This window comes from Triticum aestivum, chromosome 1D (assembly GCF_018294505.1).
Source record: "Triticum aestivum cultivar Chinese Spring chromosome 1D, IWGSC CS RefSeq v2.1, whole genome shotgun sequence".
Lineage (NCBI taxonomy): Eukaryota > Viridiplantae > Streptophyta > Magnoliopsida > Poales > Poaceae > Triticum > Triticum aestivum.
In genome coordinates, this window is record NC_057796.1 from 233,616,396 (window position 1) to 233,688,484 (window position 72,089).

The following is a 72,089-nucleotide window of genomic DNA, read 5'->3' on the forward strand; positions in this document are numbered from 1 at the left end:
CGACGGCGTGATGATGGTGATGATGAAGCTGCTGGCGCAGGGCTTCGCCTAAGCACTGCAATGATATGACCGATGTGGATTATGGTGGAGGGGGGCACCGCACACAGCTAAGAGATCAATGATCAACTTTTCTGTCTATGGGGTGCCCCCTCCCCCGTATATAAAGGAGTGGAGGAGGGGAGGACCGGCCCTCTAAAATGGCGTGCCCTGGGGAGTCCTACTCCCACCGGGAGTAGGATTCCCCCCTTCCAAGTAGTAGGAGTAGGAGAGAAGGAAGGGGAGGAGAGAGGGAAGGAAGGGGGCACCCAATTCAGATTGGGCTAGGGGGCGCGCCCTCCACCTTTTCCCTTCCTTTCCTCTATTCGACTAAGGCCCATATACTCCCCGAGGGGTTCCGGTAACCTCCCGGTACTCCGATAAATGCCCGAACTCATCCGGAACCATTCCGATGTCTAAACATAGGCTTCCAATATATCGATCTTTATGTCTTGACCATTTCGAGACTCCTCGTCATGTCTGTGATCATATCCGGGACTCCGAACTACCTTCGGTACATCAAAACACATAAACTCATAATACCGATCGTCACCGAACATTAAGCGTGCGGACCCTACGGGTTCGAGAACTATGTAGACATGACCGGGACACGTCTCTGGTCAATAACTAAGAGCGGAACCTGGATGTTCATATTGGCTCCCACATATTCTACGAAGATCTTTATCGGTCAAACCGCATAACAATATACGTTGTTCCCTTTGTCATCGGTATGTTACTTGCCCGAGATTCGATCGTCGTTATCTCAATACCTAGTTCAATCTCGTTACCGGCAAGTCTCTTTACTCGTTTAGTAATGCATCATCCCGCAACTAACTCATTAGTCACATTGCTTACAAGGCTTATAGTTATGTGCATTACCGAGAGGGCCAAGAGATACCTGTCCGACAATCGGAGTGACAAATCCAAATCTCCATCTATGCCAACTCAACAAACACCATCGGAGACACCTGTAGAGCATCTTTATAATCACTCAGTTACGTTGTGACGTTTGATAGCACACCAAGTGTTCCTCCGGTATTCGGGGAGTTGCATAATCTCATAGTCATAGGAACATGTATAAGTCATGAAGAAAGCTATAGCAATAAACTAAATGATCATAGTGCTAAGCTAACGGATGGGTCTTATCCATCACATCATTGTCTAATGATGTGATCCCGTTCATCAAATTACAACACATGTCTATGGCTAGGAAACTTAACCATCTTTGATTACTAGGGACACTCTGTTTGTCTATGTATTCACACATGTACTAAGTTTCCGGTTAATACAATTCTAGCATGAATAATAAACATTTATCATGAAATAAGGAAATAAATAATAACTTTATTATTGCCTCTAGGGCATATTTCCTTTAGTCTCCCACTTGCACTAGAGTCAATAATCTAGTTCACATCGCCATGTGATTTAACACCAATAGTTCACATCACCATGTGATTAACACCCATAGTTCACATCGCCATGTGACCAACACTCAAAGGGTTTACTAGAGTCAGTAATCTAGTTCACATCGCCATGTGATTAACACCCCAAAGATTACTAAGGTGTGATCATGTTTTGCTTGTGAGAGAAGTTTAGTCAACGGGTCTGCCAAATTCAGATCCGTATGTATTTTGCAAATTTCTAAGTCTACAATGCTCTGCACGGAGCTACTTTAGCTAATTGCTCCCACTTTCAATATGTATCCGAATTGTGACTTAGAGTCATCCAGATCGGTGTCAAAGCTTGCATCGACGTAACTCTTTACGACGAACTCTTTATCACCTCCATAACCGAGAAATATTTCCTTAGCCCTCTAAGGATAATTTTGACCGTTGTCTAGTGATCTACTCCTAGATCAAAATTGTACTCCCTTGCCAAACTCAGGGCAGGGTATACAATAGGTCTGGTACACAGCATGGCATACTTTCTAGAACCTATGGCTGAGGCATAGGGAATGACTTTCATTCTCTCTCTATCTTCTGCCGTGGTCGGGCTTTGAGTCTTACTCAACTTCACACCTTGCAACACAGGCAAGAACTCTTTCTTTGACTATTCCATTTTGAACTACTTCAAAAACTTGTCAAGGTATGTACTCATTGAAAAAACTTATCAAGCGTCTTGATCTATCTCTATAGATCTTGATGCTCGATATGTAAGCAGCTTTACCGAGGTCTTTCTTTGAAAAAACTCCTTTCAAACACTCCTTTATGCTTTCCAGAAATTTCTACATCATTTCCGATCAACAATATGTCATTTACATATACTTATCAGAAAGGCTGTAGTGCTCCCACTCACTTTCTTGTAAATACAGGCTTCACCGCAAGTCTGTATAAAACTATATGCTTTGATCAACTCATCAAAGCATATATTCCAACTCCGAGATGCTTGCACCAGTCCAAAAATGGATCGCTGGAGCTTTGCACACTTTGTTAGAACCTTTAGGATCGATAAAACCTTCTGGTTGCATCATATACAACTCTTCTTAAGAAATCTATTAAGGAATGCAGTTTTGTTTATCCATTTGCCAGATTTCATAAAATGCAGCAATTGCTAACATGATTCGGACAGACTTAAGCATCGCTACGAGTGAGAAAAACTCATCGTAGTCAACACCTTGAACTTGTCGAAAACCTTTTGCGAAATTCGAGCTTTGTAGATAGTAACACTACTATCAGCGTCCGTCTTCCTCTTGAAGATCCATTTATTCTCAATGGCTCACCGATCATTGGGCAAGTCAATCAAAGTCCATACTTTGTTCTCATACATGGATCCCATCTCAGATTTCATGGCCTCAAACCATTTCGCGGAATCTGGGCTCATCATCGCTTCCTCATAGTTCGTAGGTTCGTCATGGTCTAGTAACATGACTTCTAGAACAGGACTACCGTACCACTCTGGTGCAGAACGTGCTCTGGTTTACCTACGTGGTTCGGTAGTAACTTGATCCGAAGTTTCATGATCATTATCATTAGCTTCCTCAGTAGTTGGTGTAGGCATCACTGGAACTGATTTCTATGATGAACCACTTTCCAATTCGGGAGTAGGTACAATTACCTTATCAAGTTCTACTTTCCTCCCACTCACTTCTTTCGAGAGAAACTCCTTCTCTAGAAAGGATCCACTCTTAGCAACAAAGATCTTGCCTTCGGATCTGTGATAGAAGGTGTACCCAACAGTTTCTTTTGGGTATCCTTATGAAGACGCATTTTTCTGATTTGGGTTTGAGCTTATCAGGCTGAAACTTTTTCACATAAGCATCGCAACCCCAAACTTTAAGAAACGACAACTTAGGTTTCTTGCTAAACCACAGTTCATACGGTGTCATCTCAACGGATTTTTAGACGATGCCCTATTTAACGTGAATGCAGCTGTCTCTAATGCATAACCCCAAAACGATAGTGGTAAATCGGTAAGAGACATCATAGATTGCACCATATCTAATAAAGTACGGCTACGACGTTCGGACACACCATTATGCCGTGATGTTCCAGGTGGCATGAGTTTGTGAAACTATTCCACATTGTTTTAATTGAAGGCCAAACTCGTAACTCAAATATTCGCCTCTGAGATCAAATCGTAGAAACTTTATTTTCTTGTTACGATGATTCTCCACTTCACCCTGAAATTCTTTGAATTTTCCAAATGTTTCATCAAGTAGATATACCCATATCTGCTCAAATCATCTGTGAAGGTCAGAAAATAACGATACCCGCCGCGAGCCTTAACACTCGTTGGATCGCATACATCAGTATGTATTATTTCCAATAAGTTAGTTGCTCACTCCATTGTTCCGGAGAACGGAGTCTTAGTCATCTTGCCAATGAGGCATGGTTCGCAAGTATCAAGTGATTCATAATCAAGTGATTCCAAAAGCCCATCAGCATGGAGTTTCTTCATGCGCTTTACACCAATATGACCTAAATGGCAGTGCCACAAATATGTTGCACTATCATTATCAACTTTGCATCTTTTGGCATCAATATTATGAATATGTGTATCACTACAACCGAGATTCAATAAACCATTCACCTTGGGTGTATGACCACAGAAGGTTTTATTCATGTAAACAGAATAACAATTATTATTTGACTTAAATGAATAACCGTATTGCAATAAACATGATCCAATCATATTATGCTCAACGCAAACACCAAATAACATTTATTTTAGGTTCAACACTAATCCCGAAGGTAAAGGGAGTGTGCGATGGTGATCTTATCAACCTTGGAATCTCTTCCAACACAAATCGTCACTTTGCCCTCAACTAGTCTTTGTTCATTTTGTAACTCCTGTTTCGAGTAACTAATCATAGCAACTGAACCAGTATCAAACACCCAGGGGCTACTATGAACACTAGTAAAGTACACATCAATAACATGTATATCATATATACTTTTGTTCACTTTGCCATCCTTCTTATCCGCCAAGTATTTGGGGCAGTTCCGCTTCCAGTGACCATTTCCTTTGCAGTAGAAGCACTCAGTTTCAGGCTTGGGTCTAGCTTTGGGCTTCTTCATGGGAGTGGCAACTTGCTTGCCATTCTTCTTGAAGTTCCCTTTCTTCCCCTTGCCCTTTTACTTGAAACTAGTGGTCTTGTCAACCATCAACATTTGATGCTTTTCTTGATTTCTACCTTCGTCGATTTCAGCATCACGAAGAGCACGGGAATCGTTTTATTTATCCCTTGCATATTATAGTTCGTCACGACGGTCATAGTGACTAGAGAACTATGTCAATCACTATTTTATCTGGAAGATTAACTCCCACTTGATTCAAGCGATTGTAGTACTCAGACAATCTGAGCACATGCTTACTGGTTGAGCTATTCTCCTCCATCTTGTAGGCAAAGTACTGTCAGAGGTCTCATACCTCTTGGCACGGGCATGAGTATGAAATACTAATTTCAACTCTTGGAACATCTTATATGCTCCATGGCGTTCAAAACATTTTTGAAGTCCCGATTCTAAGCCATAAAGCATGGTGCACTAAACTATCAAGTAGTCATCATACCAAGCTTGTCAAAATGTTGATAACGTGTGCATCTGCTCCTACAATAGTTCTGTCACCTAGCGGTGCATCAAGGACATAATTTTTCTGTGCAGCAATGAGGAAAATCCTCAGATCATGGACCAAGTCCGCATCATTGCTACTATCATCTTTCAACTTATATTTCTCTAGGAACATATAAAAAATAAATGGGGAGCTACATCGCGAGCTATTGATCTACAACATAGATATGCTAATACTACCAGGACTAAGTTCATGATAAATTAAAGTTCAATTAATCATATTACTTAAGAACTCCCACTTAGATAGACATCCCTCTAGTCATCTAAATGATCACGTGATCCAAATCAACTAAACCATGTCCGATCATCACGTGAGATGGAGTAGTTTTCAATGGTGAACATCACTATGTTGATCATATCTACTATATGATTCACGCTCGACCTTTCGGTCTCAGTGTTTCGAGGCCATATCTGCATATGCTAGGCTCGTCAAGTTTAACCCAAGTATTCCGCATGTGCAAAACTGGCTTGCACCCGTTGTATGTGAATGTAGAGCTTATCACACCCGATCATCACGTGGTGTCTCGGCACGACGAACTGTCGCAACGGTGCATACTCAGGGAGAACACTTATACCTTGAAATTTAGTGAGAAATCATCATATAATGCTACCACCGAACTAAGCAAAATTAGATGCATAAAGGATAAACATCACATGCAATCAAAATATGTGACATGATATGGCCATGATCATCTTGCGCCTTTGATCTCCATCTCCAAAATACCGTCATGATTTCTATCGTCACTGGCATGACACCATGATCTCCATCATCCTGATCTCTATCAACGTGTTGTCACATGGTCGTCTCGCCAACTATTGCTCTTGCAACTATTGCTATCTCATAGCGATAAAGTAAAGCAATTATTTGGCGCTTGCATCTTATGCAATAAAGAGACAACCATAAGGCTTCTGCTAGTTGCTGATAACTTCAACAAAACATGATCATCTCATACAACAACTTATATCTCATCACGTCTTGACCATATCACATCGCAACAAGCCCTGCAAAAACAAGTTAGACGTCCTCTACTTTGTTGTTGCAAGTTTTACGTGGCTGCTACGGGCTGAGCAAGAACCGTTCTTACCTACGCATCAAAACCACAACGATTTTTCGTCAAGTGTGTTGTTTTAACCTTCAACAAGGACCGGGCGTAGCCACACTCGATTCAACTAAAGTTGGAGAAACTGACACCCGCCAGCCACCTGTGTGCGAAGCACGTCGGTAGAACCAGTCTCGCGTAAGCGTATGCGTAATGTCGGTCCGGGCCGCTTCATCCAACAATACCGCCGAATCAAAGTATGACATGCTGGTAAGCAATATGACTATTATCGCCCACAACTCCCTTGTGTTCTACTTGTGCATATAACATCTACGCATAAACCTGGCTTGGATGCCACTGTTAGGGAACGCAGTAATTTCAAAAATTTCCTACGCACACGCAAGATCATGGTGATGCATAGCAACGAGAGGGGAGAGTGTTATCCACGTACCCTTGTAGACCGTAAGCGGAAGCGTTATGACAACGCGGTTGATGTAGTCGTACGTCTTCACGATCGACCGATCCTAGCACCGAAAGTACGACACCTCCGCGGTCTGCACATGTTCGGCTCAGTGACGTCCCACGAACTCACGATCCAGCAGAGTGTCGAGGGAGAGCTTCGTCAGCACGACGGCGTGATGACGGTGATGATGAAGCTACCGGCGCAGGGCTTCGCCTAAGCACTGCAACAATATGAACGAGGTGGATTATGGTGGAGGGGGGCACCACACACGGCTAAGAGATCAATGATCAACTTGTCTGTCTATGGGGTGCCCCCCTCCCCCGTATATAAAGTAGTGGACGAGGGGGAGGGCCGGCCTTCTACTATGGCGTGCCCTGGGGAGTCCTACTCCCACCGGGAGTAGGATTCCCCCCTTCCAAGTAGTAGGAGTAGGAGAGAAGGAAGGGGAGGAGAGAGGGAAGGAAGGGGGGCGGCCCCCCACCCAATTAGGATTGGGCTAGGGGGTGCGCCCTCCACCTTTTCCCTTCCTCTCCTCTATTCCACTAAGGCCCAATAAGGCCCATATACTCCCCGGGGGGTTCCGGTAACCTCCTGGTACTCCGGTAAATGCCTGAACTCATCCGGAACCATTCCGATGTCCAAACATAGGCTTCCAATATATCGATCTTTACGTCTCGACCATTTCGAGACTCCTCGTCATGTCCGTGATCATATCCGGGACTCCGAACTACCTTCGGTACATCAAAACACATAAACTCATAATACTGATTGTCACCGAACGTTAAGCGTTCTGACCCTACGGGTTCGAGAACTATGTAGAAATGACCGAGACACGTCTCTGGTCAATAACCAATAGCGGAACCTGGATGTTCATATTGGCTCCCACATATTCTATGAAGATCTTTATCGGTGTCATCGGTATGTTACTTGCCCGAGATTCGATCATCGGTATCTCAATACCTAGTTCAATCTCGTTACCGGCAAGTCTCTTTACTCGTTCCGTAATGCATCATCCCGCAACTAACTCATTAGTCACATTGCTTGCAAGGCTTATAGTGATGTGCATTACCGAGAGGGCCCAGAGATACCTCTCCGACAATCAGAGTGACAAATCCTAATCTCGATCTATGCCAACTCAACAAACACCATCGGAGACACCTGTAGAGCATCTTTTAATCACCCAGTTACGTTGTGACGTTTGATAGCACACTAAGTGTTCCTCCGGTATTCGGGAGTTGTAATCTCATAGTCATAGGAACAAGTATAAGTCATGAAGAAAGCAATAGCAATAAACTAAACGATCATAGCGCTAAGCTAACTGATGGGTCTTGTCCATCACATCATTCTCTAATGATGTGATCCCGTTCATCAAATGACAACACATGTCTATGGCTAGGAAACTTAACCATCTTTGATTAATGAGCTAGTCAAGTAGAGGCATACTAGGGACACTCTGTTTGTCTATGTATTCACACATGTACTAAGTTTCCGGTTAATACAATTCTAGCATGAATAATAAACATTTATCATGAAATAAGGAAATAAATAATAACTTTATTATTGCCTCTAGGGCATATTTCCTTCAGAAGACCCCTCCACCCAGCACTCAAGTGCTTGGGCCTGAGGTTGCGATGCCCCCCACCTCTTTCCCAAGGGCGGGATAGTGCAGGGTGGACCGAGGAGATGGAGGAGACCTTGAAGGGATCCTCCCTTAACGAAGAGCACCGCACCATCATAGGTGCGATGCTGCAGGGCTTCCGGTCCGCGGGGGCCGGACTGCATGAGGTCTTCAAGAACCTCGTTACGAGCTTCGAGGTACCCTTTTTTTTATTTCTGCGCAGAAATAGTTGTTGTGCTTTTGTTTTGTTTGCAAATTATGCATCAATCCGAGGGACACATTCTCACGGCCTTCTAAATGGCATGGTTAGTGAGTAGCCCCCGGGCCCAAGGCTGCTTTCAAGAAACTGGCGTTGGGGTCGTATAAGAGTAGGAGTTCGATATGCAGCCCCCATGACGCTGCCTAATATCGTAAGGAGATTGTCCTGAAGTTTCAATAAATTGACCGCGAGGCTGATATGAAAGATCTATGTGTGCAGGCTTCGACCTCGGTTCCGAACTCTGTCTCGGAGGAGATTGCAGAGGTAAATCAGAAGCTCGAGAGGTCCTAGGAGGACCTCAACTTGATGAATCGATAGTTCGACCAGTCACAGGGTAAACGACTGAGACTTTCGATCCTTAAATTATTACTTTGAACGAAATAACTGTGATATTTCTGGCTGTGGATGAAGAGCTAATGTCGAGTTGTTCAAGCGCAGTGTTGGCTAAGCTTGAGGAGCTCAAGGCCGATCTCAAAAAGGTACGGCAGGAGGCCGAGTAGCAAAAGGTTGTAGCCGCAAAGGTTGAGCAAGCCAGAGCCGCCGAGGAGGTGGCCCAGAAAAAGGGTCAGACGTGGGACCTGGAGGTCGAGGAGACCCTCAAGGGAGTGTTTGAGGCACGCGATAAGCTTCAGGCCGAAGAGCAAAAGGAGAAGGAAAAGCTCGATAAGCTCTACCTGGCGCACTCCAAGCTCCAGGCCGTCACCCGGGCGGACCGCGAGATCCTCCAGCAAGTGGAGGGAATAGCCGCAGGTAAGCCTTTTTTTACTGTGGTGTGTGTTTGGCAGCAGAGGGTGCGTCGAGCTCACCCAGTCGTGGCATTCCGTAGAGGTCTTCGCGGATCTACCGAAGAGCATGGTGGATGCTGTTGCGCACTTTAGACAATTGGAGGGCCACGAGCAGGAGAAGGCTTTCTAGCGGCAGTTCCCGGAGCCGCCATCGTCAGAGCCGCTGAATCATCGAATGAAGCAGCTAGCGGAGCTATTATGCATGGTGACGCCTGTGCTCCAGGACCTTAGCGTCAGGCTATGGCATGTCAAAGCCTTGCTAAGCAGCCTCTTCAGCCTAGTAGCCCATCTTCGAGTTGCGGCTCTGCAGGTAGATCGCTGGAAGCGATCGGCATGCTTCGAAGGGGCATGGCGGGCCTATGCGTGCATGAAGACATGCTTCTGGAAGGCATATGTGACAATTGTGGCTTAGGCCTGCCGCGGGGAAGCTACGCACTACGGAGCAGTTTTATGAAGAGGTCGAAGAGGTTGCTCGAATTACCGAGGTCGTGTGTCCCAAAGACACATTGTATTTTTAGTGTGGTACTTGGGAATGCCGAAGTGTAGAGGATGTAAAGAACATCTATTTTTTGTGTTAATGAGTATGGCGTTAAATTCCCTTCATATGACTGTGTTATTATTTACTTAATATTTCTCATGTGCGGACGTTTTGATCTGAAAGTTGCTAGTCGTTGGCTTCAGCACCCGCGTAGAACATACAAGGGGTGTTTCTTGAGGCAGTGAGTGATCCTTAGCCGATGTCTCGGTGCCCGGAGGCGATCTGTGCTCATAGGAACTAGGCAGTCAGACTATAATAGCTTTATAACTTTTACTTGGCCATAGGAGTTTGACGGTGGGGGCTGATGACGAGCCCCCGGTGTGTAAGGTTGAGGTTATTACACACTTCGGTTGTTTTTAGGAAGAAGCCCGTCGTTTAACACAGTGATCTCTAACGACACATTGCTTAACGTGGTCTAGGGATTGCCAACCAGTTTGCGCAAACCCAGATAGTCAGTTTTCGGTTTTCTCCACCGAGGCGCTCTACCAATTAAGCTGGCGGCACTATTTTAGCCGAATTGTTGGGAACATAAGGAGTAAACATAGGAGCCGGGCAACCCTACTATTGACCAAAATCTAGGTTCAAAACGGATGATAGTGCAACATTCGAGACGCCGAGTACTTCGGACTTCTATGTTGTAATAGGAAAAAACATATCCTTTTCACAATTGTGACTTTGAAAGATGTGTTTAGCAGGCAATGATTGTACAGAAATACAGTAAGGACCTTAATGAGCATGATTTCTTTGTATTATAAATTCAAGCGTTACATGCCAAGCTATAATGAAGGGGAACTGAGGGAATACAATGCAAAGTGCTAAAAGAACAAAAGGAGCGAAAAACAGGGTGGGTCCTGCCATCGGGTTTATGAGCCCGAGTCGCTTCCTGTCGCACGTCTGCGTCTACATGGTGTTTGGTAAGCTTGTCATCGTTGAAGGCAACGGTGGGCATGGACTGTGCGTGACCTCGGCCTTATGTGCACTTTATGCGCTGGCCGGACGAATCCTTTTAAAAAGGGCCTGCGGGTGTCCGTTGTGTGGTAAAGACCATGCAGATGTGCTGGCTCTTTGACAGAACCTTGCTGATGGGTAAGCTCAAGGCTTGGGTGCTCCTTGGTCTAACGGCGTGGAGTTTCTTGTATTTGGCTCCTCGGTGGCCCAGGGGATTTTAGTGCAAAGTTATGCACCCTGGGGACATAATGCCCTTCCCAAGGGGAACGTGCGAGGAGCATGCACCCCTATTTAGGGTGGGGAGTCTTGTGTCCGAGGTCAACAGGTGCGGCATGCGTACGCTTCGAAGAGCTGGTGATGTGTCTGTCGTCGCGGGCTGCCTCCTCGGACACCCGCACTTTGGCTGCGAAAGCCGCATTCTGCTCCTCCATGCGGAGTGAGCGTTCCGTGTTACCATTAACCGTGATAACCCCATTAGGTCCAAGCATCTTAAGCTTAAGGTAAGCATAATGTGGGACCGTGTTGAAGCGAGCAAACACTATGCGTCCTAGGAGCGTGTGATATCCACTTTGGAAGGGGACAATATCGAAGATTAAGTTTTTGGTTACCCGAAGACTACCTCCAATGTCACCATTCCGGTGCAGCGGGCCTCAACGCTTGGGATGACACCTTTAAAGGTGGTGTTACTCGGCTTGATCCGGTATGAGTTGATGCCCATTTTTCTAACCGTATCCTCGTAGATTGGTTGAGGCTACTTCCTCCATCCATAATGACACGTGTCAGATGGAAACCATCAACAATTGGGTCCAGGACAAGGGCCGCAGTCCCTCCATGCCTGATACTGGTTGGATGGTCATGTTTATTGAATGTGATCGGGTAAGCCGGCCATGGGTTAAACTTCGGGGCCACTGGCTCTAACTCGTAGATGTCTCAAAGTACGCGCTTCCTCTCCCTTTTAGGGATGTAGGTGACGTAAATCATATTGACTTCTGTCACCTCATTAGGAAACTTCTTTTGGCCCCCATTATTGTTGGGCCGCCGAGGTTCATCCTCGTCTTCGCTATGGTTTTGGGTTTTATTCTGACCCTCCATTGCTATCTTGCCAGCCTACTTGAAGACCCAGCAATTTCTGTTGGTATGGGTCGCTGGCTTGTCCATGGTGCCATGGATTCCGCAAGGTCTGTCGAGGATTTTATCGAGCTGGCTTGGTCCATCCTTGTTCCCTTTAAAGGGTTTTCTTCTTTGTCCAGATTTAGGTCCGGTGAACCCTACATTGATTGCGGCGTCCTCTATATCGCTTCTGCCATTTATGTGCATGCGCTTTTTTTTGTTGCGCTTGGGCTTACCGTTGGCGTTGTGAGTCTCTAAGTTACCCGCTTCACCGTTATGGGTGCTACGAGCCAGCCAGCTATCTTCTCCTGCACAAAATGGGTCATTAGCGAGGTGAGGGCCGCCATGGTCCTCGGTTTACCCTGGCCAAGCTGACGCGGTAGCCATTCATCTCGGATATTTTTTTTAAATGCCGTGATGGCCTCGACATCCGAGCAGTCAATGATCTGGTTATTTTTAGTGATAAACCGATTCTAGAATTTCTAGGCTGACTCGCCGGGTTGTTGGGTAACGCGGCTGAGGTCATCGGCATCCAGGGGTCGGACGTACGTTACTTGGAAGTTAGCCCGAAAGGCGTCCTCAAGGGCCTCCCAGCTGCCAATGGATTGCGGGGGGAGGTTGTTAAGCCAATGCCTTGCCGTCCCTTTTAACTTGAGTGGCAAATATTTAATGGCATGGAGGTCGTCTCCATTGCCCATGTGGATATGGAGAAGAAAATCTTCAATCCATACTGTTGGGTCTATAGTGCCATCGTATGATTCTATATTGATGGGCTTAAACCCTTCTGGGAATTGATGTTCCATTACCCTATCCATAAAATAGATCGGGTGTGCTGAACCTCCGGATTGAATGGTATCCCTTCGGAGGTTGGAAGAAAGCCGTGTGTAGGCCTGATCCAGGCTCAGCCGTTTCTGTCCGACCAGGCATCATAACCATCCGGCCCGACAGTCGCGTGTCCTCTGGTCCATAGATGGACCGAGGAGGCGCTTGGTTTGCCTCAATACATCTTCGGACATCGTGGGGATCTAAATAATCCACTGGGTCCTTGACGTAACGGTGTGGAGTAAGCTGAGTGTGGAAATCCTCCCGTGCTGGCATGTGTCGTCCTCGAGGGGGATGGTCAGGTGCATCAGCGGTTAGTTCGTCATCGAATTCAGGCAGTAAGCGCCTGCGTGGGTATGATTTAGGCGCAGTACGGTGCCGCTCTTCAAACTCTTGTTAGGCCGAAAGTATTTCAACCCACTTACCATTTAGCACATCTTCATTGGCCTACAGCTGTTGCTGCTTCCGATTCATGCTTCGGGCGGTAGCAATGCTACATCTTGAGCTTGCATTGATTCTCCCTTGAAGAGGAAAGGGTGACGAGGCAAAGTAGAGATAAGTATTTCCCTCAGTTAAGAACCAAGATATCAATCCAGTAGGAGGCACAAGCAAGTCCCCAATATATGCACCTGCACAAACTAACAAACACTTGCACACAACGTGAAAAAGGGGTTGTCAATCCCTTCACGGTCACTTGCAAGAGTGAGATCTAATACACATAAATTTAAAAGATAAGTAAAAAAGCAAAATAAAGTAAACACAAATAAATTGCAGCAAGTTATTTTTGGGTTTTTAGTTTTATAGATCTGAAAATATATGATAGAAAATAGACCTGAGGGCCATAGGTTTCAGTAGAGGCTTTTCTCTTGAATAAAGCATACGGCGGGTAAACAAGTTACTGTTGAGCAATTGATAGAAAAACGCAAAGTTATGACGATATCTAAGGCAATAATCATGAATATAGGCATCACGTCCATGACAAGTAGACCAAAACGATTCTGCATCTACTACTATTACTCCACACATCGGCCGACTCCTGCGTGCATCTAGAGTATCAAGTTCATAAGAGAAGAGTAACGCCTTAAGCAAGATGACATGATGTAGAGGGATAAACTCAAGCAATATGATATAAACCCCATCTTTTTATCCTTAATGGCAACAATACAATAAGTGCCTCGCTACCCCTACTATCACTAGGTGAGGACACTGCAAGATTGAACCCATCACAAAGCATCTCTCCCATTGCAAGAAAAACCAATCTAGTAGGCCAAACCAAATCGATAGATCAGAGAGAAATACTAAGCTATCTCATTCATGCATAAAAGAGTTCAGAGAAGACTCAAATAATAATCATAGATAATCTGATCATAAATCCACAATTCATCGGATCTCAACGAACGCACCGCAAAAGAGATTAAATCGAATGGATCTCCAAGAACATCGAGGAGAACATTGTATTGAAGATCAAAGAGAGAGATGAAGCAATCTAGCTACTAGCTATGGACCCTTAGGTCCGTAGTAAACTACTCACGCATCATCGGAAGGGCAGCAAGGTTGGTGTAAGGCCCTCCGTGATCAAATCCCCCTCCGGCGGAGTGCCGGAAAAGGCCCCAAGATGGGATCTCACGAGAACGGAAGCTTGCGGTGGCGGAAAAGTATTTTTGGTGTGCCCCCTAACGTAGGGGGAATATTTGAGAATTTATAGTGGTGGAGTTAGGGTTGGAAGGTCTCCGAGGGGCCCACAAGCCTAGGGGCGCGCCCCTAGGGCTTGTGGCCTCCTTGTAGGTCTTCTGGCCTCTTCCCGAAGCTTCCTAGATTTCTTCTGGTCCGAGAAAAATCATCGTAAAGTTTTATTCCGTTTGGACTCTGTTTGATATTGATTTTCTGTAAAAGCCAAAAACAAGGAAAAAAACAGAAACTGGCACTGGGCACTAGGTTAATAGGTTAGTCCCAAAAATAATATAAAATAGCATGTTAATGCATATAAAACATCCAAGACAGATAATATAATAGCATGGAACAATCAAAAACTATAGATACGTTGGAGACGTATCAAGCATCCCCAAGCTTAATTCCTGCTCGTCCTCGAGTAGGTAAATGATAAAAATAGAATTTTTGATGTGGAATTCTACCTAATATATTTATCAATGTGATTTTCTTTATTGTGTCATGAATGTTCAGATCCATAAGATTCAAAACAAAAGTTTAATATTGACATAAAAACAACAATACTTCAAGCATACTAATGAAGCAATCATGTCTTCTCAAAATATCATGGCTGAATAAAGTTATCCCTACAAAATCATAAGGTCTTGTTATGCTCTATCTTCATCACACAAAGTATTTATCATGCATAACCCCGATGACAAGCCAAGCAATTGTTTCATACTTTTAATGTTCTCAAGTTTTTTCAACTTTCATGCAATACATGAGCGTGAGCCATGGATATAGCACTATAGGTGGAATAGAGGGTGGTTGTGAGGAGAAGACAAAAAAGGAGAAAGTCTCACATCAACTAGGCAAATTAATGGGCTATGGAGATGCCCATCAATTGATATTGATGCAAGTGAGTAGGGATTGCCATGCAACGGATGCACTAGAGCTATAAGTGTATGAAAGCTCAAAAAGAAAACTAAATGGGTGTGCATCCAACCTGCTTGCTCACGAAGACCTAGGAAAATTTGAGGAAGCCCATCATTGAAATATACAAGCTAAGTTCTATAATGAAAATTTTCCACTAGTATATGAAAGTGACAAAATAGGAGACTCTCTATCATGAAGAACATGGTGCTATTTTTGAAGCACAAGTTACCAGAAATGTTCATCAAATTAAAAAATATTCAAAAATTTCAAAAACTTTGTCCGGAATTCAATTTTCACCCTAATTTCGAAAATGGTTAGCGAATTCAAAAACAATTCAATGGTTTGAAAAATGCTCACAAATTAGAAAAATGTTCACAAAATTTTAAATAAAGAAAGGAAAAGGAAAATAAAAATAAAAAAGATGGAAAATAGGGAAAATAAAAATAGAAGATAGAAGATAAGAAAAAGAATGAAAAAGAAAGAAAAACCAGGAAAAGAAGGAGGAAAAATGAGTTCAGGGAATATCTTATAACCTTCCCAAAGTCGGTGGGAAAAAGACCCAAAATGGCCCAACCCACATAGAGGTTGTGTCGCGCGGGAGGGTATGCACGCGGGAAACGTGGGTGGTATATCTCACTTACAACGAGAAGATAGCTCCACTCACGTGAAGCGCCACACGAATGGGACAACACATCAGGACATGAGATCTCGCTCGTCGCTTCCAACCAGTCGGTTCGCCCTGGTTTCTCATTATTTATTTTCTTTTGGTTTTTCATCGATTTTCTTTGTTTCTTAGTCAGTTTACTCCGATTTAATTTCTTTGTCGGCTTCTTCATTTTCTTACTTTTTCTCCACTTTCACAGTTTTCACTGGTTTTTTTCTTTTTTTGTTCTATGGTTTTCGTTTATTTCTTGGTTACTCTCTGGGTTTTTTTTCCTATTTTGCACCGACTTTTCTCAAGTTTGATTGTTTTTTCTGTGGTATTCTTTGTTTCTTTCTTTTTTTTTCTTTTAAAAAATGTCCAATTTTTATTACATATTGTACATTTTAATATACGTCAAAAACATATTTAATACAGGTTTAACATTTTAATGCAGGTTTAAAAATTTTAATACATGATTAACATTTTTCCGAACAAATGTTTCGCTGTCTATTATCGTCATACGCATTGTACTTTATTCGTATACATACAAACAATTTTAATACAAGTTTATATTTTTACATAGATATGATTATTATTTTTATAAATATATTACGTGATTCCTACTTTTATCGTACATCCGATACATATTTTATACATGTTCAACATTTCATATAAACATTTAGTTTTTTTTGTAAGACAAGATTACTTTTTTCATTATATATTTTTATATCTAGTTTTTAACATACACATTGTACATTTTTATACACGAGGAAACATTTTTATGTAAACATTTAACATTTCCTAAATAAATTATTAACATTTTGAAAACTTATATTTTTGTGCCGTATTTCCCCATAGATACTATACATTTTCTTATACATTGGAAACCTTTTATATATATTCATTTAACATTTGAAAAATGAATGATTAAGACTTTCAAAATTTTATGTTAAGTGTTTTTTGTAGTATATTTATTTAGAATAACTGGAAGTATAAAAAAAGAGAAAATGAACGGAAAAATGATTTTTTTAGAAAAATAACTGTGGAAGAAACGAACTATTTTGAGGCATGTCATATGTCTCGCTATAATCGATTAGATGAAAGGGTGCCCCGCGCAGAATAGGAACTGGGGAGCAACTAGTTGACGAGCTCTCCTTCGAGAGCCTCATAACGATTAGCGCCATTTGGCGCGCTCTCAGCCGCCCACCACATGTCGCGCTCTGGGCACTTCCTCCGGATTTTGTATTTTTACTTTTTTCGCATGCGTTTTCAGCTTTTGAAACGGTTTTTTGGTTTTTTTCGACGTTTTGATTTTCCACCGGTCTTCCATAGATTTTGGATCAAAAAAATTGTCGGATTTTTTTTGCGTGAAAAAATGTGTTTTCTTTCTTTCACGAGAGTTACGGTTTTGCTTTCGCCAGAGTCACGGCCGTGCCACTCGAAAACGAAAAAAACGTGTTTTCTATTTTTTCTTTCCGCGAGAGGCACGGGTGTGCTTTCGCAATAGGCACAGCCGTGCCTCTCGGAAACGAAAAAAACGTATTTTCTGTTTTTTCCTTCCGCGAGAGGCACGGTTGTGCTTTCGCGAGAGTCACGGTCATGGGCGTGCCTCTTTCGGAAAGGGAAAACCCGTGCGCTTGGTTTGGTTTTTTCGTTTGGTTTTTTCGTCCGGTTTTTTTTTAAAAAAAAGTTCGTCAAAACCTATCAACATGGGACGTAGTTTTGAAGATCTCGACGCGAGGAATCCAACGGTGAAAACGGTTTGAGATTTGGACGCACGGTTTAAGAGATAAAACATTTTGAATAAACGGATCTACGAAAAAAGGAAAACTCCCCGGTTGCGACAAGTGGCACCCATGCAGCGCACCACTTGTCGCAGCCTGCGAAGATTAGAGTGATCTTTGTAATGAGTACTTCTCAATTAGTGATTTCGTATGAACTGTCCTCATCTGCACCATGTCATTTCGGGTTTCCAGTGGGCAGCTCGTCTCAATCCAGGGCAGCACTATTTCTCGCTTACTGCGAGACCTACCGTGCTCTCACGCCAGGCTTCTCCGTAAATGGGCCGGCCAGGCGTGCGGGAGGCTACCACTTGTTTTTCTCCTTTCTATTTTCTCACCCATTTTTATATTTCACATATTCTAAATAAATATATTACAGAAAAAACTTTTTTTGCAAGGATTACAAAAAACACTTTACATAAAAACATTTGAAAAAAATGACAACCAATCATTTCTAAATGTTAAATGTTTATAAACAATTTTTTTCTCATGTATAAAAAAATATATGATATGTGTGAAAAAGTAGATCATTTATTTGAAAAAATCTTAATTAAGCATGTTAATGAAACTAAACAAGTATTTATAAATATTAATCAAGCATTTGGAAAATGTTAAATGTGTATAGAAAAAATAATGACCATGTTTTAAAGAAAATAACAAACTTGTATTTGAAAAATATTAATGAAGCATTTAAAAATGCTAAAAATTTATATTGAAACAAATATTGGCCATGTATTCAATAAATATTAATCCCGTATTAAAAATATGTTAATCAATCATTTGAAAAATGTTGACCATGTATTGAAAAAATATAACCAAGCATTTATTTTCTATGTGTGTATAAAGAAAATGTTTCTCATGTATATGAGAAAAATATACAATGTGTCTGAAAAAATTGAGCGTATATTAATAAAAGTTTAATCAAGCATTTGAAAAGTGTTTAAAAAGTATTTAAAGATTGTTAATCAAGTATTCAAAAAAGTTAAATGTGTATAGAAAAAAATATTGACCTGTATTAATAATTTTTTTAATATTTTTATTTGAAAAATGTTAATCAAGCATTAGAAAATGTTAAAATGTTGATAGAAAAAATGTAGACCATGTATTAAAAAATGTGAATCTTGTATTTGAAAATGTTATAAAGGTGTATAAAGATTGTTGCCATGTATTGTAAATGTATAAATCTTGTATTTTAAAAATGTAAAGCATGTGTTTGAAAAATGTTCTTGATGTATATGTAAAACTAAGAATGAAAACCAACATAAAAAAACAATGAAAACTGGAAAACAAACATAAAAAAACAGAAGATATAATTGCAAAAAAAGGAAAATAAGAAGAGAAACAAAATAAAAAAGGAAAATATTTAAAAAAATAAATAAAAATCAGTGAAAACCATGAAGGAAAAAATGAACCGAAGAAATCATAGGGAAAAAAATACCTGTGAAATCCGAGGGGAAAAATAGAGAAAACTAATGAAAAACAAAGAAAACAAAACAAAAGAAATCCTTAGAAACAAAGAAAACTGAAAAAGAAGAAAGAAAAAGAAAAGGGAAAAAATGAATAAAACTGGACGAGAATGTGAGGTCTCAATCCCGAATTGCATTCACCATGGCCGAATTTGAGTTACAAGGAATGGGGATCGAGGGAGAGGAGGAAGAATTACTGGCTCACGCCATCTACCAGTTACAAACTAGCCAATCGCCAGCCACCACCTATCCTCGCTGTCGTCCTGAGTATAAGTAGCAGAGGGGTTTAGGCCCATTTAGGCCCAGCTAGCCGAGCGGGCACGCGAGGCTGCCTCTTGGGCCGACCATTGCTTTGAATCTCAACTTGGCGCCCATCTTGATCGCTGACAATCTCTCCTCCCTTAGAAGCGGCTTGCCCCCAAGCCGGTGCTCTCGGGAAGTTTTGTTGCAACGTCACCTTGTCTTCCCAAGTAGCCATATCTTCTGGCAATCCACTCCACTTGACCAATACTTGGATCACCGAATCTGAGCCACGACGGGCCACTCGCTGCTGCATGATCTTCTGGCAATCCACTCCACTTGACCAATACTTGGAGAAGGTAGTTGCGGCAATACCTCGCAGTCCGGTGTCAGCACTTTCTTGAGCAGGGACACGTGGAACACAGGATGGACCTTACTGCTTGCTGGTAACTCGAGTTTGTATGCCACAGCTCCCACACGTTCCAGGATACGAAAAGGGCCATAGAACTTGAATGCAAGTTTATGATTTGCGCGCGGCGCCACTGAAGCTTGAAGATATGGTTGAAGTTTCAGAAACACACAATCTCCAACTGCAAATTCACGATCCGTGCGATGCTTGTCAGCTTGGCTTTTCATGCGTTGCTGCGAGCGAAGCAAGTGTTGTTTGACTGAAGTCAGGACCACATGACGATCTGAAAGCCACTGCTGCAAGTCTGGGGACTGAATGGTATCATCAATTGCAATACCAAAATGGCGTGGACCATGCCCATAGATAATTTCAAATGGTGTTCTTCCTGTTGCTGAATGCGAATTCGTGTTGTACCAGAACTCACACAAGGAAATCCACTTGGCCCATTGTGATGGATGACCACTGACAAAACAGCGTAAGAAACACTCAACTTGTTGATTGACACGCTCCGTTTGCCCATCTGATTGTGGATGTCTGGCAGAACTCAAACGCAGCAGAACTCCAGACTTCTGAAATAACTCAGTCCAAAACTTGATAGTAAAGATTTTGTCTCGATCGGAGACAATAGACAGAGGCATACCATGGAGCTTATAAACTGAATTTAGAAATGCTTCAGCAACTGTTTCAGCAGTGTAAGGATGGTGCAGAGGAACAAAGTGGCCATACTTGGAGAGCTTGTCGATAATAACCATCAAGCAGTTGTAATGGCCAGATGTAGGAAGTCCTTCCACAAAATCCATTGTAACCATTTCCCAAGGTAGATTAGGTATTGGTAGAGGTTGGAGCAAACCTGGATAAGGAATACGTTCCGGTTTGGCCTGTTGACAGGTCAGACATTGTTTGACATAAGTTTTGATAAACCCTCGCATTCCTTTCCATTTGAACAGCTGCTTCACACGCTTGTAAGTCACAGGGAACCCCGGGTACCCTCCCACTGGACTGTCATGAAATGCAGCTACCACTTTGTTATGTAACACAAGATCATTACCAATCCAGACGCATTTTCCATGTCGAAGAATGCCAGCTTTCAGGGAGAATTTGTTGTCAGATGCAGGAGCCACTGCCAGCTTTTTCAGCAGATCAGAAGCAAAGGTGTCATCAACATAACTCTGGCTAATATCCTCAAGCCAAGCAGGTTGCACTGAAGAAATATGCTGCAGTTCAGGCAGCACATCTTGAGGATTGTGAGGTCTTCCGGACAGGGAATCTGCTGCAGTATTGTCAACTCCCTTTTTATATTCAATAGTATACTGTAATCCCAACATTTTTGTCAGTGTTTTTTGTTGCCACTTAGTGTGCAGTCTCTTTTCAGACAGACAGGCCAAGCTGCGTTGGTCAGTTCTGATGATAAAAGGAGCAAGTTGCAAATATTGCCTCCAGTGTTCTACTGCTAATAATATAGTGAGATATTCTTTTTCATACACTGACAATGTTTGGTTCCTGGGACCAAGAGCTTTACTGACATAAGCAACTGGATGTCCTTCCTGCATAAGGACAACTCCTATACCCACATCACACGCATCAGTTTCCAGTATGAAAACCTTGGAGAAATTGGGAAGTGCTAGGACATGAGCTGAACTCAGGGCCTTCTTCAACAGATCAAAAGCTTGTTGTTCATTGTCCAACCAGTGAAAAGGGATCCCTTTCTTGAGAAGGTTAGTAAGAGGCTTGCTCAACATCCCATACTGAGATATAAACTTCCTATAATACCCAACAAGTCCTAGAAATCTTCTGACTTCTTTTGCAGACACAGGCACTGGCCATTCCTGAATAGCTACAATTTTGGTTGGATCTGTAGATACTCCTTGTGCACTAATAATGTGCCCTAAATATCCAATCTGAGTTTGAGCAAAAGAACATTTAGAGAGTTTCACATGCCACTGATGTTGCAATAGTAGTTTCAACATTTCAGTCGGATATTGCAAATGCAATTCATAGGAAGCGCTGAATATAAGAATGTCATCAAAGAAATTGATGGCATATTTTCTGAGGCAGGGAGACAGTGTGTCAGACATAGCAAAATTGAAAGTATTAGGGCCACCAGTCAATCCAAAGGATAGCACCATGAACTCAAAGTGACCAAAATGAGTTTGAAATCCAGTTTTATGCTCCTCTCCAGGTGCTAGTCTGATCTGGTGATACCCAGACCTGAGGTCCAGTTTAGTAAACCATTTAGAGCCAGCTAACTCATCCAACAGTTCATCAATGATAGGGATTGGATATTTACTCTTGATTGTAATAGCATTCAGTTTTCTGTAGTCAAACACTGGTCTCCATGTTTTATCCTTCTTCTGCACCATGATCATAGGAGAAGAAAAGGCACTCTTACTATGTCTTATGATCCCAGCTGCAAGCATTTCCTGAACTTGCTTTTCCATTTCATCTTTCAGCACTGGTGCAACTCTATAAGGTCTCACAGCTACTGGTTGTGCTCCAGGAATCAGGGGAATAGTATGATCATACTTTCTTCTTGGTGGCAAACCAGTTGGAGCTGCAAAAACAGGTGCAAATTGGTCCAACAGTTGTTTGATTTCTGCAGGCAATTCAGTAATTCCTGTTGTATCAGTTGCTAGTAGAGCAGAGACTTCAACTAGAGCAAACAACTGAGGAACTGCATCTTGGCCCAGTAGTGTAACTAAAGTATCTTGCACTTGAAAGGAGAGCCAGTGAGCTGCCCAATCAACCTGCATTGGACTGTGGCCAGCTAACCAATCCAAACCAAGGATTCCATCATAAGAACCCAAGGGAAACACTCTGAAATCATTGACAAATTCATGACCATTGCAGGTCCAATGTCCTTTCTGCAACTGTTGAGTACAAGGAACTAGACTGCCATTGGCCACCTTAACCATGCTGACAGGTATTGAGGAAATTCCTGCAAGAGAAGCAGCTACTGTACCATCCACAAAGGAATGAGTGCTTCCAGAATCCACCAGAAAAACTAAAAGATGGCCTTGCAGTTGCACCTTCAGTTTCATAGTAGTTGTAGCTGGAGCTGTGACATCTCCCATAGCTGCTGCTGAAATGCAGATGACATTGACTTCTTCAGAGACAGTTTCTTCTGTATCACTTAAATCAGCAGGATACTTTGCACATAATCCAGCATTTCTTGTACCACATGCAATTGTACTTCTTTTTTGCATCGGTGTTCACGTGCCCAACGTTCTCCACATATGAAACACAAGCCCTTGGACTTCCTGTAAGCTCGCAAAGCAGCCCACCTGTCATCTGTACGCGGTTGCTCTGAAGTTTTTCTCTCATCTGCAGTTTTGCTGATAGACTGTTTGGGCGTTGTGGATACTTGCACTCGTCTGCTCCCTGAAGAACTGTATTGTTGCTGCATAACAGTGTCTCCTAACTCCTCTGACAACAATGCTAACGCATAAGCTGAATCCAAATCATCAGGCTGCTGAATGCCAACTAGAAGACGAACTGAGGGTGCCAATCCTTCCATAAACCTTGTCACATAGTGTACCATGTTCGGCTGCGCTTCATATGCTGTAAGCTGGTCATACAGTTCAGAGAAATGTTCCACATAATCTTCCACTGAACCTGATTGATGGATTTTGAACATCTGCCGCAAGAGATTCTGGTGTTTATTCCTGCCAAATCTGGATTGCAACAGGGGGCAAAACTCAACCCAATTAACCTGCGGGGCGCGACGCTGAACTGATTCGAGCTAGCGCGCTGCAGTGCCTTCAAACTGAGCTGATGCAAACGAAATCCACTGCTGCTGTGGCGTGTTCCAGAACCTGAAGTAATCCTCACAGCGAGTCTGCCATAGCTTGGGATTCGAGCCATCAAATCACGGAAGTTCAATTCTAGGGCCGTACCCCACAATTTCAGCCTGATGTGGGCGAAAAATTTCTGGAGCCTGGATGATCTGTCTGGTGGTGTTCTGATCTGAAGACATACCTCGAGCCGGTGGTGGTACATATCGCTGGGCTGGTGCTCGGAGGTCGCTCTCAGCGCGGAATCCCTCAGATCCTCCTGATCCGCTATGGCGTGACGTGCCCATGGTGGACGCAGGCGGCTCGCGTGGCAATGACGGCGCGGTCGGGCAGGGCGCGTTGATGCGGTCCACCCCAATCTCGCCGCGGAGCTCGTCGAGGTCGACGCCGATGGAGAGCTTGACGTCCTCGATTCGGCCGGAAAGCTGGTCCAGCTTGCTGTCGAGCTTGGCGAGGACCGACACCATCTCCTGGTTGCGCTCCGCCGAGCTCTTGGAGAAGGCGGTGTCGAAATCCGCTCTGAACAGCTTGTATATCGCCTTGGTCTCGGGTGAAATTTTTTCCATGGCTTCGGCGCGGCGGCGGACGGCGAGCCTGGTGTGACGCCGGTGGACGGGGAGGTCCAGGGTGGTGGAGAGGAACGGCTCTGATACCAGATTGTGAGGTCTCAATCCCGAATTGCATTCATCATGGCCGAATTTGAGTTACAAGGAATGGGGATCGAGGGAGAGGAGGAAGAATTACTGGCTCACGCCATCTACCAGTTACAAACTAGCCAATCGCCAGCCACCACCTATCCTCGCTGTCGTCCTGAGTATAAGTAGCAGAGGGGTTTAGGCCCATTCAGGCCCAGCTAGCCGAGCGGGCACGCGAGGCTGCCTCTTGGGCCGACCATTGCTTTGAATCTCGACTTGGCGGCCATCTTGATCGCTGACAGAGAACCAGCGAACGACACAGAATCGATCTACCATGTTGTCAGCTTGGGAAGCTGTCAACAAAAATATTACAATCAATGACAACACATGATCGATCCAGAAAACAGCAAGGAGGAAGAACGTTCAGAGAGACGAGAAGCGAGAATAGTTCTCGCGCTCAATCCAGCCGACCCACACAATCGTCTGTCACCGGGCCGCCTGTAAAACCACGCTTCCGGGCCGTGATGAGCTAGAGTCCCAGCCTGTTCGGCCCGTGCAGCTAGAAAACCACTTACCATTATCTAAAAAATAAATCAGGGCGTACCAGTGGCACGCTGCAACTCTCCCGGCGCGCGGCCGGCGAGGGCCTTGCATCGGCGGCGAAGGGGAGCGAGAAGGAGGCCGCGCGCTTCTTCTCGTTCCTCCCTCACCGGCGGCGGCCATCCCATTCGAGGCGGCTCGATCTGGTTCGGTTCGGTTCGGTGGAGACCACCCCTCGTCCATCCCGCGCTGCCGCTCACTAGCCACCAACCAGGCAGTGGCCGTCGCCGTCGCCCATTGCCATTACCGGCTAGCCTGGTAATTTCTGATGCAACCCTTCCCTCAGCTTTTCTCCCTCCGCACAGTGCTCGCTTCTCTCACATTGTTCCGCTGAATTGATATCGCTGCAGTTCGCTGTTGCTCTAGGTATACGATCAGGCTGGCTGTCTGTTACGGTACCGTTGATCCCCTTATCAACATTGTCCTCTTGTTGATCGATTCCCTTATTTCAGTTGTTATAAATATTGATGACTACCTATGTAGCAGTGGTCTTTGAGCTCCTCGCAGCAATTATTGTCACTTGTGCCTATGTTGTTTGATCATTGATTTATCTTAACAGCTTAAAACTATAACAGTGAATCCAACCGGCAAATCAATACATAAGATCTTGAATAGTTTGCACAACTTTTTTTATTTTATGACTCACCGCAAATTATTTCCTTTGTCTTTATAACCATACGTCTTTGTGAAGTCTGAAATGTTCTGGTAAATCTTTCAATAATAATAAAGCACGGGTTGAGTCTCTCGGGTTCACCGTCACAATACGCTTCTTCCCGTGAGTTTACGCTTTCACTTTGAATTGAAAACATATATGCGAGGTGGTACTAATTCGCACGTCGCCTTCCGCTGCTGTACCAACCAAACCCGGTACGTATCAACCAGCTCGCATGGGCCTCAGCCCATCAAACAAATTCAGCAAACTGTGGACCGTGCAGGCTGACGAGAGGACGCAAAAAAAATTTCGGCGAAACTCGCGAACGGGGCATCCAACTGAGCTAACCCATGATTCTGTGCAAAGGAGAATTTGATTACCTATTTTATATCCCACATCGCTCCCTTACGAACAGATAAACCAATTTAAATACGGCTGCAAGTTAAAATCAATAAGCCAACTGGGACCAACAGGCAAGTGTGGGCAGAGGAATTAAAACTGAGGGGAAAGATGGATGGATCAATCCGACCAGTCGAAAGAATCGACCCATGTGGAGCAAAGCACGCGTTGGGAATAGCTGGAGCGAGGCTGGCGCTGGTCGCCGGCAGGAGGGGGAAGCAGAGGAGTGGGAATTTAGAGGGCGGCGGCGTCCTGGTCGCCGGCAGGGGTAACAGAGGAGAGGAGTGGCGCGTGGGGCCCCGTCAACGGCAAAGGGTGGCGGTGCCATGGTGCTGGTCGCCGGCGGGAGGAAGCAGAGGCGAGGCGCACCGCGCGGGGCTCCCGCTCCTCTCTGTGTGCGTGTGTGGCCGCGCTGGGGATTGGGAGGGACTGCAGAGGAGTTGGGATCGGGGGGATAGATGCGGCTGGGCCTTAGTGGGCCGGTTGGCCCAGCTTGGCTCGCTCTCTCTTTCCCATTTTCTCTCTTTTGCCATTTACAGAAATTAGTAATAATGATGGAAAAAGAAATGGCTAGGGTGTGTGGAAATATATGAAACTTTTCCTGTGGTGTCCATGATTTATACTTAGCCCCAGACAAGAAGTTTCACATAAATTGGTAAGTTAAATTCAAACTCATTAGAATTTATATCAAATGGGTTTGAATTAGGTCTAGGCTTTAGGATTGTGCAAAAAACATGAGATTTTTGGTGGAGTGTGATAAAATAATTTTGGACAAAGTTTTGGGGGCCAAACTGCAAGGCATTTTGGAGAAGGTTGGAATGGAAATTGGAAAAGCAATTAAATAAAATACAAGGAAAGCTCAAATGATTTTATGAAAATCTTCATAGTCATGGTTATTGAGTTAGGGCCGTGCGGTATTTTCTTCTTCCGTTGCAACGCACGGGCTCTTTTGCTAGTATGATATCTATTTCAGTGTTTTTGCCTTTAGCATGGACACTTGAAAATATGTGGAGGAAAGTAGGGGAAATGACCGACACTACTGGAAGAATTCTTCTTTGTATCATATATTATCTTGCCCTGTCACAGCATGTAACAAGTATTGGCACAATCAAGCTGGATACTGGACAATTCAAGATTTCAAATGGTCCTGATTGCCTCCAAGAAACAGCAAGAGGAAGCACTGACTAACAAGTAACATGCTGCAATATCATCTGAACCAAAGGTTATGGCATTGATGCTGGACGCCTTCAGTTGTCATGGAAGCTTTGTTTGTAAGCCATCTCCGTGTAACTTAATAAGGGCCTAGATGACAGCTTGGAACCTGGGACAAACATATAGATATAACCTCGTCCAATATGTGGCAGTTAGTTTGCAAGTGAGTTAACAGAAGGATTGTGGCAAATTAAATTTGTGAATAATCGCATTTACAATACATTGAACAAAGTTCTAGCCCTGTTGTTTGTCCATGTATTTTTGTTCTGTTTATTAGTCCTTTTTTAGCCTTGTTTTTGTGTACTGGTCCATTGACCACTCCTTCAGTGGAATCGCAGCAGTTCTCCTTCTGTCTTTCAAAAAACACTAGGACAATGCCCGTGCGTTGCAACGGGATATAGTTATTCTAGTGATTTATCTGCCCATATTAATGCGATGGTGTAAATAAATGTTTATCAAATCCTGCCTGTGATTTTTGATGACAAGTTTGGTAAGAATATTAAATTGGAATTGGTTCAGAAGGTAAGTAGATTAAGGTGATTGATTGTCATACGGGGAAGGTTAGACGAAGGGGTGGTGGGAACAAAAATGAAACATGGAACCTTGCATTCTTTTTAAGTAGTAGAGATAAAAAAATATGTTGAACACAAGCAGTCTGCTACTCAAGTTTTCCTGGGGTTTTTGCTTCCTTGTTGCATCGCCAAACTTTCGTCCAACCCAGTATCCTTTGCTCCTCTACGATGGCTGCTTCTCCAGTAGGATAAGCACTTGTGTTTGAGTTGTCCGGTTTTTTTGCCTGTAATTTATCTCAGGTGTCAATTAATGTAAGATGACTTAGAGTTCTGCAGCTGCCATACAACATCTTTGTTTGGGTAGGTTCTAATGCTGAAGTTAATAAATCTTTGTTTGGGCCGGTAACTTAAGCTTCTGTGCTGAACTTAATAAATCTTTGTTTTGGCTGGTAATTTGAGCTTCTGTGCTGAACTTAATAAAGCTTTGTTGGCAAATTTTAGCATGCTCCCTCTTACCTCCTTTTTTACATGAGAGGTAAGAGTACATAATAGATCTGAGCCATTGATTTGATTAACTAGTGGTCTGATTAACTCTTACCTTCTTACCTCTTATGTGAAAAGAGGGGGTAAGAGGGAGCATGTTAAAATTACTCATCTTTGTTTCGGCTGATAACTTAAGCTTTTATGCTGAACTTACAAAATGACTTTTCATCAGTTAAAAAGAATAAAAGCAAAGGAGTCAGGAGCTTTTTAGAAGTGACAATTACTTGGCACGGCTGAATGCTAGAAACTGTGTTCCATGAAGGGTTGATTGGGAATATGTTTTTTTCTGCCATGCAGTACAATCCTTAGTTTGTCTTTTGCTGATCTTCGTTTTTTCTTGAATTCTTAAATATAGTGACAGCCTCTGCATATACTCTGCTGAGTACTAGCAACTCTTTCCAAGACAGTGATTAAGACATCGATGTAAGTGAATAATTATTTTGTTTTTGAACAATCTTACATCCATCACGTCCAGCTTGCACCGTACCATTTCCAACATTATTTATGTCAGTAGTCAAACTGTTATAAGATATGTAAGGTTTGTTTCATTATTTTGTAAAGGACCTTAGGAAGGCATTGGTGTATTTGCAAGTTAAGTTGAATGAAGCAATGATAATTTATTTGGAGGATCAATCCAGGTGAGCATGATTGAAAGGGTCGGCTATATCGACGTGACATATGTGCAACATAAGATAAGGATACCAAACTCAAGCACTATATGAGTACGATTTTTTGTATCCATTGATTTCGTGTTTAGACAGCTTAAATACGGAACCTGCTATCATTGAGATGTAATACCACTTATGTCATCAAGCAGTATCCTGGGTACGTACTGAGTCTATTCACTGTCCTCTCTACACTAAATAGAGTATAATGTTGCTGAATTATCCGTCTCTCGAGCTTCTCAGTGTCAGACATCAAGTATAAAAATTCTGTATGCACTAGCTAGACTGACAGATGTTCGTAATGATCTCATGAGGATTTATGCTTATGATGTGATGATCTGTTTGGAATCTGGACTGCATCCTTTCTATTTCATCTGTTATCATGAAGTCTATACTCCAGTGACTTCTGTCCAAATGTTTATTTCAGGTGAAAGAATCTTACACTGACATCTGCTATTTGGGTAGCTGCTTGGCTCGTATGAGCACTGATGCATATCAACCCACGAGCTATGTGAGGCCCAGCTTGGTGAGAATCTTCCTATTTTGAGCTATGCGGTGATGATCTAAATGTTTCCTTTAATAGCCAATAGGTGAGATCAAAGATTTCTCATCTAACATCTAGTTTATATTATCTCCATGAAAGTTCTGGCAATCGTAAGTATGGTCTGTGAAAATGACCCCTCAAAGGCCAACCCACTCGTATGGCTGGAAAGATGGAAGAATTTTTATGTTGATATGTTCCTGTCAGTCAACAGTAAGGTTGCCATATTTATATGGCATCAGGATTCTTTATCTCGGTATTTACTGTAGTGTGCAATGCCCTTGTGGACTCCAAAGCCACTCCTGTAGTTATCTAATCAATCAACTGGCCCGCTAGCCCAAATACCTTTGTTATATTTTGCAGTACGATATAAATATAATGGTACACCTCAGATTGGACTGACAACGAGAGGTGGTGTAGATGGACATCAGTGAAATGATAAAACATGTCCCTTTCAAAAGAACTTAGACTCCACCAATATGGAATATTTATCTTTAACGTCAGCTGTGGACATACTGAGCTCCAGTCCTGCATGCAGTACGCGGTACGGGATGCTCATTAAAGGTCTCTCCATCTTACAATTGTGATGCAATTTCAGCATCTATATATGATTTTTCTTGGACTTCTTTATCATGCAAAATAGATGACTCAACTTTAGTACAAAGTTAGTACAAAGTTGGGTCATCTATTTTGGAACGGAGGGAGTAGTTCGGTTCCTGTTCATAACAAGGCTAGTTAGTGCATGCAATAATTCACACAAGCTTGCGATCTGATTCCCTCACGAATTGCTTTACTAACAGTGGAGATATTGGTGTGCCATACACAATGCTTATAATAAAGCACTGTTCAATGCAGAAGTCTAGGGTACAAAGGAGGTGGGTAATGGGAAGAGGGGTCCCATAGCAATGTTAACCATGAGAGATGGGTTGGTTATTGAGGCCATGTGCAACGGGAGGGCACAAGTGGGGAACAGGGATTGCACGGGATAACATGGGAGCCATGTCTCTCCATGTTGCCTAGTGTGTATTTGTGTATAGCTTTCATTCTTGGCTGGACTCCTCTGGCAAGGGAATAGCCACCACCAACTCATAATTCCCCGCACTTCGGCTTTACCCTTTTCCTACCTCTAGTAGCAACCAGATGAAATAGAAGCTTTACTATTTGCCCCCTTTTCCATTTTACTTTTGCGGATCCCATTCCAACTGGTGGTCATCCTTGCGGCGATGTGCAAGAGAATTTTTTCTGAGGATGGTGTGTAAGAGAATTCGTTCTTTCGGACGTGATGCTTTGTTGAGTTAGGGTTTTCGACAAAGTGAACAAAATCGATTCCTTGAAAGCTACCAAGTAGTTAGATGTCTCAGCTTCCAGCTCGAAGTATTTCGGCATCTCGTCATCTATTGTTGCCTACTGAACCTAGATGAGTTGCAGGGCAGGGCCTTGCATGCTATGGTCATGGATGGATGATTGTGCATGCCGCCAGAAAGTTTTACTCACGGTGTATAGTTATAGAGCGAAGGCGCAAGCTGCACCCGGCTTTATTTTTTTGATTAATAAAGCCCATAACGGGAACCATGAACATAGACTTACAAAACTGAAAAAAAAAACAAAGACTGGGGAGCACCATTAAGATGAAATGCATGTCAGAGAGAGAGCTGCTTCCTATGCACCAGAGCCTCAGTGCGCTCGCTGAATCATGAGACAAGACAACCTGAGCAGGCACACCAGCAATTTTCACCTCACTTCACTTGTAACTAAGCAATTATGGTGAAACAGACTTCCGATTGGCAGTTTTCTGGTGTGTGGCTTTCCACTGCCCTGTAATAACAATAACACTCGAGTATGATAGCTTTAGGTGATTGTACCTTTTGCGGAACAAACTTCGGGGAGAAATATTTGCTGTAACCATGATGTGCAACAGTACAAGTAAAATGTTGGCACTTTAACCAAACGAGAAGGAAGCTGGGCCTGTCTTTATATCACTGGAAAAAATAGCGCGCTATAGCGTCGCTAATAGCACCCTATAGCGTATTGAGAATTGCCTCGCTAAATATATCAGTGTACAACATCTTGCTAATAGCACGCTATAGCGCAATATAGCACGCTGATAGCATATTTTGAGGTCGCCGCTATTTTGCTATAGCGCGCTATTTTTTTCATTGCTTTATATGAGTGTGGCCAATTTTTGCCACCGTGAGGTCTGAGATGGCGAAGACAAGAACATTTTGGCGATTAAAAGCCGATTTGTCAGTTGGGACTTGGGATATTGGTTTGGTCCAGCTCATATGTACTTTCATCTGTTTTTGGTTATATTCCAGCCCAGTGCCAGCTCTTCAGTTGCCTCGTTGTCGAGCGTCAACAATCTTGCGTGAGTCATAGAAATCCCAAGGTATGTTGTGCCAAAACATTTCTACACACAATTCCTATTTTTCTGTCGCATCCACTATTTTAATTTTTAACCCATTTGCAGGCGGTGTACATTTGCGTATGGAAGTCCAATCTGATTGTTCAAGAAACCTGTGTTATTATGGCGTTCATGTGTACACACACAGGGGCAACCAAATTGGCTGGCCCTCTTTCATTGTGGCCGTTGAAGTATTGTTGTCAACAGTTGGTCCTAACTTCACTTGTTGGGTAGGCGCTGGCTCAAAAGGTTAATGGAGTACACCAATATAACTTTGTACAGATGCACACCGCACAATTGGTTATGGAGTGTCAACAGTTGGCAAAGATTAACACGCCAAGCCAATGACAGCTCCCGTCCTGGACGCTAACAGTCTTGGATTTTTGTCGCAACAGAAAATGGTCCTGCTCCCAGCCCAGCCATAATCAGGATAGAGCCAGTTCATGCTTTCCTCTCAAGAAAGAAGCTTCCTTTTCTCCTCAGACATGGCCAGGCTAATCCGCTGTAAATGACTGGGGTACTACATGCAGTGCAGGCGTTAGGAGCGGAGCGGTTGGTTGATCCGCGGTTTGGTTTGGCATTTGTCCAAGACAGGGAAGGGAATCCAAATCCAGGCTCTGATCTGCTGGGATCGATGCTGTTTCTTCAGGGGCAAGTGATCGAAGCCCGTCCGTCATGATTTTTTACCAGCTTCAGAGTCACGCCTTGGCATGTGATCTGATCGGAGGTATGCAAGATTTGTGGCTGATCATCTTGTGGTCCAGATGCACAAGCTAACTGGATTTGTGGTTTATCTTGCAAGGAACGATGGGTCTAGTATTGAATTAGTTGCTTCCAAGTTTGAAAACGACAAAGGTAAAAAAAGATGGAGAGAAAGATGTTTAGATCGTCTCCAGCACAGCGGGACCATGAGAGATGATTCTTCGCTGGACCATAATCTCGTAATGATACCTTACATCGCTACGCTAGGAGTCACTTTAATATCCATCTATACACCTCTCTGTTAACTTAATTTGCTTTTCCCAATGTATTAACTTAGTTAATTATGAACTGTGATATTGTAATTCACACGACCTCTCAGTATGCCCATTATTAAAGTAATACCCCTCTGTAATTTCTTATAAGACATTTTTAGAGTCCATGACACTGTCAAAAAACTATTGAATTCAGTCACCGGCCAGCTGCTCCAAAAGTTCGAACTGATGGAAAGAGGTGGACAATATATTTCAACAAAACCGTTTTGTATTAAGTTACAGAGTGGGTACTATATGCGAGACGGTACCGTTGTGTTGAACTGTCGGAACAGGTTTACTATACTGTACCCTTTTTGATTGAAAAGTACTCATATCTGATGTTCTACATAGTTTAACCTTTTCGTTAATAAAATTCCCAAGTACCCCTGCGGCAGAGCCTTTAAAAGGTAAATCGATATGTTCGTCATGAATGCTTTTTCTGGGTACTTCCTTGGTGCATGCATGCACAACTAAACTAAGCTAGTCTTGCAGCGACACCACAGAATACGACACACACAGCCCCCCAACGTCGAAAGCAGCATTTTTCTTATTCTTAAAATATAATTATTACCATCCTCATTATTTATCTGTTTCAACCGTGCTTCACTGGAAAAGGTAGTTGGAATCGTCCTAACTTCCCAGAGGTTTGCCCCGAAATACCCAGTGGGTCTCGAGTCCTAATGGACCTGAAATGGAAAAATATATTTAGAAATTGCAAAAAGACTAAAAACATTCTGATTTTTTTTGGAATTAAACATTATCAGGTCTTACACTCAGTTTCATAGAGGAATAGCTTTGACCGACTCCAAGGCCAAGAAAACAAAATTGCGTGTAAACAAAAAATCTGAACAATAACTTTTATAGTGTCAATTTTGTTTTTCTTTCATCTAGAATACAATGAAAGTCACTCCGTCGCGAAACTTTTCATATGAGTGTAATACCTGATCATATTTGATTCTACAAAAATTAGGAATTTTTTCTTTTCCAACAATTTCTAAATTAGTTTTTCCAGTTTGGGTGCATTGGCACCTGAGATCCAAAGATATGCGTCTTTGCGGTTATATAGTGCTCCCTTCATCCTGAATTACTAAATGTTAGATCGTTTGGTGGTTATTTTGGACTTCTAGAATAAGCTGCCCCTACCCGGAAAATACACAGAACACCTGGGTGCTCGACCCTCCTATACAAAAATTTAATTAAAAAATATCAGGAAAATTTTAAAAAAATTCCGAAATCTTGGGATCTCAAACTTGGGTGCCCAATCTACTCCCGTATGAAGTTTCGTATAAAAATATAAGGAAATGTATCCTTAGCGAAGAAAATATAGTCCGAACTAAAATCCATTCAAACATTTTTTTCTATGGATAGGAATTTTTTGTCTTTTTGCCACAGGTACGTTCCCTGATATTCTTTTCACGAAATTTCACACGAAAGTAGATTGAGCACCAAGGTTTCATATCCCCAAAACCCAGTTTTTTTTAAAATTTCCTGGTACTTTTTTGAGCTTAATGTTCATATAGGGGCGTGGAGCACCCAGGTACTACAAATCCTCTTCCACCCCTACCCGGCTTATTCTAGAAGACCAACAAAAAATTATCAAGGCTTAATTAGTAGGCATCTAAAAAAGAAATTTGGTGGAGTTTTTAGAATAATCTAGAAAGCTGGGTAGGGATCAGCTTAATCTAGAAGCCAGCAAAAGAACTGAGCCTAATACATCCATCACTAAAACTCTAAGCTCCCTCGATGTGAGCTCTCCTGGTGAATCGTGGGTGTAGAGAGTGTGTGGGCCCCCGTTGACAGTGGGTTAGACGTTTTGTGTGGGCAGCTGGGTTCCTTGCGTGTCTATTTTTCTTTCGTACGTCTCCTCCATGTAGTGTGGAAGATAGCTGATGGCGGGGGTTAATCAGATTAGCTGGGCGCTGCATGCCTTCGTGGGCCGCTATGAGTGCTCTGTTGTGCCTCCAGGAGAGGTTGGTTGTAGCGGCATGTCGCGGCGGCTGGTCGTATTAAAAATGTTGTAAATTAAATCGTTGAGAGTGCTATGAAGATATTTTAAATTTATAGACTTTATTTCAAATTAGGAAATGCTTTTAAATCTATGAATATTTTCTAAATTCCCATGCATTAAAAAAATCATGGTTTTTTAATTTACAACATTTTTATAAATCCAAGATTTTTCTTAAATTTTTATTTGACAAAAAATAGCCGGCTTTTATAAGATAATAGTAGAGTGAGAGCAAACACAAGATTACTAAGCGTGCGAGTGGAGCAGAGAGCTGAGCTGAGCTAGCGGGAGATTTCTGGGCCAACCCACGTGAACATTATATCAGCAATTCTACCGTTTCACCTTGGAATATGAGCTCCCAAGGGGCTAACACAATGACCGAGGTCAAAATATGTAAGGACACCACAATCATCCATCGAATAACTTCAATTTTCTTTCAAACCAAATATTGTCTTTATGGGCACCATAGCATGATATGCGAATGCAAGAAAAAAAACACCATCATAATATAATTAAAAGTCAAGTGCATGCAGATAAAATCAAAACAAAATAATCAACCGCAATAACCTGCTAGAGAGAAATATTCCACGAGTGAAATATGGCGCGGCAAAGCCCGCGTTAGCCTCTAGTTTCTATTCATATTTGCTACAAATAATTCCGAACGGGGAAGTACTGCATAGTACAATAATTCAGTAAGAATATACTTAGTTATTAATGGAGGTACCCGCAAAAAAAAATTATTAATGGTGGGAGCGAATAAAAATTAGACTCAAGCTAAAAGGTGAAAAGAAACTAGCACATCATGATGTCTCTATCAGGCGGCATATTAAGCCTTTGATTAATAGTTTAGGTTTGCGTAGGAGTCGTACGGTCTCGATCCAAATGCTAGCTGCTCTTTGATCTTATCATTTCAGCTGCGACCCAATCATTTTACCATCACCCTTTCTAGCACTGAGGTGCTGCCTTTTCTCTTTACCGGTTTGTTGTCCTAGCTAGGCCTAGGGTGATGGATACCTTCCCCCTTTTATACTCTTTTTACGAGGAACCCGTTTATAGTCACCCATGTTTTGGCACTGACATATTACCTTCGTCCCAAATTATTTATTTTAATTTTTTCTAGATATGAATGTAGCTAAGACAAGTAATTTGGGATGAAGGGAGTACTATAGCTTACCCATTTCCTTCTCTTCTGAATTCGGGTTTAGCTAACTGTGAATTAAACCTCATTTGCATGTTCATCCAAGGAATTGTTTCAATAAGAGAAGTTTGTCAAATTTGCTGGCAAATATGTAGCTATAGTTTGTTATAGCTTTATGAAATGGCATAGACTACTTTTTGTCTTAACGAGCAAGAAATATAACCAATATTTGCAGCACGTTGGTTGGTAGCTATACGTCCGGTCTTCATAGTCCAGATAGATGAGTATCAGCATTTTTTCTTCCTTTTTCGACGAAACTCTTCTAGTGGCGCAAGTGCAATCAACCATGTCATTTTCAGTTAATATTGTGGCATTAATCATAACGGGGTCACTTGATACATGTAACTGAAGTCATGAAGGGTAACTACAACCATGACTCTAATTAAGCGGCTCGTATGGATTAACTAAATGGCGTTACCTAACATAGAGACCACCAACGAACGCAAGGTATCCATGTACACATCGTGGAACCAATTTTTACACAAACATGTGGCAATTAGTCCATAATTGCAGTAGAAGCATGACGTAAGTATATATAGATTTTTTGAACCCATATATCACCACCATATATGGCCTTGGTCGAACATTCATGCTTTTACCCTTTTGTGTGAGAATTGCTACGGGTTAAAGATAACAGATGTGGTGGGGTGAGGTGTGTTCATCTACAACCACCACCACTACATATATAAAGGCTCATCTAAGACAAGACCGCTCATTAAACCTGTCTTTGATAACGCCGCATATAGTTTCTACTTTAGAATCGTGGGATCAATTTTCAGATAATTCTCTTCAATACACGATCACTACAAGAAACTTGTTAATCCATGACGGATTCCTTGTGACGTTCCTGTAATCCATCACCAATGATGGTTTGCCCTGACCCGTCACGAATAAGGTCACTGATTAGTAAGACGCAATTGGGTCGGAAAACAACAACGCCTTGATGACGGACGTCATGCTACTGTCACGGAAACTATCACGAATCGACCAAGTGGGATTAGTCGGGTCTAGCATTTTTTTAATATACACCATCCAGACTATCATGGATTGTGCTCCTACTAATGTGGTGTACATGCCCGTTCTTTGGCCCACATGTCGGTCGGACCAAACCGTCAGGATAAGTTTTGCTAAAAAAGACTGTGAGGATACGTGGGTTCCATTGTATGCCCCACATGACTATATTTTGGATTAGGTTGCTTTCTGTAAAAAAACAGTCGAGGCTTATTTCTTTTTGCCGATTCTCACACCCTCCTAATCCCATTGGTCGTCGCCGCCGCCAGTGGCACCGATAGCCTCTCGGGCAAGGGTGGTTAGATCCAGTGGGGTGGTCCATCTTGGCCCATCCTCAGGATCCCGTCGGCCTCCTGCCTCGCCGCTGCATGCCCGCCCTTGCCGCGCCAATGAGCAAGCTGCCGCCCGCCATTGCTACGCCGACGAGCCAGCCGCCGCCCGCCATTGCCACGTTGACGAGCCAGCCACTGCTCGCAGTTGCTGCACTGGACACTCCTCCGTTCCTTCCCACATCAACGTCAACTAGGAGCAAGCGGTATGTCTCCAGTAGAAATCATCTCTCATTCAGAATTTGTTGATTAAATATTGTGATTTGCAATTTTCCCCTTTAGAATTTGGGGTGAACTTTTTCCCTTTAGGTTTAATGGTGTCATGACCCGGTCCCTGATAGGGGCCCGAATATCTGCGCTTTCTATGTCAGTCTCTGGATCAATAGCTGACATGTAGAGTCGATGATGAAATACCAAGAATACAGCAGATGTCATAGTATTACATCGCAGATCCAGTGCTTTACAATACACCTGCTTAGCTCATGGGCTAGCTTACAATGCAAACATGCAGTGGAGATAATGTTCTAGTCTTGTGGCGTCCATCCATTCAAAGGGAAGAGTATACGGCAAACCTGCAACATGATACGTTGTAGCCACAGGGGTCAATACATTGAATGTATTGGCAAGCTTCACTAGGATTGGCTTGTTAGAACATTGAACATGCAATTTGGTGTGGCTGGCTTTTCCTTTGTGCGAAAATAGTTCTCCTACCTTTGTAATAGTGGTCTACTCTAATAGTTGGACATACTGTATCACGCGGTAGTCTTGGAAAGATCATATCACACGACTGTTCAAAATATAAGCATTTGGGTACGTGGTCTTTCGCATCGCACGGTTGCCCCAAGCCTTTCTCCAGAGACTCTGGTACCCCCAGTCATTTGAGATCAGCTCCACACCCCCCTTTGGTTCAACCCATTGTTTTTTTAGAAGAGGTGATGAGACCAAGCTGACAATTCTCCGACGAGTTACTCAAAATTGTCTGTAACCGAGGACATGACTAATCATGATCAATTTATACACTCTGCAGAGGTTTGTGTACTTTACCCGTGATTCTCGATCGTACCCTCCTGCTACTAAACTTCGCATGTGAAGTACCTAGGTAGATCAAGACGAGACTTTTGGAAAGTAGCAGCCCTCTCAGAAATGGTAGACCCAGTCCGGTTTCCCTACATGCAAATCTACATCCGTTGGTCATGCCGAGGAGGGTTCCCACAACTTACTTGGTCCAAACAGAGCCCATATTGTCTCATGGCTTACCTGGGTGGCCTTTTTTGCAAATGCTCATATCGATGGTGGATGTTGTCGGTGTTGTTGGGATGACTGTTATTGTTTTGTTTGCTTGCATGTGTGGGTTGGTGTTGGCCGACTATTTTCATGCGTGCTCGGATGTTCGATGTTGCCGGGGTTGCCGCACCAGCTCCTTACATGTGTGGGTGTGTCTGTGAGGGCCCTTGGTCCGAGGCATTTAGAGGTGTTTGCTTGGGCTTTCTCAGCACTTGGTTGTTGGGTTCCTCTGGCTACCTGGTTGTTGGGCGCTGTCGTGTTACAGTGTTGCTTGTTCCATAGTACTACCATACTGGCTGTTTGGCATTTGCTTCCCACTTGTCTGCTCATTGCTCATAGGGTTAATTGGTTGTTTGAGGCTATTTCCTCTACCATAACCCGAATTCTAAGGTTGTTCGTTCATCGGAGTGGTTCTTGCCAACCTGCCTGCCTGTTGTATGTTGTTGGTGCTAGCCGGTTGGTGGAGACTAATTTTTTGTTCATCGGGCGCTTTTTAATTCAGTGGATGGATGCCTTCAGATGATTTCGCTCTTTCGGTGGAGGATGTATTTTATCGTGTGGCATGTGGCTCCGTGTAGGTTGCTTGGTAAAATCATGCCCTCTTTCCTTGCTCTGTACATGGTGGGTGGGCACGTGATTAGAACCGTAACGTTCTTCTTCGCCACCTCCTGCTCCGTGCTCAGTGGTCTAGCGTGGGATGGGAAGGGTAACATCCGTCCTAGTTGCTTACACTGGAGCTTAGGTGCTCATTGCCAGTCTACCTAGCTGCTTGCTGGGGTCGGGTGTCATATATATCCTTTTGCTAGTGTGGTGAGCCGATGGCGCAATGGTTGATCATTGGCTAGATGGTGAAAACATTTTTCGACCTTGCCTTCTCCGTATGCGACATGGGGGCATGGGATGGGATGTGTAACATCCCTACTAGTTTTCCATGCTGGTGATTCAATATTATTTTTCGGTCTACCCAACTGTTTGTTGCCACCGAGTTATCGACTGGGGTCTGTGTGTTAGCATGTCGGGTCAACGACTCGGATGAGTGATCCCATTTTTTGGGCATGTTCCAGTTTCATGCGATGGGTAAAAGCATGCCATCTTTTTGGTCGTTTAGTATCAACTTGCTCCACGGGTTTCCAGTGTTATCCTCTTCGCCCCCGCATGTCGGTGTGTGCCTGGGTTTTATTTCCGGATGGTTTATTTGATGTTGTTGCAGCACGCAGGGGAGGGGGTATTTTCTTTCGTGACGCTCTCCTTCATTCCGCCATCTCACATCCAGAAAAGTATGCCAACTTACTCTTCTTTCCTTCCCTTGCATTGTGGAGGTGGTTCTATGAGCTTTTTTGGTCGTCCAGCCAACTACCTGAGATTTGTATGTCATTTCCTTCTTTCTTGTGTGTGCTATCATATACATGCTCACTACCCGTTGTATTTCACGGGATTCCTGCTCTTGGACATGAGCTCTAATTCAGTCCTTTCCGTGTCATATGCTTGATGAAATGGCAGTGGCCTAGTCACCATTTGTTCCGCAAGTTTTTTTTGCTTTGCGACACTCAAAGGATTCAGTGTTGTTGTTGTTGTTGTTGTTCAATTAGGTGGATTGTGCGTCCTGATTATTGGCATCCACTGCATTAATGTTTGCTCGCTTGGTTTCTTTATAGATGTTTGCTACTTAATTCACCTATGATGCAACTGGTTCCTTCATGTTGGTTTATCGGTTCGTCGTGTTTCTGTGTACGGTTTCCTGTTGGAACTTTTACGTTTTATTATTAATTTGTGTGCTCATGATGCATGTTGTTGTATATTTTGTGATCCTTATTTTGGACAGAAACGCAATTGCCTTGCCAGTGATTACTTATGCTTGTGAAATTGCTGAAGACGGTGTTGTGTTGGCCCAAATAGAGATCGAGTTGATTGGGAAGTGATGAGTCCCTTTGGTGATCTGGTAATGGATAGCAGAAAGGTTCCCAACCTCTTTCCCCAAGGAGTGACCCTAAGTTATTGAACCCATGAGAGGACATGCACATGTGAAGGGTTTCTACCAAGCTTTTGTGAGAGTATTATTTTCCATTTTTTAGACTAGATCATAATCACTATTGTTACCTTCACTGATAATAAAAACATGCATGGGTACAAGGACTTAATTCTTACAACCATATGTTTGTGATCGAGGTCATCATGATCTTAATTTGTGCTCTGGAAGACACCCGTTAGGATGTGCTTGCGAAAACTCGAAGTGGGGGATGTGTCCAAATTACTGTTAGGAAACGTAGTAGAAAACAAATAAATTCGGCCTACGATCACTCAGGAACAATATGAAGATGCATAACGGGTTGTGATCAACGATCGTTACCGACTCTGGGAGTGCAGCGGAAGTAGACGAGTCGGTGTAGATCGTACTTGGAGTCCCTCGAACATCGATGACGATCCCACAAACCGCCCACGAACGATCCCTCGAACGGAAGACGGAAAGCACGGCCTCTCTACTTGGTTGCAAGCGTACGGTCTTCATTGTCCGACAGCGCTTCGTTGTCCAGAGCTAATCGTCGCCAAAGAATTAGAGGAGGGAGATTAGAACCACATGGTGCTTCTAATTATGATTGTTGGAGGTGGCTAGGGCTCACTCTAATTAGTCAACTAGGATCAACTAGAACTAGAACTAGATCAACTAGAGGAGTCTCCAAAACTTGTGTTCATAGGGTGGAAATCCTCTAGTATATATAGGATTGGGTGGGGGGGGGGAGAGGGGGCTGCCACCAAGGGGGGAGGGGGAGTAGGACTCCCCCTCCAAGTAGGATTCACCCCCCCTTTAGGAAGGGGGGGGGGGCGCCTCCCTTTTGGGCCCTTGTGGCCCACTCCTCCTCCACCTCTTAGCCTTATTTGGCCCGTTGATATTAAATTAAATATTTTTTGTTCTAAACATTTTCAGAGCATAATATATATAATTTAACATCTCCAGAATCATTTTCCACCTATATATATTAATTGGTAATACCCAATATTACCCAATATTCACCGAAACCCTTCCGGTGACCCCAAAACGCTTCTGAAACCTCTTGGAACTATTCCGGATAATAATGAAACAATTCCACAAATATATTCTCATCACTCCTGTCCTACTAACACTCAGCAGATCGTGATTACCTTAAGATTGTGACCCCATAGGTTCGGTAACCATAGACATGAACGAAACCCGTTCGTTCAATGACCGATAGCGGAACCGTGGACATCCATATCTGTCCCTATGATTACACGAATGATATTTGAGTGAACCTTTGGTTATCATGTGTTGTTCCCTTTGCTTCGCGATACTTTACAAAACCCAATGTGCATCGGTATCCTCCAGAGTCATGACCATGCTCACTATACCGTTGCTCCCGTTACCGGTTTTGTTCTTCTTTCTCGTTGACGTGTTCCGGCATCCGCGTGACGTAGTCACCTATGTCTGGCTAGACGATGATGGATGCCGTCACACTGAGAGGGCCCTAAGAATATCTCTCCATCGTTGGAGGAGCAAATCCCACTCTCGAGCTGTCGGGTCACTTGTCAAACTTTCCGGTGAGCCTGAAAGTTGTTGTTATGATCACCTTGTTACAGATGACGTTTGAACAACCCCAAATCCCACCGTACAGTAGGAAGTGACCGATACACTCTCAAGGTCTAAGGAACTAAAACACATGCTAACACTCCGTGTTATAACAGATGATTTTAGACGCTGTAATCACATAGTATAACAGACAAGTATTTGGTCGATTCAATATGATCGTTCTTCTAACGTCATACCCTCAATGTTATTGTAGGACTATTTTTACACTTAACGATATCGTAAGATCCAGAAAACGTTATCACCAACAACACTTGAGCCGGTCTTAGAGGCGAGACCGGGAACCTATTGTTTACCGTTTATCATTCCACACGTGCATATGAGTTTTCCATTGAATCGCATATTCCAGGATCATAGCAGTTATAGCATGGAATATAAACTCTTAACTATGAATAATGGAAATATAATAATACAATATTATTGCCTCTAGGGCATATTTCCAACAGTCTCCCACTTGCACTAGAGTCAATAATCTAGTTAGCACTTTTAACTTTTACACCAATGGCAATCCGGTGTCAGTCCATGTTTTGCTTGTGGTATAGACTTCGTCCTATCGAATCTGACAACTTCATATCGTGTATCATTTGCATTTCTATGCATCTATAATGCTTTCACAAGGATTCATAATTTGTGTGAAACCAGCTTTGTATATATATTGAATTACTGGTAGAACGTTTAATTCCTTAGACTGAGTTATGGAACCAATATTAATAATAGTGTTCCAATGATACAATCATCTAGAAACTGTACGAAGCTCATGAATGAACTTTTGATTCATCACCCTTCATTTTTCGCTTCTAAAGCAATAATATACTTAGCCTTCTGTTATAGAATTCACCACATCAACTTTTTGGACCAATTCCAACTTACCGTGCCACCAGAAACCACTTTTAATTTGAAAGCGAAAAATCACTTGGAGCATAGATGAAGATTTTATCGATGTACTACTTACAATGAACCTTCATTGATGTAACTCCTTAAAACAATCTCTTCATTTTCTCCATGTGTGAGAAACATGTCGTTAATCATTATGACATTTTTCATTGTTGTCCTATGATCAATAATTTGACCATACTAGTAACTTTTACTTACAACTAAATTGGAGTATTGGAAATATCTGGTTGTTTACATACCATGGAATACAAGTGTGGTTGAAATCATATTTTGCTCATTAGTATTTAAGTATACCGACTCCTTCCATGTGACATTGATAAGAAACTCTTCTTGACATTTTACATACTAAACTGCTTTAGTATTCTGTCAATATGTATTTTGGCTAAGTATGATTAGACACTATTACCTCCATAGATCATTGTGTCTAATACCAAGACTATTCATTGCCTAAGTATTTTACTGAAAAACTAGTTTCAATAAAGTCTTAATCCGTGTCAAGAAATTTACATAATTCCAATCAACAATATGTCATGTACATATAGTGTTTAGAAATATTATCATGCTCCCACTTACTTTCTTGTAAATACAAGCATCTTCGCTTTACTCGATGAAATCAATTTATTTGACCATTTCATCAGTACAAAGATTTCAACTCCACTATGCTTGCTCAGATCATTATAGGATCTCTTGAAGTTTGCATACTTACTAGAATCCTCTGGATTGAGAAAATTACCTTGGATCGTATTAAACATACAACCTTGGTTCTATTTCCATCTCATGGAATCATTTTGACATCCCTCTGTTTTATCTCATAATTGAAATATTTAAGTATTGCTATGATGAGACAATCTTGTCATAGTCAATTCTTTCATCTTGTCATAAACTATTTGTAACAACTCAAGCATTATAAAACATTGTTATCTTTGTCAGTTTATAGATCCATTACTATTCTTTAGATTCTAAGTCTTTCGAAGGGTTCATCAAGTTCTAAGCTTGAATTATGTGAATGGATACTATCTCGGATTATGTTGGCATATAGCCAATTTTCGGAGTCAGAGCCCATCAACACTTCTCTGTGATTTATAGGTTCATTGTTTACCCAACAATATTTCATCTGCATACCACAATGGTCTGCACGAATTTCCCAACCTATATAGTTCAGCTGCAAGTTCGACCATAGTATCAATATCTCATGTAGAGGCTTTTGTATTAGTCAAGTAAGAAATTATAGAATCACTTCTAGTGTTTCTTTTCTTTGAGCTGATTACAAAGATCCCGCAATCTTGTCAAGTTGCAGTGTCCTCCTACTCACTATCGGGGTACACAAACAGGGGTGTATGTTTCCCCTGACTTGTGCACGGACAGTAAACCACTGATCCAGCAACCTTCAACATGCAAGGCAAGGCCAAGCAGAAGAGATGAGCTATTTGAGAAATCAAAGGGCGGATCAAGAAGACCAAGACCAATCAAAGGAGCAAGATTTCACCAAGGAAAAACCTCCCCTGCTGGGCAGGCGAGCCTGGCAGGGTCGAGGTTATCCTGAAGAAAAGTCTCAAGGCTCCCTCGGCAGGCTTGCCGGGGACTGCAAGGGCGGCTTCCCCCGCCAAGGCTCCACCGCCCCACCTCACAGCAACACAAGTCACATATCGAAGCGGTGTCGAGCGCCCAAGTGACTAAGTGGCTGTTATTTGGCACGTGGCAGCCATTTCCGAAGGAAATCACCTCCAAATGACACCCGTCCAGAGACGTGTCACGCAGGCAGGCGAGAAGGTGGCCAAACAACACGGCAAGGCTTGCCGGGCTATGCCATGACGTGACACTAGCGGTGCATTTAATGCGCCCAGTCCCGTCTGTAGATTTAGGTATGATAGCACTTTTTGCTATCTAATCAGTACACAATGACCAATTTGCCATTGTGGTTACCCCTTGGCCTATAAATGGAGGGCCGTGGCAACTTTAGAAAGGATTCGGACCCCTCTATACTCATACGCGCGTAGTTGCTCTCGTCCCAAGGCGACCTTGCTGGGCAAGAGCGCTGCGTCTCCACCACAGTCCTCTCATTAATCCACCAAAGCAGGAGTAGGGTTTTACGCCTCGCGGCGGCCCGAACCTGGGTAAAACTACCCGTGTGATCGTTGCCGTGTTGCTCTACGCCCTCCACTCTTTGTGCAATGTGCCGTTCCCCCCTGCCGAACCACAAGGGACCGATGGCCCCATAGGTGGCTGTGTTTTCCCACGACATCTTTGGCGCGCTAGGTAGGGGGAAGGGCTTGCGCGAACCCGAGAGTGTTAGCAACGCGTCATCTTCATCGTCATGTTCTCCATCAATGGCTTCATCATCCATGACGCCCAAGAAAAGGCGGCGAATGGTGGGACGAGAGGGGAGCGATACCGCTCCCTCGGCCACCCTGTCCAATCTCTGTCGCCTCTCTCCGCCGCGGCTGCAGCGGTGGCGGGGACCAGGAATGATGGCAGCACGACAGCTCCAAATGGTTCAGGCAGCATGGTCACCATTGATACGTCCATTTTGCATCATGCTTTTATATCGATATTTATTGCATTATGGGCTGTTATTACACATTATGTCACAATACTTATGTCTTTTCTCTCTTATTTTACAAGGTTTACATGAAGAGGGAGAATGCCGGCAGCTGGAATTCTGGGCTGGAAAAGGAGCAAATATTAGAGACCTATTCTGCACAACTCCAAAAGTCCCGAAACTCCACGAAAGTCAGTTTTGGAATATATGAAAAATATTGGGTGAAGAAAGCACCAGAGGGGGGCCACCCACTGTCCACGAGGGTGGAGGGTGCGCCCTACCGCCCTGGGCGTGCCCCCTCCCTCGTGGGCCACCTAGAAGCCCCCCGATGCCCATCTTCTGGTATAAGGTGTCTTTTGCCCTGGAAAAAAACAGAAGGAAGCTTTCGGGATGAAGAGCCGCTGTCTAGAGGCGGAACCAATCTAGGGCTCCGGCGGAGCTGTTCTGCCGGGGAAACATCCCTCCGGGAGGGGGAAATCGTCACCATCGTCATCACCATCGATCCTCTCATCAGGAGGGGGTCAATCTCCATCAACATCTTCACCAGCACCATCTCCTCTCAAACCCTAGTTCATCTCTTGTATTCGATCTTTGTCTCAAAACCTCAGATTGGTACCTGTGGGTTGCTAGTAGTGTTGATTACTCCTTGTAGTTGATGCTAGTTGGTTTATTCGGTGGAAGATTATATGTTCAGATCCTTTATGCACATTAATACCCCTCTGATTATGAACATGAATATGATTTGTGACTAGTTATGTTTGTTCCTGAGGACATGGGAGAAGTCTTGTTATAAGTAGTCATGTGAATTTGGTATTCGTTTGATATTTTGATGAGATTTATGTTGTCTTTCCTCTAGTGGTGTTATGTGAACGTTGACTACATGACACTTCACCATTATTTGGGCCTAGGGCAAGGCATTGGGAAGTAATAAGTAGATGATGGGTTGCTAGAGTGACAGAAGCTTAAACCCTAGTTTAATGCGTTGCTTCGTAAGGGGCTGATTTGGATCCATATGTTTCATGCTATGGTTAGGTTTACCTTAATTCTTCTTTCGTAGTTGCAGATGCTGGCGAGGGGGGTTAATCATAAGGGGGATGCTTGTCCAAGGAAGGGAAGTACCCAAGCACCGGTCCACCCACATATCAAATTATCAAAGTAACGAACGCGAATCATATGAGCATGATGAAAACTAGCTTGACGATAATTCCCATGTGTCCTCGGGAGCGCTTTCCTTTATATAAGAGTTTGTCCAGGCTTGTCCTTTGCTACAAAAAGGATTGGGCCACCTTGCTGCACCTTATTTACTTTTGTTACTTGTTACCCGTTACGAATTACATTATCACAAAACTATCTGTTACCGATAATTTCAGTGCTTGCAGAGAATACCTTACTGAAAACTGCTTGTCATTTCCTTCTGCTCCTCGTTGGGTTCGACACTCTTACTTATCGAAAGGACTACGATAGATCCCCTATACTTGTAGGTCATCAAGACTCTTTTCTGGCGCTGTTGCCGGGGAGTGAAGCGCCTTTGGTAAGGAAAAATTCATATAGTGTGTTGAAATTTACTGTCACTTGTTACTATGGAAAATAATCCTTTGAGGGGCTTGTTCGGGGTATCTTCACCCCGACCAGTAGAGAAAAGAGTTGCTCCTCAACTACTGAACCTACTGAAAATGTTTACTTTGAAATTCCTTCGGGTATGATAGAGAAACTGCTAGCTAATCTGTTTACAGGAGATGGAACATTACATCCTGATATGCACCTAATATATGTGGATGAAGCTTGTGGATTATTTAAGCTTGCAGGTATGCCCGATTATGTTATCAAGAAGGAGGTATTCCCTTTATCTTTGAAGGGAAAGGCATTTCCATGATTTAGGCTATGTGATGATATTGGATCATGGAACTACAACCGATTGAAATTGGAATTTCATCAGAAGTTTTATCCTATGCATCTGGTTCATCGTGATCGTAATTATATATATAATTTTTGGCCTCGTGAAGGAGAAAGTATCTCTCAAGCTTGGGGGAGGCTTAAGTCAATGTTATATTCATGCCCCAATCATGAGCTCTCAAGAAAAATTATTATTCAAATTTTTTATGCTCGGCTTTCTCTCAATAATCGCTCCATGCTCGATACTTCTTGTACTGGTTCTTTTATGATGAAGACTATTGAATCCAGATGGGATTTATTGGAAAGAATTAAATGCAACTCTGAAGATTGGGAACTCGACGAAGGTAATGAGTCAGGTATAACACCTAAGTTTGATTGTATTAAATCTTTTATGGATACCGATGCTTTTCGTGAATTTAGCACTAAATATGGACTTGACTCTGAGATAATAGCTTCTTTCTGTGAATCATTTGCTACTCATGTTGATCTCCCTAAGGAGAAGTGGTTTAAATATCATCCTCCCATTGAAGTAAAAGTATTTGAGCCTATTAAAGTTGAAGAAAAGACTATCACTTATAATGTTGATCCTATTGTTCCTACCGCTTATGTTGAGAAACCACCTTTCCCTGTTAGAATAAAGGATCATGCTAAAGCTTCAACTGTGGTTCGTAAGAGTAATGCTAAAACACCTACACCCTCTAAGCAAATTAAAGTTAAACCTAGTATTGCTAATTTTAAGGATCTCTTGGTCGATAATATTGATGGGCATGTTATTTACTTCTGTGATGAGGCTGCTAGAATTGCTAGACCCGATACTAAAAATAAACATAGACCCGTTGTTGGCATGGCTGTTGTTTCTGTTAAAATAGGAGATCACTTTTATCATGGCTTATGTGATATGGGCGCTAGTGTCAGTGCAATACCTTATACTTTATATAAAGAAATTATGCATGATATTGCACCTGCTGAGATAGAAGATATTGATGTTACTATTAAGCTTGCCAGTAGAGATACTATTTCACCAGTTGGGATTGTTAGAGATGTTGAAGTCTTGTGTGGGAAAATTAAATATCCTACTAATTTTCTTGTTCTTGCTTCCCCACAAGATGAATTTTGTCCCATTATATTTGGTAGACCCTTCTTGAATATTGTTAATGCTAAGATAGACCGCGAAAAGGATATTGTTACTGTTGGTTTAGGGGATATGTCTCAGGATTTTAATTTTGCTAAATTTCATAGACAACCCCATGATAAAGAATTGCCTAGTAAAGATGAAATTATTGGTCTTGCTTCTATTGTCGTGCCTCCTAATGATCCTTTAGAACAATATTTGCTAGACCATGAAAATGATATGTTTATGAATGAAAGAAGGGAAATAGATGAAGTATTGTTTAAACAGGGACCTATTTTGAAACACAACTTGCATGTTGAAATTCTAGGGGACCCTCCTCCACCCAAGGGTGATCCCGTGTTTGAGCTTAAACCATTACCTGATACTCTTAAATATGATTATCTTGATGAAAAGAAGATATATCCTGTTATTATTAGTGCTAACCTTTCAGAGCAGGAAGAAGAGACATTATTGAGAACTCTGAAGAAGCACCGTGCTGCTATTGGATATACTCTTGATGATCTTAAGGGCATTAGTCCCACTCTATGCCAGCACAAAATAAAATTGGAGAAAGACGCTAAACCGGTTGTTGATCACCAACGACGGTTAAATCCTAAGATGAAAGAAGTGGTAAGAAATGAAATACTAAAGCTTCTGGAGGCATGTATAATTTATCCTGTTGCTGATAGTCAGTGGGTAAGTCCTGTCCATTGTGTCCCTAAGAAGGGAGGTATTACTGTTGTTCCTAATGATAAAGACGAATTGATCCCACAAAGAATTGTTACAGGTTATAGAATGCTAGATGATTTCCGCAAATTAAATAAAGCTACTAGAAAGGATCATTAGCCTTTACCTTTCATTGATCAAATGCTAGAAAGATTATCCAAACATACACAATTTTGCTTTCTAGACAGTTATTCTGGTTTCTCTCAAATACCTGTGTCAAAAGAGGATCAGGAAAAGACCACTTTTACTTGCCCTTTCGGTACCATTCCTTATAGACGTATGCCTTTTGGTTTGTGTAATGCACCTGTTACCTTTCAAAGATGCATGACTGCTATATTCTCTGACTTTTGTGAAAAGATTGTTGAGGTTTTCATGGATGATATGTCCGTGTATGGAACTTCTTTTGATGATTGCTTAAGCAACCTTGATCGAGTTTTGAAGAGATGTGAAGAAACTAATCTTGTCTAGAATTGGGAGAAGTGCCACTTTATGGTTAATGAAGGTATTGTCTTGGGGCATAAAATTTCTGAAAGAGGTATTGAAGTTGATAAATCTAAAGTTGATGCTATTGAAAAGATGTCGTGTCCTAAGGACATTAAAGGTATAAGAAGTTTCCTTGGTCATGCCAGTTTTTATAGGAGGTTCATTAAAGACTTCTCAAAAATTTCTAGGCCTCTGACTAATCTCTTACAAAAAGATGTTCCTTTTGTCTTTGATGATGATTGTGTAGAAGCATTTGAAATACTTAAGAAAGCATTGATTTCTGCACCTATTGTTAAGCCACCTGATTGGAATTTACCCTTTGAAATTATGTGTGATGCTAGTGATTATGCTGTAGGTGCTGTTCTAGGACAAAGAGTTGATAAGAAATTAAATGTTATCCAATATGCTAGTAAAACTCTAGACAGTGCCCAGAGAAATTATGCTACTACTGAAAAAGAATTTTTAGCAGTTGTATTTGCTTGTGATAAGTTTAGACCTTATATTGTTGATTCTAAAGTAACTGTTCACACTGATCATGCTACTATTACATATCTTATGGAAAAGAAAGATGCTAAACCTAGACTTATTAGATGGGTTCTCTTGCTACAAGAATTTGATTTGTATATTATTGACAGAAAGGGAGCTGAGAACACCGTTGCAGACAACTTATCTAGGTTAGAGAATGTTCCTGATGACCCACTCCCTATTGATGATAGTTTTCCTGATGAACAAATAGCTGTCATAAATGCTTCTCGTACGGCTCCATGGTATGCTGATTATGCTAATTACATTGTTGCTAAATTTATACCACCTAGTTTCACATACCAGCAAAAGAAAAAGGTTTTTCTATGATTTGAGACATTACTTCTGGGATGACCCACACCTTTATAAAGAAGGAGTAGATGGTGTTATTAGACGTTGTGTACCTGAGCATGAACAGGAACTCCGAGGCTTATGGAGGACACCACGCTGGAGATAGAACTGCACATAAGGTATTACAATCCGGTTTTTATTGGCCTACTCTTTTCAAAGATGCTCGTAAGTTTGTCTTGTCTTGTGATGAATGTCAAAGAATTGGTAATATTAGTAGACATCAAGAAATGCCTATGAACTATTCACTTGTTATTGAACCATTTGATGTTTGGGGCTTTGATTCTATGGGGCCGTTTCCTTCCTCTAATGGGTATACACATATTTTAGTTGCTGTTGATTACGTTACTAAGTGGGTAGAAGCTATTCCAACTAGTAGTGCTGATCATAACACCTCTATTAAGATGCTTAAAGAAGTTATTTTTTTGAGGTTTGGAGTCCCTAGATACTTAATGACTGATGGTGGTTCACATTTTATTCATGGTGCTTTTCGTAAAATGCTTGCTAAGTATGATGTTAATCATAGAATTGCATCTCCATACTACCCACAGTCTAGTGGTCAAGTAGAACTGAGTAATAGAGAGATTAAATTAATTTTGCAAAAGACTGTTAATAGATCTAGAAAGAATTGGTCCAAGAAACTTGATGATGCATTATGGGCCTATAGAACTGCATATAAAAATCCTATGGGTATGTCTCCGTATAAAATGGTTTATGGAAAAGCATGTCACTTGCCTCTCGAAATAGAACATAAGGCATATTGGGCCATTAAAGAGCTCAATTATGATTTAAAACTTGCCGGTGAGAAGAGACTATTTGACATTAGCTCACTTGATGAGTGGAGAACCCAAGCCTATGGGAATGCCAAGCTGTTTAAAGAAAAAGTTAAAAGATGGCATGACAAAAAGGATACAAAAGTGTGAGTTTAATGTAGGTGATTATGTTCTGTTATACAACTCTCGTTTAAGATTTTTTGCAGGAAAACTCCTATCTAAATGGGAAGGTCCTTACGTTATCGAGGAGGTCTATCGTTCCGGTGCCATAAAAATCAACAACTTTGAAGGCACAAATCCGAAGGTGGTGAACGGTCAAAGAATCAAACATTATATCTCAGGTAATCCCATAAATGTTAAAACCAATGTTATTGACACCGTAACCCCGGAGGAGTACATAAGGGACACTTTCCAGAACGTTCCAGACTCCGAAAAGGAATAGGTATGTGGTATGGTAAGTAAACCGACTCCAAAACAGTTCTAAGAACAATTTTTCTCCGTTTTGGAATACTTAAGAAAATAGGAAGATAAGAAGTAGTCCGGAAAGGACACGAGGCATCCACGAGGGTGGAGGGCGCGCCCCCTGCCTCGTGGGCACATTGTGTGCCCTCTGGACTCCGTTTTCTTGCACGATACTTCTTTTGGTTGGTAAAAAATCATTATATAATTTCCCGAAGGTTTGACCACTGTACCACGCCAAAATCCTCTTTTTTTGTTTTGAGTTGTTTCTGCCGCAGATTAGAGCAATATGTCGTCCCAGGATTCAGAGGGAGAAAGCTATGTGGCTGATTACCTTGCAGACCCTAAGGTCTACAGGGACTTGGAGCATTGTGGTCGGACCACGGAGGAAGAAGAAGACCATGATCCTAAGGGAAAGGAGGAGACGAGCTCAGATGAAGATGAAGTCCCATTACCTCAACCTGGGGACATGCATGAGAACAAACATGAATTATGCAAAAAGATATTAAGCCTTGAGTAGGAGATCGATGACTTAAGGGAGCAAAATTCTATCCTCAAGCGCAAATTAAGGAAGAAGCCTACGTCATCAACAACTCCATCATCACCACCTCCGAAGAAAGAGACATAAATACATGGGTATGAGCACTCCCCTTGGCAACTGCCAAGCTTGGGGGAGGTGCCCCGGTATCGTATCACCATCACACTTCTATCTTTACCCTTTTTCTTAGTTCGATCCTTTTGGTTATATCTTGATCTAGTAGAATAAAGTTTAGTATGATCTAGCTTTGAATTTTTGTGTTGATCCTTATCTATGTAATCGAGTCCGTGAGCTATATATAATAAAGATTAGTCTTGAGTCGAGGGCTTGGTTATCTTGCTATGATCTTGAGGGAATAAAAGAAAAAAGAAAGAATAAAAAGAAATAAAGAGATCATATTTATCTTATGGAGAGTAATGACTTCACATATAAAGAGTATGATGAATAAAAGTTGTTGAGAGTTGACAAACATAGTTTTGGTCATCATTGCAATTAATAGGAAGTAATAAAGAAAGAGAGGTTTTCACATATAAATATACTATCTTGGACATCTTTTATGATTGTGAGCACTCATTAAAATATGACATGCTAAAAAGTTGATGTCGCACAAGGAAGAGAACATAATGAGTTATGTTTTCTTATATCCGAAATAAATTATATTGTCATGGATCATCCAACATGTTGAGCTTGCCTTTACCCCTCATGCTAGCCAAATTCTTTGCACCAAGTAGAAATACTACTTGTGTTTCCAAATATCCTTAAACCCAGTTTTGCCATGAGAGTCCACCATATCTACCTATGGATTGAGTAAGATCCTTCAAGTAAGTTTTCATTGTTGCAAGCATTCAAAATTGCTCTCTAAATATGTATGATCTATTAGTGTGGAGAAAATAAGCTTTATATGAGCTTGTGATATGGAAGAAATAAAAGCGACGGACTGCATAATAAAGGTCCCTATCACAAGTGGCAATATAAAGTGACGTTCTTTTGCATTAAGATTTTGTGCATCCATCCATAAAAGCACATGACAACCTCTGCTTCCCTCTGCGAAGGGCCTACCTTTTATTTTTGTCTTATAACTTTTACAAGAGTCATGGTGATCTTCACCTTTCCTTTTTACAATTTATCCTTTGGCAAGCACTATGCGTTGGAAAGATCCTGATATATATATATATATCCAATTGGATGTGCGTTTTCATAAAGCATTATTGTTGACGTTACCCTTGAGGTAAAAGGTTGGGAGGCAAAACTATAAGCCCCTATCTTTCTCTGTGTCCGTTTAAAACTTCACACCCATAAGTATTGCGTGAGTGTTAGCAATTGTGAAGACTAAATGATAGTTGAGTATGTGGACTTGCTGAAAAGCTCTTTAGTCCTTTCGATAAGTAAGAGTGTCGAACCCAACAAGGAGCATAAGGAAATGATAAGCGGTTTTCAGCAAGGTATTCTCTGCAAGTACTGAAATAAGTGGTAACAGATAGTTTTGTGATAGGATAATTTGTAATGAGCAACAAGTAACAAAAGTAAATAAAGTGCAGCAAGGTGGCCCAATCCTTTTTGTAGCAAAGGACAAGCCTGGACAAACAATTATATAGAGAAAAGCGCTCCCGAGGACACATGGGAATTATCGTCAAGCTAGTATTCATCACGTTCATATGATTCGCGTTCGGTACTTTGATAATTTGATATGTGGGTGGACCGGAGCTTGGGTGCTGTTCTTACTTGAACAAGCATCCCACTTATGATTAACCTCTATTGCAAGCATCCGCAACTACAACAAAACTATTAAGGTAAACCTAACCATAGCATGAAACATATGGATCCAAATCAGCCCCTTACGAAGCAACGCATAAACTAGGGTTTAAGCTTCTGTCACTCTAGCAACCCATCATCTACTTATTACTTCCCAATGCCTTCCCCTAGGCCCAAATAATGGTGAAGTGTTATGTAGTCGACGTTCACATAACACCACTAGAGGATAGACAACATACATCTCATCAAAATATCGAACGAATACCAAATTCACATGACTACTAATAGCAAGACTTCTCCCATGTCCTCAGGAACAAACGTAACTACTCACAAAGCATATTCATGTTCATAATCAGAGGGATATTAATATGCATATAGGATCCGAACATATGATCTTCCACCAAATAAACCAACTAGCATCAACTACAAGGAGTAATCAACACTACTAGCAACCTACTAGTACCAATCCCAGACTATGAGACAAGAATTGGATACAAGAGATGAACTAGGGTTTTGAGAGGAGATGGTGCTGGTGAAGTTGTTGATGGAGGTTGCCCGCTCCCGATGAGAGGAGCGTTGGTGATGACGATGGCGATGATTTCCCCCTCCCGGAGGGAAGTGTCCCCGGCAGAACAGCTCTGTCGGAGCCCTAGATTGGTTCCGCCAAGGTTCCGCCTCGGGGCGGCGAAGTCTCGTCCCGAAAGGTTGCTTATGATTTTTCCCTGGACGAAAGACTTCATATAGCATAAGATGGCCACCGGAGAGCCAATAGGGGGCCCACGAGGCAGGGGGCGCGCCCTGGGGGGTAGGGCGCGCCCCCACCCTCGTGGGCAGGTGGTGGCCCCCCTGACGTATTTCTTCCGCTCAGTATTTTTTATTATTTCCAAAAATAACTTTCGTGGAGTTTCAGGACTTTTGGAGTTGTGCAGAATAGGTCTCTAATATTTGCTCCTTTTCCAGCCCAGAATTCCAGCTACCGGCATTCTCCCTCCTTATGTAAACCTTGTAAAATAAGAGAGAATAGGCATAAGTATTGTGACATAACGTGTAATAACAGCCCATAATGCAATGAATATCGATATAAAAGCATGATGCAAAATGGACGTATCAACTCCCCCAAGCTTAGACCTCGCTTGTCCTCAAGCAGAAGCTGATAACGATAAATATGTCCACATGTTTAGAGGTAGAGGTGTCGATAAAATAAAATACGGACATGAGGGCATCATGATTATTCTCATAACAGCAACATAGAAGGATATTGTCATATGGTTTCTTATGCTCAAGTAATAATCTATTCACAATGTAAAGTATGAATCAGAAACTTTATTGAGAACCAACAAACTATAATCTCAGTCATTGAAGCAATTGCAATTTACCATAACATCAGAAAGAGTCTATATCAGAGCTTTGTAGCAAGTCCACATACTCAACTATCATTTAGTCTTTCATAATTGCTAACACTCACGCAATACTTGTGGTTACGGAGTTTCAACCGGACACAGAGAAAGATAGGGGCTTATAGTTTCGCCTCCCAACCTTTTACCTCAAGGGTAATGTCAACAATAATAACTCATGCTCCCCTACATCCAATTAGATATATATATATATATATCAGAATCTTTCCAACATCCTGTGCTTGCCAAAGGATAAAATATAAAAAGGAAAGGTGAAGATCACCATGACTCTTGCATAAGGTAGAAGATAATAGTAAAAGATAGGCCCTTCGCAGAGGGAAGCAGAGGTTGCCATGCGCTTTCAGGGTTGGATGCACAAAATCTTAATGCGAAAGAACGTCACTTTATATTGCCACTTGTGATATGAACCTTTATTATGCAGTCCGTCGCTTTTATTTCTTCCACATCACAAGATCGTATAAAGCTTATTTCCTCCACACCAATCAATCATACATATTTAGAGAGCAATTTTTATTGCTTGCACCGATGACAACTTACTTGAAGGATCTTACTCAATCCATAGGTAGATATGGTGGACTCTCATGGCAAAACTGGTTTAAGGATATTTGGAAGCACAAGTAGTATCTCTACTTGGTGCAAAGAATTTGGCTAGCATGAGGGGGAAAGGCAAGCTCAACATGTTGGATGGTCCATGACAATATAGTTTATCTCAGATATAAGAAAACATAACCCATTACGTTGTCTTCCTTGTCCAACATCAACTCTTTAGCATGTCATACTTTAATGAGTGCTCCCAATCATAAAAGATGTCCATGATAGTATATTTATATGTGAAACCTCTCTTTCTTTATTACTTCCTATTAATTGCAACAATGACCAAAGCTATGTTTGCCAACTCCCAACAACTTTTAATCATCATACCCTTTATATGTGAAGTCATTACTCTCAATAAGGTCAATATGATCTCTTTGTTTCCCTTTTTTATTCTTTTCTTCTTTTCTTTACTCAAGATCATGGCAAAATAATCAAGCCCTTGACTCAACACTAATCTTTATGATATAGCTCACGGACTCGATTACATAGAGAGATCATAAAGCAAAACTCAAAACTAGATCATTCCATAAACTTTATTCTACTAGATCAAGATACTACTAATAGGATCGAACTAAGAAAAACGGTAAAGATAGGAGTGTGATGGTGATACGATATCGGGGCACCTCCTCCAAGCTTGGAAGTTGCCAAGGGGAGTGCCCATACCCATGTGATTATGTCTCCTTTGCTGGTGAAGAAGGTGGAGGTGTTGTTGATGATGCGGGCTTGTCGTCCATCTTCCAAGGCATAGGCTCACCATCATAGAAGGATGATCGAGTCTCTGGAATCCTCAAATATGCAGCCAAACTCATCCTTTTGAATCAATATTCATACTCACAGTTTTGGTTTTGCAGGTCATAGATTTGGGCTTGAAGGTGCTCGATCTTCTCGTGAAGCTTGAAGATGGTCTCCCCGATGTTGTTGGCATCCAGCTTGTGGTTGTTGGTGAACTCCGTGATCATCATGTGGTTGGAGTTGAGTCCACGTTCCACCATCCCCTGGCACTTGAAGACTTGTTGCTCTATTGCTTCGAGCCTAGTCTCCACGCTTCCGGTCCCCTTCGGTCCCTCAACATCGTGGATGTGCAGCAACCCATCACGCATCTCAATGGTTTGAGGGTGTCGCAGCACCTCCGCGAGGTAAGGGTTGATGACCTTCTCGAAGAACTTGTCCTTGCGGGCACTTGGAGACGTCATGATAATCTAGATCTGTCAAAAAAACAGCTCGAAACAAGAACAGAGGATATTTGCGTGATACAGGGGTCAAAACCTTCGGGATATTATATAATAAATTTTTACCGACCAAAATACGTATCGTGTAAGAAAACGGAGTCCGGAGAGCACACGAGGTGCCCACGAGGTAGGGGGCGCGCCCAGTAGGGTAGGGCGCGCCCTCCACCCTCGTGGAGCCCTCGTGTCCTTCCCGGACTGCTTCTTATTTTTCTATTTTTCTAAATATTCCAAAACGGAGAAATATTGCCTTTAGAACTGTTTTGGAGTCGGTTTACTTACCGTACCACATACCTATTCCTTTTCGGAGTCTGAAACGTTCCGGAAAGTGTCGCTTATGTATTCCTCCGGGGTTACGGTTTCAATAACATTGGTTTCAACATTTATAGGATTACCTGAGATATAATGTTTGATTCTTTGACCATTCACCACCTTCGGATTTGTGCCTTCGAAGTTGTTGATTTTTATGGCACCGGAACGATAGACCTCCTCGATAACGTAAGGACCTTCCCATTTAGAGAGAAGTTTTCCTGCAAAAAATCTTAAACAAGAGTTGTATAGCAATACATAATCACCTACATTAAACTCACGCTTTTGTATCCTTTTGTCATGCCATCTTTTAACTTTTTCTTTAAACAACTTGGCATTTTCATAGGCTTGGGTTCTCCATTCATCAAGTGAGCTAATATCAAATAACCTCTTCTCACCGGCAAGTTTGAAATCATAGTTGAGCTCTTTAATAGCCCAATAAGCTTATGTTCTAGTTCGAGAGGTAAGTGACATGCTTTTCCATAAACCATTTTATATGGAGACATACCCATAGGATTTTTATATGCAGTTCTATAGGCCCATAATGCATCATCAAGTTTCTTGGACCAATTCTTTCTAGATCCATTGATAGTCTTTTGCAAAATTAATCTGAGCTCTCTATTACTCAATTCTACTTGACCACTAGACTGTGGGTGATAAGGAGATGCAACTCTATGGTTAACATCATACTTAGCAAGCATTTTACGGAAAGCACCATGAATAAAATGTGAACCACCATCAGTCATTAAATATCTAGGGACTCCAAACCTCAGAAAAATAACTTCTTTAAGCATTTTAATAGAAGTGTTATAATCAGCACTACTAGTTGGAATAGCTTCTACCCACTTAGTAACGTAATCAACAACAACTAAAATATGTGTGTATCCATTAGAGGCAGGAAAAGGTCCCATATAATCAAAGCCCCAAACATCAAAAGGTTCAATAACAAGTGAATAATTCATAGGCATTTCTTGACGTCTACTAATGTTACCAATTCTTTGGCATTCATCACAAGATAAGACAAACTTACGTGCATCCTTGAAGAGAGTAGGCCAATAGAAACCGGATTGCAAGACCTTATGTGCAGTTCTATCTCCAGCGTGGTGTCCTCCATAAGCTTCGGAGTGACACTTGCGTAGGGTCTGTTCCTGTTCATGCTTAGGTACACAACGTCTAATAACACCATCCACTCCTTCTTTATAAAGATGTGGGTCATCCCAAAAGTAATGTCTCAAATCATAGAAAAACTTTTTCTTTTGCTGGTATGTGAAACTAGGTGGTATAAATTTAGTCACAATATAATTACCATAATCAACATACCATGGAGTAGTACGTGAAGCATTTATGACATTTAATTGCTCATCAGGAAAGCTATCATCAATAGGTAGTGGGTCATCAAGAACATTTTCTAACCTAGACAAGTTGTCTGCAACGGGGTTCTCGGCTCCTTTTCTATCAACAATATGCAAATAAAATTCTTGTAGCAAGAGAACCCATCTAATAAGTCTAGGTTTAGCATCTTTCTTTTCCATAAGATATTTAATAGCAGCATGATCCGTGTGAATAGTTACTTTAGAATCAACAATATAAGGTCTGAACTTATCACAAGCAAATACGACTGCTAAGAATTCCTTTTCAGTAGTAGCATAATTTCTTTGAGCATTATCTAGAGTCTTACTAGCATATTGAATAACATTTAATTTCTTATGAACCCTTTGCCCTAGAACATCACCTACAACATAATCACTAGCATCACACATAATTTCAAAGGGTAAATTCCAATCAGGTGGCTGAACAATAGGTGCAGAGATCAATGCTTTCTTAAGTATTTCAAATGCTTCTACACAATCATCATCAAAGACAAATGGTATATCTTTTTGTAATAAATTAGTCAGAGGCCGAGAAATTTTTGAGAAGTCCTTAATGAACCTCCTATAAAACCCGGCATGACCAAGGAAACTTCTTATACCTTTGATGTCCTTGGGACATGGCATCTTTTCAATAGCATCAACCTTGGCTTTATCAACCTCAATACCTCTTTCAGAAACTTTATGCCCCAAGACAATACCTTCATTAACCATAAAGTGGCACTTTTCCCAATTCAAGACAAGATTAGTTTCTTCAAATCTCTACAAAACTCGATCAAGGTTGCTCAAGCAATCATCAAAAGAGGACCCATAGACGGAGAAGTCATCCATGAAAACCTCACAAATCTTTTCACAAAAGTCAGAGAATATAGCCATCATGCATCTTTGAAAGGTGGCAGGTGCATTACATAAACCAAAAGGCATACGTTTATAAGCAAAAGTACCAAAAGGGCAAGTAAAAGTAGTCTTTGATTGATCATTGGCTGACACAGGTATTTGAGAGAAACCAGAATAACCATCTAGAAAGCAAAAATGTGTATGTTTGGATAATATTTCTAGCATTTGATCGATAAAAGGTAAGGGGTAATGATCTTTCTTAGTAGCCTTATTTAATTTGCGGAAATCAATTACCATCCTATAACCTGTAATAATTCTTTGCGGAATCAATTCATCTTTATCATTAGGAACGACGGTAATACCTCCCTTCTTAGGGACACAATGGACAGGACTTACCCACTGACTATCAGCAACGGGATAAATTTTACCTGCCTCAAGGAGCTTTAGTATTTCTTTTCTTACCACTTCTTTCATTTTAGGATTCAGCCGTCGTTGATGATCACGAACTGGTTTGGCATCTTCTTCCAAATTTATTTTATGTTGACATAGAGTGGGACTAATGCCCTTAAGATCATCAAGAGTATATCCAATAGCAGCATGGTGCTTCTTACGAGTTTTCAATAATCTCCCTTCTTCATGTTCTGAAAGGTTAGCACTAATAATAACATGATATATCCTTTTCTCATCAAGGTAACCATATTTAAGAGTATCAGGTAACGGTTTGAGCTCAAACACGGGATCACCCTTGGGTGGAGGAGGATCCCCTAGGATTTCAACAGGCAAATTGTGTTTCAGAATGGGTTCCTGTTTAAAGAATACTCCATCTATTTCCCTCCTTTCATTCATAAACATATCATTTTCATGGTCTAGAAAATATTGTTCTAAAGGATCGCTAGGAGGTACGGCAATAGAAGCAAGACCAATAATTTCATCCTTACTAGGTAATTCTTCTTCACGGTGTTGTCTACGAAATTTAGAGAAATTAAACTCATGAGACATATCACCTAGACCAATAGTAACAACATCCTTTTCGCAATCTATCCTGGCATTAACGGTGTTCAAGAAGGGTCTACCAAATATAATGGGACAAAAGCTATCTTGTGGGGTACCAAGAACAAGAAAATGAGCAGGATATTTAGTTTTCCCGCACAAGACTTCAACATATCTAACAATTCCCATTGGTGAAATAGTATCTCTATTGGCAAGTTTAATTGTGACATCAATATCTTCTAACTCAGCAGGTGCAATATCATGCTTAATTTCTTTGTATAAGTCAATAGGTATGGCACTAGCACTAGCACCCATATCACATAAGCCATGATAACAATGATCTCCTATTTTAACAGAAATAACAGGCATGCCTACCACATGTCTATGTTTATCTTTAGCACAAGGTTTGGCAATTCTAGCAGTTTCATCACGGAAATGAATAACATGCCCATCAATATTATCAGACAAGAGATCTTTAACAATAGCAATATTAGGTTCAACTTTAATCTGCTCAGGAGGTGTATAAGTTCTAATATTTCTTTTATGAACCACAGTTGAAGCTTTAGCATGATCCTTTATTCTAACAGGGAAAGGTGGTTTCTCAACATAAGCAGTAGGAACAACAGGATCATTATAAGTGATAGTCTTTTCTTCAACTTTAATAGGTGCAGCTACTTTTACTTCTATGGGAGGATGATATTTAAACCACTTCGCCTTGGGGAGATCAACATAAGTAGCAAAAGATTCACAGAAAGAAGCTACTATCTCAGAGTCAAGTCCATATTTAGTGCTAAATTTACGGAAAACATCGGTATCCATAAAAGATTTAACACAATCAAACTTAGGTGTCATACCTGACTCCTTACCTTCGTCGAGATCCCAATCTTCAGAGTTGCGTTTAATTCTATCCAATAAATTCCATTTGAATTCAATAGTCTTCATCATAAAAGAGCCAACACAAGAAGTATCGAGCATGGTGCGATTGTTATCAGAAAGCCGAGCATAAAAACTTTGAATAATTATTTCTCTTGAGAGCTCATGATTGGGGCATGAATATAACATTGATTTAAGCCTCCCCCAAGCTTGAGCGATGCTTTCTCCTTCGCGAGGCCAAAAATTATATATATATAATTGCGATCACGATGAACAAGATGCATAGGATAAAATTTCTGATGAAATTCCAATTTCAATCGTTTGTAGTTCCATGATCCCGTATCATCACATAGCCTATACCATGTCGATGCATCTCCCTTCAAAGATAAAGGGAAGACCTTCCTTTTAATAACATCACCGGGTACACCTGCAAGCTTAAATAATCCACAAACTTCATCCGCATATATTAGGTGCTCATCAGGATGCTTTTTTCCATCTCCTGCAAAAGGATTAGCTAGCAGTTTTTCTAACATACCCGAAGGAATCTCAAAGTGAACATTTTCATTCTCATTTTCAATTTCAGTAGGTTCAGTAGGTTGTGGAGCAACTCTTTGCTCTACTGGTCGGGGTGAAGATACCCCGAACAAGCCCCTCAGAGGATTACTTTCCATAGTAACAAGTGACAGTAAATTTCAGCACACTATATAAATTTTTCCTTACCAAATTCCACCTACCAAAGGCGCTTCACTCCCCGGCAACGGCGCCAGAAAAGAGTCTTGATGACCCACAAGTATAGGGGATCTATCGTAGTCCTTTCGATAAGTAAGAGTGTCGAACCCAACGAGGAGCATAAGGAAATGATAAGCGGTTTTCAGCAAGGTATTCTCTGCAAGTACTAAAATAAGTGGTAACAGATAGTTTTGTGATAGGATAATTTGTAACGAGCAACAAGTAACAAAAGTAAATAAAGTGCAGCAAGGTGGCCCAATCCTTTTTGTAGCAAAGGACAAGCCTGGGCAAACAATTATATAGAGAAAAGCGCTCCCGAGGACACATGGGAATTATCATCAAGCTAGTTTTCATCACGTTCATATGATTCACGTTCGGTACTTTGATAATTTGATATGTGGGTGGACCGGAGCTTGGGTGCTGTTCTTACTTGAACAAGCATCCCACTTATGATTAACCTCTATTGCAAGGATCCGCAACTACAACAAAAGTATTAAGGTAAACCTAACCATAGCATGAAACATATGGATCCAAATCAGCCCCTTACGAAGCAACGCATAAACTAGGGTTTAAGCTTCTTTTACTCTAGCAACCCATCATCTACTTATTACTTCCCAATGCCTTCCCCTAGGCCCAAATAATGGTGAAGTGTTATGTAGTCGACGTTCACATAACACCACTAGAGGATAGACAACATACATCTCATCAAAATATCGAACGAATACCAAATTCACATGACTACTAATAGCAAGACTTCTCCCATGTCCTCAGGAACAAATGTAACTACTCACAAAGCATATTCATGTTCATAATCAGAGGGATATTAATATGCATATAGGATCTGAACATATGATCTTCCACCAAATAAACCAACTAGCATCAACTACAAGGAGTAATCAACACTACTAGCAACCTACTAGTACCAATCCCAGACTATGAGACAAGAATTGGATACAAGAGATGAACTAGGGTTTTGAGAGGAGATGGTGCTGGTGAAGATGTTGATGGAGATTGCCCCCTCCCGATGAGAGGAGCGTTGGTGATGACGATGGAGATGATTTCCCCCTCCCGGAGGGAAGTGTCCCCGGCAGAATAGCTTTGCCGGAGCCCTAAATTGGTTCCGCCAAGGTTCCGCCTCATGGCGGCGGAGTCTCGTCCCGAAAGGTTGCTTATGATTTTTCCCTGGATGAAAGACTTCATATAGAAGAAGATGGCCACCAGAGAGCCAACAGGGGGCCCATGAGGCAGGGGGCGCACCCTGGGGGGTAGGGCGCGCCCCCACCCTCGTGGGCAGGTGGTACAAGGTTTCTTTTTCGCCACTCTCACTTATCAACAATCGAGCTACACTGGGTTTAGCATCATCAATGTCGATGAGCCCGCGCGATACTCGGTCCAACATTTACCTTGCTTAGGGAAATCCTGAGTAGAGCGCCGGTGCGAATCCGTTGATTGACACCCCGGCAAGTACGCTCTAGCAAGGCCATCCGTGTTGGCGTGACTTTTGTGCCAGCTGCCGTCAGATTTTTGAAAAAGTATAAAGAGGAAGGGAGAGTAACTAGTCGTGCCTTACATCGCGTCCTGCTGCCCACAAGATACATATGATTCTTGCCGGCACCTACCGGGAGCCGGAAATCAACACACGCGGCGCCATCCTTCCCGAAGCATGCGAACGCGACAAGAGGCCGCAACTGAAGGGAGTGGAAGGAAGCAAGGATGAAAGCTAAGTCCATGCAATCGTTGCTCCATTATAGACCTAGAATTTGCATTTGCTTATCCCTTGGATACGAAGGTGTTCGTATGAGGAAATCTTTCGTATGACGGTACCTTACTAGTTTTTGTCTGCGCCCTCGCTTTGTTCCGAGCCTGCTCGCAGAATGGGTGGCTGCGTCAAAAACTACCAAGGAAAAACCTGCCGGGACGTATCCTCGCCAAGATAAATGCTAAGGGCCCAACCCTTACGAAAATCGCGATAGTATGATACCGGCAGGCAACCAAAATATGCACAGAGACTAATCGTACGAACACCAATGGGTGAACTCAAAAGGGATAAACATGTAGTTAAGATTAATTAAAGACATCAGTCCCACACAATCATAAGCAGTATGATGTCTAAACACAGGACATGCATCATGTTTTGTTACAGGACAGTGCAATGGCAAGGATAATTCAAGGCCGTGCCTGGCGACCTCGCGGAGCAGTACGGACGGCAAGGACCTTGTCTGCGTAGGGGCGGCCTTCTCCTCAGTAGCAGAAACATCCGCGTCCTCTGGCAGCTTCCTAAAGCCATCGGCAAGGTTGACATCCATATGGCGGTAGGCAATGTTGCTCAGGACCATGAAGAGGGCGTTGCAGGCAAGCTTCCGGGATTCACTCATGAAGCGACTGGCCCTTCCCTCTTCGTGTGCCTTCAGCTTTTCGATCAGCTCATTGAAGAAGAGCCCTAGCTTGACGCTGGGGACCTCATGCCTACTGGCCGAGAAGACTGGCCCTTCCATGCCCATCGCTGCAGTTTGGGAAGTGAGACGCTCGGCGATGTCGATCAAACTCTTGATCCACGGGTTGTCCTACTCAGAGTGGTTCACCAGTTTGTCATCTCTGTCTTTTCGAAGGAGCTTTGCGGTGTCCAGGTCCTTCATCAGCTCCTTCTCGCGGACCTCGCCAGATTCGATCGAGCTCTCCAGAGTGCCAACCCTGGCCTTCATGTCTTCAATGGTGCCATTGGCGGTCTCAAGGTCTTGGCTCTTGGAGGAGAGCTGCGATTGCACCTCCTTCAGAAGGATCTATGCTTTCCACGCCTCCTCCTTGAGGGTCACGACTTCCTTGGCGCTCCCGACAAGCTCTTCGGTCAGTTTGGCCACCTGTTGGTCAAGATTAGTCTTGACAGTGGATCCAGCGACAAGGTCATTAGCAAGCTTCTTCAGTTGGGCGGCAGAGTCAGTAGTGAGGGCGTCCAGGGCTGCCTTATGCCTGTCCTCCTGCTCCTTGGCATGCTGCTGTATGAGGGCTTCCAGTTCATCGTCCTTGGCGCGGAGGGTGGCCTCGAGGTTCTCTTCCCGGGAGGAGATATCCTTCTCCTTGGCATCTAAGAGCGCCGTGCGCTCCGCCAGGCGATCCTCTCGGACAATGACATCCTCTCTAGCCATGGAGATCGCCTCCTGCCGCCTCATAAGGACCTGGAACTGCTTGCGGTGCCACTCGTGCAGCTCGTTGCCTTTGTCCCTCAGCTTCTGGTCCACCTTGTTGGCGGACTTGCACTGCTCCTTGAGTACCTGCCATTTCTGGCTGTGCCGATTCTACATCTCCTTGATACCTGCCGCCAAGGACTCCAGGAAAGACAAGTCCATGGTGACGGTGACGGAGTCATCTGCCTCTTCAACCCCCTGGTACAGCGAAGCCAAGATGCGCTGGATCTCTCCTCGAGTTCCGCGCTCGTCACCGCTGACAAACCGGGGGCTCCGAGCCCAGGCTGTGCAAGCACCAGCGCCAATTGACTTGAAGCTGGCGGCGCCCCCCGGCCGAGATGCCAAATGAGGGAAGGGGGTCCATGGTTTGGAGGGGGATTTTCTCTTCGACCAATACCCCCGACCCTGGCGCGCTGCCGAGGGTTTTCTCCGATTCCTTTGAGAGCTCCTGGATACCCCCGGCAGCATGTTCCTGCCCCTCCGCGACAACAATCTTGGCGGCTTCCTCCACATCATCTTTTCCTATGCTGGCCATCTCTTCCAGTAGTTCAGGCTCTTCTCAGAGGGGCTACAAGCAAAGCCAACAAACAACGATAAGGGTGCAGAATCATTGGGGAGCCAGGGACATGGAGCAAGATGATAAGAGCAGCAGAACACTAAAGAGCAAATGAGTTACTCGGAGATGCCTGCCGTGGGGGAGCTTCGGTTTCCCCGACAATGACAATTGCTGGGCCATGGCCACCATCCCCTCCCTCGGTAACCATGGCTTCATCTTGGGCGGACCCTTTCGTGGAAACCCTTGTCGGGGATCCCTCGACTCGATCGGCGGGTGGGGTAGGCCCCTCCTGGAAGGGCTCGCCCTGAGTGGTCTCCCCTCCTCCTCTGGCTGAGGAGGTGGGAAGCTCTCTTGCATCACTTTTGGTAGGAGGAGCCAATCCGATGCTTTCAGGCCGAGGGCTGAGCTGGGGGCTTGGTGTCGGGTCGTTCGTGCTGCTTCCCGCTAGGCCCGCACCTTCCACGGTCTTCGGCGGCTCCACGTGACTGAGCTGCTTGGTCCGGTGGATGACGGTCTCGCCTTCCTCCTCCTCCTCCCTGGCAAAGACAGCAAGCTAAATCAGTCAGCAAACAGGCGAACACACAGAAACTGCATCAAGGAAAGGAGAGTGTTCTTCCTTACTCTTCATCAATAAGCATGTAGCTTAGCTTGAACTCCATGGGTGGTGGTCGGAGGAACAGAGCTTCTCGACAATTTCTAGCCCTGCTGAGGCACAGGGGGCTCCGATGAGGGCGAGCTATGCGAGGAGATCAAGCTGGACTAGGAGCTGGAGCCGACTCCCCTGGCTGCCAATTGCTTGGCCGGAGGGGTCTTAGCCCCGGAAAGGCGAGAGGACTGCCGGTGTACCGTGTTCGGCTTGCTACCCTTGGAGGTAGTCTTCCTTACCTTCTTGGTGGCAGGCACAGGAGCAGGAGCCACGGCTCCCCGGCTAGCCGCCCGCTTACGAAGGCGCTGATCCAAGGTTGGCTCGGGGGCTTGAGGGCCTGCTGCAAGCCACTCCTCCCCAGCTGCTCAGCCTCCTCAGCTCTGTCTTCTTCCTGGGCCTCTACTGCCGCGGCGTATAAAGCCTCAATCCCGGCGGGCTCGTCCCCGGCAGGCTTGTCCCCGGCAAGATCGCTCCCGGTAGGATCGTCCCCGGCAGCCTCCTCTGTGGAGGGCACCTCGCTCCAGCCGTGAGAGGAGCCTTCGTCCTCATCCTCATCCTCCTCCTCCTCCACTTTCCCGGACTTTGCCTTTGCGGCGGCCCGGAGTGCCTTGTCCTCCTCGATCCACCTCTTGATGAACGCCTCCTCCACCTTGGAGGTGCACTTGAACATAGTGGTCTCCTCCCTGGTAGCCCTTTCCACCAAGCTGGAGGTCCACACAAGCTCTTCGTTAAGCTCGGGTAACTGCCAGTCACCCGCAACCCAATGAGCATTGCAATCTGGCATCCATTTCAGAATCTGGTCCCAGGCGGAGTTGATGTTCAGCGGGATGACATTTGCCGGCAAATTGAATGGCCCAGGCTGCCGAACAGTTGTTTGCACAACCAAGCATGGCCGTAAACTGACAGATTGTTGGTTAGGCTGGGGTACAATCTCATCCTATCCGTAGCTTCTCCGTACTGCTAGGAAACCTATCCCTCTTCTGCAATGGCGCGATACGTCGCTGGAGGAAGTCAACCCCCACATGTCCGATGGTCAGCCCAGCAGCCTTTAGACGTGTAATCCTGTTTATTGCCAGGCGGAGCCTGTCATCAGTGAGGCCAAACTCCCTCCAGTCGTTGCCGCGCACAATGCACTCTGTCCATGCCTGGCAGAAATCTGGGGCCTCCTCATCCTGGATCCAGCACTAGTCTGCCCTCACTCCTCCCATCTGCAGCGCTGCTGCCCGGAGAGGTAATCCCAGTTTTCCCTCCCCACCCGAGGCATCCAACTTATGTTCCCGGAACGGTGGGCTTTGTTCTCCACCCGTGGGATGAAATAGTGCCTGAACATGTCCACATTGGGGGCGACCCCGACGAAGTTCTCGCACAAATGGGCGAAAATCGCCATGCACGCCATGGCATTCGGCGTGAAGTCCAGGAGGTGGAATCCGTAGATTACCATCATCGCTTCGAAGAAATCCGAGAAGGGAGGACAGAGGCCGCAAATGAAGTATGCGCAAAAGAATCGGTATGAATCTAGCGGATCCTCTTTCCCCTCCAGCAGAACCTTGGGTGTGCCATGCCCCTTTGGAACCTCCCTCCCCCACAAATATCCATACCTTGCAAACAAGGAATCACCGTCCAGATTCAACGGGAAGAAGACCACGTATCCCCTTCGCTTTTTATCCAGCTCCGCCACTCTCTTCTTGCTCTCCTCTATGGCCACCTCCTTCGCGGCTATCGCCCGCTTCCCCTTGGGGGCGGCGGTTTTCTTCCCCATCTTCTCAAGCCGCGGCGGGGAATGGGAGAAGAGGACTGGATGGGGATCAGAAGCGAATGTGGGCGGGGAGGGAGAGTAGTTGCTTGGCTTGCGAAAGAAGATGGTGGAGGGGCGAGGCGGACGATGAATGAGCAGTACCCCTTCGCATTTTTCTCTTTTAAGGGAAAACAATGTGGGGGAGGGTGTGACTCTTCAAAAAGTTACCGTTTTACATTAACTGCCATAGTCCCATGACCCCACAGCCCGCAATAATTATGCGGAGTGGATATTGGTCGACCAGTCATCATGACAAACCGCCACACGTGCAGTATTCTCTCACCACGTCTGACCAACACTTCTTCCTGGTCTGGGGGGAGGTTGGCGCCTATGGTGAAGGTAGGGCCTGACCCCCCGTCCTCGTCGACCGGCACCTGCTTCGTCTCGGCCCCGATCTTGAGAGAACAACTGATTCTTCTTTGATGGCGCTGCCCCCGGGCCCTCCGGAGCGGCCCCCGCGTCTGGCCGCGTGGCTGCCGCGGCCTTGAAAGCGAGCTTAAGGGCCGTGAGCGCGTCCCTGGTGTCCCCTGCCACGGTGAGGACACCGCTGCTTCCTGGCATCTTCATGATATTGTAGCCGGGGTGAGTCGCCATGAACTTGGCGAGGGCTGGGTACCCGAGAATGGCGTTGTACGGGAGACCGATACGGGCGACGTTGAAGTCGATGAGCTCGGTGCGGTAGTTGTCACGCGTACCAAAGGTGACAGGGAGGCGGATCTGCCCCAGAGGGAAGGTGGAGCCGTCGACGACCCTAGAAGGGCTTGGTGGGGAGGAGCCGGTCGTAAGGCACATGAAGCAGGCCGAATGCCTCCACGGAGAGGACGTTGAAGCCGGCACCGCCGTCGATGAGGGTCCTGGTGACCGCTACGTTGAAGATGGTGGGGTGCAAAGCCTAGGAAGTGCGCTGGCGCCGGCCGTGGTCTTGGGGTGGTCCCTGGAGTCGAAGATGAGGTCGGCCCTGGGCGCCGCCCAGCCCGGAGGGGCCCCCACCGCGGCTGGGCGGCCCCCACCTGGCGAAAGAACTTCTTGACGTGGTGGTCCGAGGTTGGTGCCTGCAACCTGCCGAGGATGGCTACGACAGCATGGGGCGCCGGCGCCGCGAAGTGCGCGATGAACTGGTCGCGCAGCTCTTCCCAGGAGGCCACTGAGGACTCCCGCAGGTTGAGGAGCCAGGCGCACGGCACACCCGTTAGAGCCATAGGGAGCCAATTTTCCATGGCCTTGTTGTCGCCGCCTGCCGCCCAGATAGCTTCCGCATATGCCTGGAGGAACTCCGCAGGGTCCGCCGCGCCATCATATCGCGGCGGCAACTCCGGCCTGAACTTCGGCGGCCATTGCACTCGTCGCAGGGCGGGGAAGAAAGCCCGGAAGCCCGCGATGCCTCCAAACGTGCCCGGCGGCCCGACGAGCGGAGCGGCGCCTGCTATGGGAACCAAGCGGCAAGGACAGAGCGCAGCTGATGAAGAAGCAACCCTTCGACACGCCCCTACCTGGCATGCCAAATGTTGGATTTAGGGCTCCGCAGACCCAAGAAAGGTTCGAACTCAATGGCGTGTGTGAAGAACTCAACCTCTCCAGCCAAACAATTCGTCGCTCTCACGGCCTAGCTCGATGAACGGGAAAGGAGAGAGACACGGCAGTTTACCCAGGTTCGGGCCACCTTGCGGTGAAGACCCTACTCCTGCTTTGGGGTGGATTAGCCTCGCGAGGGGCTGAGGATGAACTCGTACAGAGGAAGAACAACCTCAGGAGGTCTATTCTTGTGTGGGTATGAGCTAGTTAGGGTTCGGATTCCGGATCCCCATCTATGGTGGTGGCTAAGCCCTATTTATAGTGGCCCTGGTCCTCTTCCTTCAAAATGGCCTGGCGAAAGGGATCCCAAAGTGGCCAAGTTTGAAGGGGGACAAGTAGTACATCTTATCCTGGCGAAAGGTGGTCTTCGCCTGCAAAGCTTCTGGTCGTGACGCCGTGGTGGGCTCGGCGATGACATCCGTCCTACCGTCCTGGCGGTCTTGGTCTCGTTGCACGGGAATGGAAACCTTTGGCTGATTCCTCGGGACCCCTCGCCTGCGCTTGCCTCCTTAGCACCAAAGAGGAAACCTGCTGCTCTGCGCCCGCTGGCGCTCGCCTGGCCTTGGTTGTCATGGCTTGTGTCATCTCGACCTCACGAGTTGAGCGCTTGCATAGGAATCTCCGCTCCCCAGGAGCCAGCCTGGGAAGGCCGCTCCCTCCGGAGATCTTGGTGTCGTCCGCCTCGCGAGGCTTGGCCCCTCGTGAGGGTCTTGTCTTGTCGATGCTGAAGATGGGCCGTACCAGGCTGTCGATGGAGCCACGTCGTGGGCCGCAGGCAGGCAAGTCTGGGTACCCTGGTTCCTAGAACACCAACAGACGCTAAGCGGTGCATTTAATGCGCCCTGTCCTGTCTATAGAGTTAGGTATATGATAGCACTGTTTGCTATCTAATCAGTATGCAATTACTGATTTGCCATTGTGGTTACCCCTTGACCTATAAAAGGAGGGTCGTGGCAACCTTAGAAAGGATTCGGACCCCTGTATACTCATAAGCGCGTAGTTGCTCTCATCCCAAGGCGACCTTGCCGGGCAAGTGTGATGCGTCTCCACCACAGTCCTCCATCAATCCACCAAAGTAGGAGTAGGGTTTTACGCCTCGCGGTGGCCCGAAACTGGGTAAAGCTGCCTGTGTGATCGCTGCCTTCTGCTCTATGCCCTCCGCTCTTTGTGCAATGTGCCCTTCCCCCCTGCCGAACCACAAGGGGCCGATGGCCCTATAGGTGGCAGTGTTTTCCCACGACACTCATTCTTTTGTAAAAAACATTTTCTTCAAAACTTCCACACTCTATGGCAACACTTTGCCTCGGCGTAGTGATAGAGGAATACCCAACTATTTGGGATAACCTACAAAGTAGCACTTATTTCAATAAATTTGATGGCGCTCCTTTTTCAGTGTGAAAGCCTATCTCTAAAGCATCACTTTGAAAGTATATTGGCGAAATAATTAATGTCATCTTTGATCTCACCATGTCATACATAGTTTGATTGCTTCTACTTAAAACATTGTATTCTCAGTAGTGTTTCTAGAAGGTGCAAGATATAAAATTCTTTTATAGCTCATCAAACATTCGCTAAATTTGTAACTAAAATATTCTTTTCTGCAATCCAATTGTAGAAACATAATTTCCTTGTTACAATAATTTCTACTTCATTCTGAAAACCTTTTGAAACACTTCAAAAGATCCAGATTTATGTCTCAATTAGCAAATATAAATATCTACTTGAGTCATCCTTGAAGATAGATAAATCCAGTGCTTGCAA

At 43.5% G+C, this 72,089-nt stretch overlaps 1 long non-coding RNA gene across 5 annotated transcripts; it reads left to right on the plus strand.

The window, feature by feature from the left end:
• The first annotated feature begins 24,780 nt into the window (after positions 1–24,780).
• Positions 24,781–32,930, plus strand: LOC123181173 (uncharacterized). 5 transcript variants are annotated; one of them, XR_006491534.1, is made up of 6 exons: positions 24,781–25,094; positions 28,510–28,577; positions 28,716–28,979; positions 29,247–29,345; positions 31,676–31,746; positions 31,828–32,930. It is a non-coding gene; the product is annotated as an uncharacterized lncRNA (long non-coding RNA). The 5 variants fall into 5 exon arrangements; XR_006491532.1 differs by having other exon boundaries at positions 25,187–28,577; positions 28,716–29,345; XR_006491533.1 differs by having other exon boundaries at positions 25,203–28,577; positions 28,716–29,345.
• The last annotated feature ends 39,159 nt before the right edge of the window (positions 32,931–72,089 follow it).